The sequence below is a fragment of the Patiria miniata genome, unplaced genomic scaffold (assembly GCF_015706575.1).
Source record: "Patiria miniata isolate m_02_andy unplaced genomic scaffold, ASM1570657v1 HiC_scaffold_18, whole genome shotgun sequence".
Lineage (NCBI taxonomy): Eukaryota > Metazoa > Echinodermata > Asteroidea > Valvatida > Asterinidae > Patiria > Patiria miniata.
In genome coordinates this window covers 5,800,202-5,872,290 of record NW_024037056.1, presented here as the reverse complement: position 1 = coordinate 5,872,290, position 72,089 = coordinate 5,800,202, and the positions used below count along the sequence as shown (strand labels likewise).

The 72,089-nt window shown below is 41.1% G+C and overlaps 1 protein-coding gene and 1 long non-coding RNA gene across 4 annotated transcripts in view; both read left to right on the top strand.

Moving 5' to 3' along the window:
• LOC119724401 overlaps positions 1-23,968 on the top strand; it is a 29,549-nt gene extending 5,581 nt beyond the window's left edge. Inside the window, exons 2-4 of the long non-coding RNA XR_005270638.1 lie at positions 3,450-3,594; positions 19,822-19,898; positions 23,883-23,968. This is a non-coding gene — a long non-coding RNA (uncharacterized LOC119724401). The remainder of the gene's footprint in view (positions 1-3,449; positions 3,595-19,821; positions 19,899-23,882) is intronic.
• Positions 23,969-26,974: 3,006 nt separating this feature from the next.
• Positions 26,975-71,881, top strand: LOC119724400 (mucin-5AC-like). 3 transcript variants are annotated; one of them, XM_038195440.1, is made up of 35 exons: positions 26,975-27,249; positions 30,081-30,118; positions 33,010-33,135; positions 36,464-37,003; positions 38,098-38,261; positions 39,851-40,007; positions 40,802-41,045; positions 41,983-42,029; positions 42,583-42,896; positions 43,628-43,772; positions 45,009-45,185; positions 45,995-46,162; positions 47,337-47,586; positions 48,812-49,099; positions 49,549-49,595; positions 50,024-50,218; positions 51,022-51,221; positions 52,102-52,209; positions 52,950-53,235; positions 54,255-54,445; positions 55,961-56,033; positions 56,970-57,205; positions 57,770-57,974; positions 59,019-59,157; positions 60,356-60,543; positions 61,148-61,324; positions 61,975-63,209; positions 63,360-63,870; positions 64,161-64,628; positions 64,973-65,386; positions 66,583-66,776; positions 67,946-68,498; positions 69,049-69,144; positions 70,103-70,480; positions 71,194-71,881. In XM_038195440.1, exons 1-35 carry the CDS (start codon positions 27,164-27,166, stop codon positions 71,499-71,501), a joined length of 8,946 nt encoding a protein of 2,981 aa, XP_038051368.1. In that variant the 5' UTR covers positions 26,975-27,163; the 3' UTR covers positions 71,502-71,881. The 3 variants fall into 3 exon arrangements, with proteins under 3 accessions (XP_038051368.1, XP_038051367.1, XP_038051366.1); XM_038195439.1 differs by having other exon boundaries at positions 26,976-27,249; positions 61,975-62,906; positions 62,937-63,870; positions 71,194-71,880; XM_038195438.1 differs by having other exon boundaries at positions 26,976-27,249; positions 61,975-63,870; positions 71,194-71,880.
• Positions 71,882-72,089: the final 208 nt, after the last annotated feature.

The following is a 72,089-nucleotide window of genomic DNA, read 5'->3' as shown; positions in this document are numbered from 1 at the left end:
CATTAGGCGAAGAGATTAGCCTATCAATATCATGTACACTGTAAAAACGTTGGGTAAAATACTGTTGGGCAATGTAATTTACCCGACATTGGTATGAAATTGCCTCATATTGGGTTGAATTGGGTAAAAACTGTCAAACTATTGGGAAGAATTTGCCCAAGAGTGTAGGCAGTTGATAATTCGACCTGCACTGGTCGAATTATCAACCCATTTTGCCCAATTTTGTTTTACAGTGTAACACTATGAATTCAAATTCAATTCAAAGCTTCACTTCACTTCCAAGCTTTGTTGTGAAGTGTAAATATCTGGGAAGATTGGTTTTGGAATTAAGAGTGACTTGAATTAAAAATGAAATCTCAAGAGATGAACTACATGTATATTTAAAGTAGCCCCCAAAGAAATCTAATGGAACCACATAAAAATTATAATTATTGACCATGCATGTATGGCTCTGTACATTTTCCCGTTGGTCTGTTAAATTGGCATTTTATTAAGGCAATGGCATTTGTGGGAAACGTAGTCGAAAGATTTACCGTAGTATACACAGGCAGAGGTAGAACACCTGATTGTGAAACAGCGGCGACAAACATTGAGAATTTTAATACGATAATCTGCAGTCATCTTTTGTAAAGCCCAAGGGGTATAAACTTAAAAATCGTAGTAACGTAACAAATTGGAGTTATTTTCAACTCAATCTTGTCCATAAAGCAGAAATATCGTCGAATTGATGGAGGAGATCATCAGCGTTAGCTCCCATTTTTATGCTACTCAGTTATCCACAGCGGTACAAGAACTTATATGACCATCATGGTCCACCCATTAATGCTGCAGCCCATGAGAAGTATCAATCATTTCCTTAAGTATCATTTAAATTCGTCTTGATATTCAATAACCCCATCAGCCGCACGGATTATTAAAATTTGCAGCAGTAACCCTCAAGCCCTGAAAGAGGAATAAATGTCATCTGTTAAATTGGACGGCAAAGGAGCGTCTGGTCTACGATGTATAGGAAACGGGAAATCGGAGCGAATGTAGATGTCTTTTGACAATATTTTCATCTTATAATTTCTCCGGGTAATTTGAAGATTAAAACACGAGTCCAATGTCCAATTTTAGAATAATTTACAGTACACCCTCTCAAAACAAGAGCTAGCTATGAAAGACAAATGAAATGCGTGTATGATCTGTTTCAACTTGAAATTTGGTATGTGTTTTTATAACTGTGTCAGTTATAAATGTAGCAGTTATATGTACAAGCGTCAATATAAAATTGAAAATTGAGATGTATCATGTTGTATACTTATACAGGGTAAGTAAAAAATAAAAGATACCCAAATGTCAGTACCATTTTTTCTCATGAGGATATGAAAGCCCAATTAATAAGCTTTCGTTAAGTGCAAGAATCGTTCAAATCACTCATGTACTTCTTTTCAGGTTACGGAATTTTAAACACAAACCTAAAGTTCTGTCCACGGATCACAAAAAAGTAAATGTTCTTTCAGCAAAACGAAAACAATTCACGTACATCCCTATGTATATTGTTTTCGTTTTTGCTTAAAGTAATCAAATTTGATACACCAATGAAGTATGTCTTAAAAGAGCATGTTCGTCCACTCACTGAAAAAAAGAATACTGAAATTGATCTATGCCATCAGAAGTTATGCATGTTTTACTAAAAGACCCCATTTTTATAGCTGTCCATCCATGGAATGCCATTGGAAGCTATTGAACTCTGTGAGAATTACAGATTACACACAAGCATTCAAATACAAATGATATTTTAATAAATGAAATCATTTGATGGTGATTTTTGAAAGTTTGATGGTGATTTTTGCATTTTTTCCTTTGCAAGTTCTCTTTCATTCATCGGGGTGGGAAAACGTCCATGTTTCATTGTACTCAAAGGGTATTCATCAATTCGTAGAACGGTAAATATCAGTGGTGGACAGCCGAGTTTTGTTATCTTTTCATTGAATAGACATAAATTACGTGAAATTTTCACAGTTACAAGTGAATAAGATGTAATTTATCCCTATATGTGTTTATTAAATGAAGCAAGCCAGATATTTTAAAAGTATTTTTCAAATTCGGTCACTTTCTTCGCCGAGGGTGCTATATGCGCCCCCCCCCCCCCCCGGGTGTTCAAAACGTCATATCCCACATCACAGCAGTCAACAATTGTTTTGTTTTGTACCTCTGTCTTGGATTATTTTGATGTAAAAATCACGAAAAGAAACAGCAGTAAACACAACAATCATCATGACAATCGAACGTCAGCTCACATGCATGTCGCTTGCTCGAAGCAGCTGATCGTCTGCTAGTTCGCTGCTCCCACTCATGTGTGAAAACATGGTGAAAATAGCGTGGGTACCAACGATACAAGCGTTTCACTCCGTACTTACAAAGTCAAAATACGTGATATCCCACAGGAAGTGTGCCATGACTTTTTATAAACTTAACACGTGATCGTTCCAGGCCAATGAAAATACAGTATTCAAGACAGAGGTATAACAATGCTAATTGCTGGCGTTTCATTGTACATGCCATTTAATCATCCATGGAAATGCCATCAAAAATATCAAGAGTCTACTCGAGTACATACGTAAGGATTACGAAACCTAAGTACGAAATTAAAAAAAAATATTGTGACTAGTTGGAGTATACAATGACTAGATTCTTGCGTCATTGACGTATTTTCATGACTCTTATCCATGTGGTTACCATTGGCAACAAATTGCATTTTTACAGCAGATCATCCCGAGTGATAACGTATCTAGATTTCATGTCTACGTTATCTGAGATCCACCAGGCCCTTTTAGAACTGCAACTGCACAGTATATGCGGAGTTTTGAGAATCGAACTGGTCACATTCTTAGAGCTTTTGACACTTTCATGTAAGCGTTAATTTAACACTGTACAACGAAATTTAAAGGAATATATTGTCCGGCAACAAATGATTTGCTTGTTTATTTTTGCAGGCCTTTGTACAGTTTAAAAAAGTGGTTTTAAATGGTGCGCTCCAGTTCAGAAATTGCGCCCAAAATGCAGAACGAATTAGGAGCGTCCCGCTCTTAATTAAAAAAGTTAAAATTAATTAATCAACGGACTTGTCGTGGGCTGATTTTGTTTTCGTGCGATGTCTCACTGGAAAGCTCATAACTAATGTAATGCTAGAAAATTATCCACTCAATTCGAAAAAACTATTTTTCAAGGTGCCACATCATAAAAACACATATACACCAACTTTAATGTAGACGTGCATTAAAGTACACAGTATTGAGAGTCCCATATTTTTATAGTATACCTTTCACATTTTGAGTAGGTCCAAAATCTGTTCTTATAAAGCCAGCTCGTGGACACTATCTGATATCATTTTTTAGGGGATTTGTTAAATTTGCACCGACTAAAATTGTCTTAAATGTCGCTTCGTTAATGTGAAAACTTTACAGAGACTGCGGCATCATGTTTGTTACTGCCCCGAGGCATCCTAATCCACTGGCCCAAGAACCGAGGATATTTCTGGAGAAAGAGGATACGGGGAAATCACACATCCTGGGAGGCAGAATCCTCAGCAGTCGTTACTGAGATCACAAGGTACAGTAAAAGGCTTAAGGCTAAGGAATAGCAACGACTGTTTCGAACTCCTTCCGTTTTGGGAAAAGAGAGTAATGGCCGGATGCTGTTTGTCGGTCGTTTCACTTTGGATTGATTTGGGGATATGCAAACCGGGTTTGCTAAGGATTCTTAAAGGTACACTCTAAAAACAGATAACTAATCATTGGTTGAAATAACCGACATATGTCGATTGGTTGGACACAATCATGTTAACCAATTGTTGGTTATTTTAACCAATGATTGGTTAAGTTAACCAAATCTGTTTTTAGAGTGCATAATGGACACCATTTGAAGGAAAACAAATATGTTTTTCTCTATAAGGAACAACAGTACAAGAAATCTGCAGCACGTTATTAAAACTAATCTGTCGAAATGTCAGATCAGTAGATATTTGAGAAAACTGAACATGCACCTTCATTTTTCTGGACGAAGGCACCAGTTTTCATTGAGAGCGCGATGGTTTGGTCCTAAACCATCGCAAGGAAATGATGTTAAATTTGTTGTTTTTCCCCCGAAACTGACTTTTTTTATCCGAAAAGTTGTGATTATTTTGACCGATAATTACTCGTCTTCGGCTCAGGTAATTATCAGCATCCAGACTCAAACCGGTCTTAAACAGAGTGTTTAAAACCTCCCCGAAGCACACATTTATTCCCTTTTTAAAACTAGAAGAACCATGCATGTTCTAATGTTGCTCTCGGGTTACAGACGTCCACTAAAAGAAAGTCTCTATTACCATATAAAAACCTCCGACGTTACTGCTCGCTGCTTTCCGGGCTCGGCGTTTCGGCTCTGAGTGTCGCTTTTTAAGTAACCGTGTCTGATAGTTCGGTTCCTATTTTAAGCCGAAAGTGACACCGAAATTGAGACAGGGCGAGCGAGTGCATTTGTGGTGTCTGTTACTGATGAACTTTCCAGTCGATGCGCTTGAGCGGGAAAAAGCAATGGCTGTTTCATGAGTATAGTGGTATAGTGCTGCGTAATTAAGCAGGAAATGAAGGAAGGCTAAATTTGGAACGGAAATCAACATAAGTTTCCACCAGATTCTGCATCCACACCCAAATAGATACACTTCCTGATTGTTTCCCTAATATACATGGACTGGTGCGTATATGCAACGTTGCGGGTACGTTTGAGGCGACATCATCCTTTTAGGAAGAGGATTACCTCATGAGTTTGAAAACAACTTTTGATTTTTTTCCCCCTAAAGTACGGGTAAAGTACGTTATTTTGAACCTACACATGTTAAAGCTTGACGCAAAGTAATGGAGAAGGACCGGTGTGTTTGCTGCCACCATCATCTCAAAAACCTCCCGTTATCTCTGAAAGCGTACATAAATAGCCCACTTGCGGGGAATGATCTTTGTTACCTTCTTTTGTTTTCCTTTGTTCCTTTTGAAATTTCAAACTCCATAGCGTTTCCCTTATGGGGTAGATTGATTTCTAAAAACTTCCTTATGGGGTCTATTTGTTCTATTGTATAATATGAACCCAGTTCATGTCATGTATATGTACAGCATGCTTGACTTTTTTTTCTTTTCTTTTTTACATTATGCATCGCCAGGTTTTCCTGCTTGATTTTACTATACAATTATTAACTGTTTACATGTTTACAAAGACCCAGAAGCAGCGACAATATAGAAACATGCACACCGTTTACTATGCCAATTATTCCGGAGTCAAGTTGAAACAACCATGTTTGATGAAATACACACACCCACGGCAAAATAAACAGCACTTTGATGCAGAAGCGGCAGGAGTAAAAAAAAGATCAACTTGATGTCTCATGTTCGGAGTAAATAATTGATGGGTCCGCCGCGCACTGGTGGCAAGTGTAAAGAGGTGGGACCAGTCTTGCTCCATTTAGAGCGAAATTTGATCTGACAAGGCGAATATTAGTTGATGGAATTAATAACCTGCCGTTGGTAGCGCCAGATGGGACCGGGGAATTTGTGAGCCGACCTGCTACGAATGATTGGGTTAATTCCATAAGTGCGCATAGTCAGGTTGTAACGCAACGTAGCATTTTGTGCAAGGAAATATTGACAGTTTGTTTTATACGGGCAGCTGTGTCAAAGATGGAGTGGGTTGGCAGTTTATCAAATTTGTCATAATTTATAGCGCGTTGTTTTTGACACAGATGAATACATTAATTTGGTGATCTCAGAGAACCAACCTAGTGTCCTCTTCGTGCCTATCTGACTGACTGACTGACTCACTGATTGTCTCACTCCCCGTCACCAGTAAGCCGGGCAGTGCTGTTGTATAGGATTACCCCGTATCGCCAATGAATGGGTTAAACTCGGCCCATTGTGTAGACTATGCATGACAAGACCTTTAGTGAACAGTCCTAATTGAATCAAATTTAATTATAATTTTGCGTCCTCTAGGACCGTTTTAGTAGGCTTGCTTAAGTGCCTTGTTTAATTTACAACTAGGTGTGTATTATAGTTTTTTTCTGGATTTCCAATGATTTACTGCCTGTTCAGGCACTAAATCCAGTACATGTACTATCCTCCTTTTTGTCAAGTTTTTTTCCCCACCTCTATTTAAACCTTTGATCTTGTAGCTTAAGAATCAGCCTAGCCTAGAGCTGTAGCTAGTCTTGCCCCAGTTTTGTACGGTACTGTACAGGGTGACCCAACAAAAATTCAACCCTAAAAAAACATTTGCCTTAAAAAAAGTGATCGGTGGATTTTTACGTTTTGGGTATCAGATTGACGCTGAGAGCTTTTTCTTTCAAATACTGAGAAAAAAATCATGAAAATAGCACTTTGGGTAGCCTTGGTCAATGCTCTCGTCGTTATTCGTCCCGTACGCGGTCAATCGTCGGCATATATATCCTCACGCGCTATGCACATGCGCGCATGTAAAAATACAGCGCGAACAGCGACCTCACGCGGCCACTATTTTTATGCAAATCAGTTGGAGACGATGTCGAGCCTTGGTTCAATCGTCCATGTGAGGTTTTGGGGGTGGTGCTCATTATGTTAATAGCCTTAGCTGACCTTAAATGTCGTTTTCTTATTGGTCGATCGTTGCGTGGAAACTTGCATAGTGAAACGTGGCACCGTACATAATCCATACACGTACACATTGTGTGTCTCTGCACACGGCACCAATGCACAAAAACTGTGGTTCCTGTCACGTCCGCAAAAGCCGGAATAGCTGCAAATAATTTGATGACGTCCGGATTTACCAAGGTGTGATTGGACACTCCACATATTAGCCCCACCTACATTATCTGTATTCGCATACGAGGTCGTGCGCTGGAAATCTAGCGCAAAGTAAAGAAAAACATAAGCTTTGGCCGACGATTGAACCAAGGCTCGACATCGTCTCCAACTGATTTGCATAAAAATAGTGGCCGCGTGAGGTCGCTGTTCGCGCTGTATTTTTACATGCATGTGCATAGCGCGTGAGTATATATGCCGACGATTGACCGCGTACGGGACGAATAACGACGAGAGCATTGACCAAGGCTACACTTTGGGTTGCTGAGAAAATGCCAATTATGTAAAAGTAGTCTTTTTTCCATCCTGAACACAAGTACTTCAAACCGTGAAACATTTTACTGTAAGCCTACTGTGCAGTTATCCTTCATTTGTGCAATTTCTTTAATATTTTGACATATTTATGATGCTGAAAAGGTTTAAAATAGGACTAAAATGGATGAGCTACCTGTTCAGGTGGAAAATAAAAGGTATTTCCATCAAATTCATTTGTAATCTTGTCATATTATGTGTCGTGTTGTTTGTAAGGATTGAGACATGCACTAATAGGTGGAGTGAAAACCCCTAATGTGGTTATTGTTGGTGTACAGGATGAAAAATGTTTTATTTTACATACTTTTTACATAGAATTTTCTCAGTAACCCAAAGGGCTATTTTCATAATATTTTCAGGTTTTGAAAGAAAATGCTCTCAGCTTTAATCTGATACACAAAACATAAAAATCCGCCGACCCCTTTTTATAAGGCAAATGTTTTAAGGTTGTATTTTTTTTTTTGGGGGGGGGGGGTCACCCTGTACAACTAATTTGCCTGGGGTTAACTGAAAAGAGTTTGAGTTTGTAGGATACAGGGAAGTTCCTAGCTGGCCGTTAAGCCCGCCGCACACGAAAGCTGCGTGCTGAGCAAAAAAGTCATTCGAGGTTATTTGCTCAGCACGTCCAGGGGTGCAGTGAACTAATTCAAGTGAGAATTTCTACGTCAGCTGATTAGCATAAAAAGTGACCCCACAGTTACTTTTGAAAACGGAGACCGTTTGGCTTTAAAAACGGTGGAATTGTGTAAATGTAGCCAAGGATCAACTCCCTAGTTTTTGGGCTTCCATCTGAGAGCAGGTTTGATAAACTTACGGTTGAAAAATGGGTCCTATTTGCCTGAGAAAGTGGAAGGATGCCACTTGTAAAACGGCTACACCCAGGCTTGGGAACTATCACTTTTCGGGAGGTGATTTTGTTTTGGTGTGAATATTTAAAAATGTAATCGGCTAGTCTGCCCAAAATTGAAAAGAAATGAAAAGATGAAGTACGAGACAATAATTTAATTTTTGTTTCAGAAACCCCAGTGATGTTGGCTTGCATGTTATTTGGCCCTGAACTTTGTTGATTTTACACGGTTTTCAATGGGGCTTGAATTGGTTCAGTGCACCCCTAGCTCTCGTGCGTAGCGTGCTTAAGGTTGGAAAGTCAGAACCCTTGAGGAAAAACATGTCTTGCTCCTCACCGCAAGTTTGTCCTCTTTGAACTCTTTCTCATCATAGTACCCATCACACAACCCCCCCCCCCTCCAGCCAATCAAAGATTGTGTACAAAATTAAATTCCTCGTGGCCGTGTATCACAAAAAAAACATCCATTTTATTCATGTGCAGTCTATATTCAGCAACGTGTTTGCAACCGATGCAGCCCTGTCTGGCAAATTAGCACGAAAAAAAAAAAACTAATCCCCTAGATGTATTCTCTGAAGCATCTGCGAAGATTCTATTTATAACGAGTTTCGCGTCTTCAATTTGCCACTTTTTGGCAGGTGCGCATTCCGATCTTTATCAAAATCTTGAACTCTCGATCCCGACTAATCTGATCGAGGACTCGGCCATCTCGATAACATGTTGTAAATCGAAGTTGGTACAGTGCGAGATAAAAAAATTTCTGACCGAAATGGAGTGAGAAATGGAGTGATATTATCAGTGGGACTAGAGAGGACAGATATTAGCTAGATTATAAGTTGCTACAATATGAAATGCATGCAGAGATCTGTGCTAAAAATACATTAAAAGTACTGGTCTGGTGTTACATTTGGCCCTCTAAAAGTGTGAATAGTAACCAAAGTTTGACCCTAACAAATAGTTTGAGTAAAAATGGTACATAAGATTTGAGGCTTTGCTTGGTGGAGATACTAGATTCTCAACTAAGAGAATGGTTCTTAAAAGAACCATGGAGGTAAACGTTCCTGTCAGTATGCTCTGACCGTCTTCAGGAGAGTACCTAAATTCTAAGAGAGTAAACACTTAAGTAGCTCCCACTCCTCCAGACTGATGGGTCTCCTATACCCTAGGTCCTCCCTCTACTGAGACTGCAACCCTACTGTTCCACTTTAGTGGGCACACCACAGGATGCATCTTCACACTCGATTTTGCTTTTTACTGTGTTTACTTTAGGCATTCTCCTGAAGACGGTCAGAGCATACTGACCGGAACGTCGAGTTAATACCTCTGGTTCTTTTCAGAACCATTCTCTTAGTTGAGAAATTATTCGCACATGGTGTTTCCGCAAACCTTTCATTCATCAAAAAATGGTACCTTAAGGAAACATTCCCATAGGGTTGTGCACAATTGTTTCCAACTTTAATGACCCCTAACCCCAATTTTACCTTATCCTACCCCCACTACTTTTTGTATATTTATGTTTGGAACCACGAGCAATCGATCCAGCGTATATGCGACAGCAACATTTTACCTCTAACTATCGGAGTTGTGACATCAGGGAGACAATGAAATGTCTCCCTAATATCCGGTGGCTCCCTCTATAAGCATAACGTGTGACGAAAAATGTCTCCTTATTAAGGATACATTAACAAGAATTAATTTCAGTATTAATGAGTATTTTGCTGTCTTTGGTACAGAAGTTGGACATGTCTGACGAGTGGATTTTAAAGGCACGAGACTTTTCAGAATTTAGTCTGAAATGTTTTTTTTTTTATCTTAGAGGAAGACATCAGTATAGTAAGAAATGCATCGTTGAGACCTTTCATCCAATTTTCATTTTTTTTTTTAAATTGACAATATCATCCCTAATTTTAATGAGCAAATTCGTACCTCATGAGAGCGCAGGATACTACGGTCACGGCTCCTCCTTGCTTCACGGGTGGTAAGATCCAAGTGATGATGATGTTGCCTCAGATGATGCGGACTCTTATCTGTCCAAGATGCCTGAAGACGTAGACACACTCCTCCTAGAATAACAATGATGCAACTGTACGCTGTCTCGGTATCCCACGCGTCCGTTGCGTTTCATAACCCAATTAAAGTAATTCTCATGAAGGCCTCTGATGCTGCATCAATTTGCTCTTCAGAAATTCACTACTGGGTTATTACGATAATTTGGCGGTTCAATTATACTCTCAGTCTACTAGGGGTATTCGCATAATTCCAGTTCATATCATTAGGGTATCACTGCAGACCTATTTTTCCGTAATCCATGTGTCACCGTGGAAAATGTTGCACATTTCCGATGAGGTATTAAAGATGGTATACCGAAAAGCGTTGAAATCGCTTCGGTTGTATTCTTTTGTGAGGATCAATTTTTAGCTTGATGAATCGTCTCTGATGCTGGATGTACATCCAGACAGTGCCATCATGTTTAACACATACTTGAACGATGTGCTGGAATGTAGGACAGGTTTATATCAACATCTTGGCGCAATAACAGCTCGTCATGGGAGGCTGGCCAGCGAAATGACAAGACCATCTGAGCAGGAGCTATTTTTAGCGGCCTATTCAAGAGAGCTCGTTTCGCTTGCACGAGTCGCTGAAGATGATGAGCGCACATCCAACGCCCGGGAAGCTAATTCGGGTTTAATTAAGTCGGTAGCGACCCGATGGTTATCTCGACTATAAGGTGGCTGGCTGGTCGGTCAGATAGTCCAACCGCATCGCATTTCACGACCGTAGCTGGAAACAAAACTAGGGGAAGCATCCACCAGTTTTTACCTTCTCCGTCAACAGCCTAGAGCTCCGAGTCTCAGACAGTTGAGCTCAGCGCAAGTCCTCCCAGCGATGATCGATGGCTCCTCGCGGCAGCAGCTAACGTGTGTTTGGTTTGGTCGTTTGACACGAGTAGTATTCTGTTCCCACTCAATGATGCACCCTAGATGAGTCATTCGTCACTTCAAAGAGGAACTGCAAAGAAAAAGAACGAATCTCATCATTTTTGTACTTCAATTGATGTTCAGTTAAGTCTTCCTCTTTTTAAGCTGCGGGATTGCAGCTCAACAAACCATCATGTCTCTCCGTTACTCCGTTTAGTTGGTTAGTAAGTAACAAACGTTGACATTGCTCCTACATATTTCGACCGATTTCAACCAAACCTTGTCAAAAGTATCACTGAGCCCAGCCCCAACATGTCACATGACCAAACTGGTGTCAAAGGTCATCATGGGGTCACGGGGTCAAAAACCTGATTCTTTTTTAAAACTCAAAACACTTCTCCTTCCAGAAATTACATGGCACTATCACGTGACTCATGCATGAACATGAATTCGTTGGCCCGCAGCGTCCGAGATCCGAGCGAGCTTGTTTTTAAATGTCGTCACATCAGAGAGGATCCGGAACGGAAACAAGACATTAATGTTCTTGTTAATGTACTGTCAATTAGAAAAATATGTCAGCTTTTTGACCGGCTGCTGTGTACAATAGTGTTTGTATGACCCTTGGCATAAATTAAGCGGCTATCTTGGATGTGGTTTTTTGTTGGTTACTTTAATTCAGGAACAGTGGTTGCATTAGAGATCAAACTCGTGCCTATCCTTGTGGAACAAATCTGCCATTGACGTCATGGACAAGATCCAAACTCGTTCAATTTGAGGATACCAAATGTTAATGTGGAATCGATAGAAACAATGTAGCTCTGTGGTACTTTGTTAAGGGCAACTGGAATAAAACAATCTACATTTTTTTTTATTTAAAAAGAGTTTCGCGTATTGTTGTTCCCAGAGTTGATGGCTATTGGTTTGAGGAAAAAGGTCCCTTAGTCCTGACTGATCTACATTTGGATCTCTTTAAACCTATGGTCATGTATCAATGCAGAGATTCAGAAGTTGACCTGCCGACGATTTTCAAGCTGTGAAGAATATTTTTCATCTATACCTGTGGCACCTTTGCAAATTCTCACACTTCACTGTACGCCTGTCACAGAGTGGCCCAAAACATTACTTAAAGAAATATAATTTTCTCTGGTTATAGTGAAACCAGCACAACTAATCATCTTGGTGCCAAAAAAAAAGCTCAGACAAAATTAAATTGTGATATCTCCAAATTGAAGAAAAAATAACCAGTTTGTTTCGAGCAAAGTGTTAGAATGAAGAAATGTAATTTCCTCTGTTCCTAATTAAAAAGGCAAAACAACCAACCATCCTTGTGCAAAAGCTCAGACGAAATGAAATTGTGATATTTGCAAATTGAAAAAAAAAAGTTTATTTTGAGCAAAGTATCGGAATGAAGAAATGTAATTTCATCTGGTTATAATTAAACTGTCACAACAACCAACCATCCTTGTTCCAAATCTCAGACAAAATTAAATTGTGATATTCGCAAATTGGAGAGAAAAAAGTTTCTTTTGAGCAAGGTATGAGAATGAAGAAATGTGATTTCCTCTGTTTCTAATTAAACTGGCAAAATAACTAACCATCCTTGTGCAAAAGCTCAGACAAAATTAAAATTTTGATATCTCCAAATTGAAAAAAAATATATTTTGAGTAAGGTATTAGAATGAAGAAATGTGATTTCCTGTGTTCATAATTAAACTGGCAAAACAACTAACCATCCTTTTGCTCAGACAAAATTAAAATTTGGATACTTGCAACTGGATGAGAGCAAGGTATTAGAAAAAAAGAAATGTAATTTCCTGTGTTCATAATTAAACTGGCGAAACAACTAACCATCCTTTTGCTAAGACAAAATTAAAATTTGGATATTTGCAATTGGAAGAGAGCAAGGTATAAGAATGAATAAATGTGATTTCCTGTGTTCATAATTAAACTGGCAAAACAACTAACCATCCTTTTGCTCAGACAAAATTAAAATTTGGATATTTGCAATTGGATGAGTGCAAGGTATAAGAATGAATAAATTTAATTTCCTGTGTCCATAATTAAACTGGCAAAACAGCTAACCATCTTTGTAAATAAAAACTCAAGACAAAATGAGAATTGTGATATTTCCAAATCGACAAAAATATTTATATTTTGAACAAGGAATTAAAATGCACAGTTTGTGGAGTCTATGCAACTCTGATGATGCCAAAGTCACGCTTCCCCGGTGAACCATTACAAAAAGATGGAGAAATTGCAGTGCGCTAAAAATAGCACACACCAGGCCGAAAATAGCAGTCTCTTTTATAACGAATTCAGTTCCAGTAGAATTCAGCTGTGAATTCAATCGATGGAGCAGCCTAGCAATCACGCTATCTGACAGTGAAGTGCCTATAAAGGATTGACAAAATATATATTTCAAGAGGCTTTCTAGATTGAGGGAAAAAATGATTCGTGTTCTCTGATGCTCAAATGTGACCTTTCTTGATTGTTTCTAATATTTTGTGGACTAAAATTACAAATAATGCCTTAATTTTTTTTCTAATTATAAACAAATGTAATTCTACATTTCAGGTCAGTCCAGTCAGTAAGCAGTTTACAGTATGCTGAACAAGGTATAGTTCCAGTCATCTTTCATAAAATCAGAAATGTTAAAAAATTTAAGAGGTGCATTATGAAGATTCGTTGTTAAAGCTACAGTCCATCATTTGCAGCTATCCAAAAAGTAACTGACGTAACTCTTGTTGAAACACATACTTAGTTGAAAGATAGTTAGGGAGCGAAACTCCCTGTGAAATTATTCTTTCTGGCATGCTGTCATTTTGAAGAAATCAATGAAAAAAGGCCATTTCCAACGATGTGTCTAAAGACGCATTCTTGGAAATTCCCGTTTGTAGTTTGGAAATTCCCGTCATGCTAGTTTTTCAGCACCCTTCTTTAGATTTTAACCATTTTTGTTGCGTCAAACGAACATAATGCACACATGACAAATGGTCATGCTCTACCTATAATTCACAAGCTAATTGAAGGGCAAGGGTATTTCATTGTCATTATTCATCCTTGTCACTCGTGACCGGACTTGACCTTTTGATTGAGTCGTGATTCGATTTGTGACATGGGCTTGACATGTACATCTAATTGCTAAGGCAGGGGAATATGACAGAATGTAATTGTACATATATATAGACGTACTTCCTTACCCATAGACAAAGTATTATTACTTTTTGAGGACTAGTTTAATAGAGGAAAACAAAACCTGTTTACTTTTTACATGGCCGGTAAGTCAAAAAAGAGGAAACCCAAAATGGCACGCCTAATGTTTGAAGAAGTTCTGTATGTAGCGCGTTCAAGATCTTTAGCACGTGAAAACACAAGTAATAAGCTTTCTTTTAGTTAAAGAATCATTCAAATTGCTCATGTACTTTTCTAGTTATGGACTTTTTAAACACAAGCCCAGTTTTATAATTTTGTCCTCGGATCACAATAAAGGTATATTGTTTTTCAGCAAAACAAGCACAATGCACAGTTCACATATCAAAAAAACCCAAACATCGGAACACTCTGACAAACATGATAACTGGCACTTATAATAATCTGTATTTAAACACCGTCTGCCACTAATGTTAAAACAACATGCTTTATAATGTCAAGAGTTTATAGTCGTGCCCTGCCTTCTACTTGGCTACCCGGGAGACTTATGGGATTATTCAGATTTCATTTTCACGATACGACATGGTTTCATTTTACTGAAGTACATGTATTACGTACCCAATGTGCTCTGTGGACACAACTTTAAAATTCTGTTTGTGTTCAAAATTCCATAACTGGAAAAGTGCATGAGTGATTTGAATGATTTTTTTTACTAAAAGAAAGCTTATTAATTGGGCTTTCACATCCTAGATTTGGAAAGCGCTACATGCAGAACTTCCTTAAAATAAATAGAGGGCACCATTTGGGTTTCCTTCATTTTTTTGACTCGCCCTATATACATTGTTTCCCTCAATGCATAATTTAAATTGTAGGTTTACATTGATAAAGTGTAACATTACTTTCCTAATTAGAGATTACTTTCCTAAATAGAGATTACTTTAAAAAAAAAAAAATAAAGATATAAAAAGGTAAAGGGGACGAACCTGTGTTAACAGGAACGGAGTGCCCATCTCTCTTTGGTTAGGCCTAGCGATTAGGCCAGACTATATGCTGCTGTGGGGCAAGGGCGGATCCAGGGGGGGGGGCCAAAGGGGGCCATGGCCCCCCCCCCCCCAAAAACGAAACCAATTTTTTTTTTTTTTAATGTGACATCGCAATAAAGGCAGGCAATGAGTACACCACCATCTTTTCCTCAAAAAAATTGGTTAAAGTGGTCAGAAATTGCCTCAGATCGCACCACAGAGCATCTAGAATCCAAAAAAATTTCGGGGCCCTCACGGGCCCCGAACCCCACGCCGTAATTTTTTAGACCCACTTTTTTTGGGGGGGACCAAAATTTGTTTTGGCCCCCCCCAAAATTGTGTTCTGGATCCGCCCTTGCTGTGGGGGATCGCTATGTTATTTTATAATGTATATTACTGTACCTGTAAAAGACATTGGTTGTCGGACATAGTGGATATGATATCATAATGAAGCGTAAGCTAAAACTACAAAAATAACTACCTGAAAGCGGAATCAGTTCTCAGAGATCTGAGCTGGGAGGTTTATCGCCGATGCTTTATTTCAACGATGCTCCATCATCAAGCACTCATCAGCAATCATGTCGGATGCAGGCGGATTCTGACGACAGTGCACGGTCCTCGCTAGTCCATTAACTTGTTACAGCGCGGCTTCTTAATTTACCGGCAAATGCTGCCCACGAGATGCGCACGGTCGAATGCAGGGACGAAATGTTGTGGATGACGAGTAGGCTATACCAATCTCTTCATCTTGCAGGCAGTACAAAAATATCGTGATGCCGTGAATCGGGGAGAGGTTGACGCGTGACTCACAAAAACACCGACAGCACGAGAGCGAGATATGAGGAAGAGAAGGGAGGGTGGATGCTGGCCGAGACAATCTCCTCGGTTACGCTGATGCGGCGTCGCCACCGGCAACCTATTCTGTCGATTGATGATGCTGTTTCCCGTGGGGAGAACCGCGCCGTGCTATTTATAGCGTGCATTAGAGAGAAAATATTATTTGTCAAATTACGCCGCTTGCTTTCTCACTTGTATGTGTGAGTGCTTGGAATGTTCCATTTTAGCCTTGGGGGAGACGTGTTGGGCCCTATCAAATGTTCCTTCGTTGGTTTGTTTTGTTTTATTTCTACCTTTTTTATGAACACTGGAGCATTAAATTCATGTTTTGCAGTGGAAAATGTAATAATAGATAATCATTAATGTTTGGAAGTAGTCCACAGAATTAGTCATGGTAATATTCCAAAGTATTCAATTTGTTATTATTTCTCTGAAGTACTGTGTGTACTGCATACAATAATATTGGTTTGCTTTAAAGGTCATTCCTAGTTCAAGCGCAACATCCTCTTAAAGGGTTCATGTGATGACTTTTTCTTAGGAACACATTGTGCAACTTTCTCCTTCTCAATGGATGAAAGCTATGTGACATCCCTTTTTGGTTAATTTGGTTGAAGAGTGCACTTCTTTCAACATTAAAAATGTTCCATGCTTTTCCGGACATCTGAGGGCGCTGTAGCTGTGATGTCATTTCGGGAAGTCACCGTTCAGTTTAGTGGTTTTCAGTTCAATTTGTGAATCCAAAATTTGCTCATTGAAAAAAAACACTTGTGAAAAAGGGTTGCTCATTGGCTTACCGCCATGTACTTAGGGAATAGCAAATCATCAAAGAAAGGAAATTTATGTCAGCAAAAATTAATATCAAAAAAGTTTAGCAACTTTTTTTTGCTCAAATAGCTGTAACATTAAGGTTTCTGCCCGGAGTGACATCAAAATTTTGCGTATGAATATGGAAATTCACATTAACATAATAAAGGCACCAAAATACCCTTCAAAATAGCTAAACGAAAATTGGAAACAAGGTTAAGTGGGACACAAAAGGTGCATTTAGAAGGATAGCATTTTAAACAAATTACTGTTGCTGTTTTCAACTGTACAGATTCTGTTTTATGCCATACTGTGTTATGGACCATTATCATGTTGCGGCCATCTTGATTTTTCCCATTCAAATCAACGTAACCGGAGCGAGGCTAGAAGGATAATTAGTCTGATCCTTTTTGCACAAAAAAGTTATCATTCAGTAAGTACTGTTATTGGATACAGGGAACATGACTGAAATGGTGGCAGCATGATAAAGGTCTATTGATCCAACACTCACAATGCTGAAATATTGTCCTCACCCATCTTTCCCTCTTTTCCTTCAAATAAAAAAAAAATTGCTTAAAGGGCTGATGTCTATTTGAAAAAGGAGAGTTCTTCTAACCTGCCTATTTTCAGCTCTTCAGGGTGGTGCAAAAAGAAGGAAACCCACCCGACAGGAATTGTTAACCTACTTACTTAATGAATCAAATTATAATCAAAAATACTTAATGAACTTATTTAAACTTGTTTTTTTTTTTATAATGTAGTGAAGAATAGCCCTTCAACCGTACGTTGTGAAAAAAAATCTTCTAAAAAACGCAAAAAAAAATAGTGTTATTATGCTAATTTGAATACAAGTAACCAAAATCACTGTTGTCCACGTGTATTAAAGTCAGTCTAGTGTAGTTTTGGTTGTCTTCAAATCAAGCTCCGGAGCTCAGTCAAGCGGATGGAATAAAGCCGTCCGTGGACAAACAGGTTTGGCACATGACACTTTTAAACTACCATATCTCAGAGACAAAATACGCATTTGCAGTCATGTTTTCGTCACTTATGTTTAAAGATCAATATTTTAATTCCATTAAATCGATTTTTTTTGCAAAAAGCTCAGCAAGAAGGTGAAAATTGCTGTCAAAAGTGGGTTTCCTTCTTTTTGCACCACCCTGTACAGAGACTGCCAAACGGTGTTATTAATATTACCCCCAACATGCCCCACACATATTTTCTCTCACCCCATGATATTTCCTTCTTTCTATCCTACAAATCACAAATATCTCATGCCATATGCTGGCCTGCCCTCCAGGAGGCTTTATCAGTCTGTTTACAAGAATAATATTTTTCCCGTCTGGGACTTTCTAATAGAATCATCCACTAAACCACATGGCTTTATCGGAGAAAAATGCCGTTCACGCTTGCTATGATAAGGTTATAATCCGCTTGATATCAAGTACAGACAGTCAAATATTGGCTATCGCTTAGAGAAACATTCCTTATTGAGATTTATTTTTTCAATTTCAAGGTTTACTCTTTGTGGATTTGTTTCTCATTTTAAGTGTTGTTCACTAAATATTGGCCTAAATGACTTTCGGTGAGAAAGGAGTGCATTATTTGAAGGCAATATACAACATTTGCAAACATCAAAAAACAAAACTACCAAATTATTATGAAATACCTTACCGAACTGTTAGTGAATGATGGTTTAAAACATCCTGAGAAATCATGGCACCTGGTGTGCTGACATTTTTAAGAAAGGTGGGAGTTTTGCATCAATTTCCAACAATGGTCGGCCGACCATCGTTGGAAAAACTGGCTTTTTTTCAATTTACAAAATTTAGTTAGTCCACATTTTGTTTGCAATCGGTTACACATCTGAAGTGGGGTCAGGGAGCCAGACTACAAAAACACAAGTTTTTATTCTCGATTTTAACCCAGCATCTACGAACACAAAACTTTAAACAAGTCAGTGTAACAATATTTGCTATAAAATACTAACCCCCAAATCCATCCATTTCTAAAATTTACAGCAAAGGCAAATGTTGTATATTCCCTTTAAATGTAAAATGAAATTTTAAAATCCATTTATGTTGGTATTTTAATTGAGTTTGTTATTTACAGTAAAGTTTATTGAGTTGATCAGGAATTCATAGACGATTTTCATCTCTCAATGTGCCAATAGCAATAACTATCGGTCTTGTGAAAATGAAAAAAACGTCTTATGGCTTTAAAGTCGTACTTTTCATCCTGTATCTAATGATGTTTTCGTGGAAGCATTTCTCCATATTTCTAAGTTTGATGACAAATGGACTAACTTGGCTGGACATCAGAAGACAATGAGGTCTACTTTTTAGCCCCCTTAAAGCCGGGGAGCGGCTATAGCCGCGGCCGCTAATCCTCAGTGGAATGCATTTGCCAGCTGTGGTATGCCTTGGCACACGGCCAATGGGTATTTCTACAGCTGCTACTTCTGTGCAGTTCAGCAAAGGCTGTGTAGTCATGCGGGTCACTTGCTCTATGTATGGAGGAATGCCCCCATAGACCTTTATCATGTTTCCACCATTTTTGGCATGTTCCCTGTATCCAATAACAGTACTGAATAATAATGTGTTTGTGCAAAAAGGAACCAGACTATTTTTCCTTCCAGCCTCGCTTTGGTTAATACATTGATCTGAATGGGGAAAAAAATCAAATGGCTGCAACATGATAATGGTCTATTATGCCCCGTCCGCAAGGGGTAGATGTCAAATATTGTAAGTGCATGAGACAAGGATATCTTTAGATTGATATTTTTTTTGGGTGGTTTCATCTTGACAATTTACATCTTGACAATTTACATAATTTGTTTAATCGTCAATTGTTTTCAGGTTTTTTGCTCAGTGAACAGGTCGCAAAATGCAGACTTTCTCGCAAAAATCAAATGGCTGCAACATGATAATGGTCTATTATGCCCCGTCCGCAAGGGGTAGATGTCAAATATTGTAAGTGCATGAGACAAGGATATCTTTAGATTGATATTTTTTTTGGGTGGTTTCATCTTGACAATTTACATCTTGACAATTTACATAATTTGTTTAATCGTCAATTGTTTTCAGGTTTTTTGCTCAGTGAACAGGTCGCAAAATGCAGACTTTCTCGCAAAATTGCAGCAGAAATGAAGCATTGTAGAACGGTAAGTAATGATTTTGAACAGTATCAACCAACTCCACCTGTTTCTTGTATAAACCTATTTGACATTCCTCTGTACAGACTCTCCTTTTTTTTATCCTTAGTGTTCTCAAGCAGATGTGTTTGCTTATGCATGTAAGGGCTAATTTCAAGGTAGCGAGCATAATGTAAATATTGACACAGGGAATAGGGAAAAAACCGTGAATGAGGGAAATGAAAGACGGGTAAAGTTCAGTCAACTCAGTCAGTAGCTTGACGGAAAAGGTAAGAAGTCAAAATCCTGAGATGATAGGAATCAGATGTTCAAAGCAGCAACGAAGTGGCAGAGAAATTGACAACAAACACGTACTCCAGCATGCGTACGCTGTGGTCTAAGCCCACTAAGCGCATAGACGATTCGCATGGAGCAGGCATATTATTTTGAGGTATGTTTTGGCGCGCAGTGCAATTAGGATTTCTTTTTGAATTGAATTCTTATTCTATTTTGTTCTGAAATATTAATGGCGATTTTGGTATGTTTCCCAGTGCAAGTTCTTCCCCATTCACCGAGTTGGGAAAACGTCCATGTTTCATTTTATTTCATGGTATTCATCAGTTCGTAGAACGCTAAATGATCAGTGGTGCATGGACTGCTGAATTGTGTGATCTTCATATTAAAATAGACATAACTTGGGAATAGAGTATGCACATTACCAGAAATGCTTACAGTTACCAGTCAATAGCATGTACTTTATGCCGGTGGGTTTTCTGTGAAATGGAGCGAGCAACATTTTTGGCTTCTCCGTAAAGTTGCGGGAAAGCCGATCTTTTTGTTCTCATTGGCTTTTCCGCATAGTTCGGAAAAGTCATTGTTTTTGTTCTGATTTGTTTGGCTTTTCCGCATAGTTGCGGAAAAGCCTTTCTTTTTGTTCAGATTTTTTTTCTTTCTATTTTCTCTTCTTTTTGTCAAAAACACCTGTGTGCGAAAAAAATGGGATGACGTCATCAGACCGGAAGTCACTTTGAAAAGATCTTTAAATCTATATCCAGATTTTTGCTTCAAATAGCACCGTTAACATAACTCTCTAGCTTTCTGGTACTGACGTCACGATGACGTCATCAGGTATCAGATTACAAACACCAACCAAAGATTTCTAGATTGAATCTTTGAAAATCGATATAAAATTAATAATGATAATGCATTCAAAACAGAAAAACATAACCTCAATTTAAAAAACGTAATGCGGAAAAGCCCTATGTTCTGTTGCAAACAGACATAGACCTCTAGTTTTCTTTATATTTCTTCTAATTCGGTCACTTTCTTTTTGACTCGCCCTGTATATTCCAAACATATTGAATTGCTTTTCCCTGATAATATTTGTGTATCAAGGTGCTGGAGGTCATCGGCGCGCATCTTCTCGTTCCCAATTTAAAACATCAGTCAGTCCCTGTATACTCCCCGCTAAACAGCTCTGTAGCCGTCTTGTTTCTTTGATGTAGCTCTCAAGTGTTCTCGTTGGCCGAAGTGATCTGAACAAATACACTCTAAGTGCCCTTGTGGCACCGAGCAGTGGACAAATCGATCCTGCTTGGTTGTTAAGCTCGGAGGTCGTCTCCGCTATGAGCCTTTAGTTTTAGAGCTATCACGGGGGACACAGCTTATTTTTATGGCCTTTTTACTGCCATACTAACATCCTTGGTATTTACAAATGGGGTATTATGAGGCAGAGGTTACTGATACAACACGAGGGATATAGGAGGATCTATTAAGATGCTTCTCCAAAGATGTCTTTTCTCAAGAGTATCTCTTAAACAAGTCCAGCATGAAAGAAACACAGTTTAAATGACTGACTATAATTATACTGGAAAATAATCTAGCTAAGTTAAAGGGGCTTGTTTATACGCTACTGTTTTACATGTCCTATAAAAATCCTATAAATATCCTATTATATCCTATAAAATAAAAAGGAATGCATTTGACTGCTAAGATTTGTATGTTGTCAGATACCTAGAATGGTTAGAGTTTCGGATTATAGTTTCCCAGATAGGCATACGTTGCTCACGAGTAATTTTAAATAAAGGTTCAAAGTACTTCCAAGCGGAAAAAAAATCATAAGACGTTCGTTAGGCTTGTACTGACCATCTCTTTAACCAAACCTTCACGAACGTGTAAACCTGAAATAGCTAAATCTGTGCGTAATTAAAGGATTTGGATATACATGTATTAGCATTTTCCCAGGGTTATGGATTGCCTAAAAAATTGGAAACATCAAAACAGCAAAATTCATGGCATCTGGTGTGCTGACATTTTCAAGAAAAGTGGAAATGTTGTATTAATTTCCAACATCGTTCTTCAAATATTACCCCCCGATTTACCACAGTCCACATTTTGTTTGCAATCGGCTACACATTATCTGTACGGGTACAAGCCAGCTACACTGGTTCCCTGAGCTTACAATTCCCCGACGTCTATAAGTCTGTTTCATCTGGAGTGGAGTCAGGGAACCAGACTACAAGAACTTGATATTTGTTCTTGTTTTTTCCAGCATCTACAAACACAAAACTTGAAACAAGTCAGTGTAACAATTTTAACTATAAAATACTAACCCCAAATCCATCCATTTCTGAAACCAATTACAGCAAAAGCAAATGTAACACTATGCTTTAACATAGGCATTTGACCTTATCAAACCTTTTAAGCTATCTTGTTTGTTTGCAAGGAAAACCTATACCAAACAGCATTATAATAAATGTCAACTCTCCAATTAGCATTTCCTGAAGCTTTTCAAGGCGGTAAACAAGGTAAAGAAGCTATAGATCTTAGCAGTAACGTCACGCGAGTAGCCTCCTATTTTCATCATCAATCGATCCTTTCCAAACAAACACGATGAAGATGAACTCATGGGTTAAGATTTTGGCTTAGCAAGTACAGTTTCCCGAGAACACATCAAAAAAAATATTCAAATCTCTCCCAAGTAGAATAACACGCATCAGATTCACAGATTTAGAGGACCGAAAACCTAGGCAACTACAATTTTCTGTAAAGGGCCCATGAAATTCAGGGTTTTTTTATAGAACACATTTTGTGCAACTTTCTACTCATCTGAAATGTATGAAAAAAATATTATACTGAGGGCGCTGTTGCTGTGATATCATTTCAGGAAGATACTGTTCAAAAGTACCCTTGAAAATGGTACCAAAATATTCTTGCCAAAATACCCTTGAAAGTGGCAAAAACAAAAATTATAAATAACGTTAGGCTAAATAGGGGACAAATGAGTGTTTTTAAAGATTGCATAAAAACAAATAACATGGGCCAATTAAACAGCGAAACATGGTTCCACCTCCAGTTAGCAGAATTCACAAACATAAAACTTACGAAAAACAATTTTCAAGAGGAAGAAAAAAATTGACTTAGGATATATAGGCCCCTATAGAGGGTGAAAGAGGTACAACCATAGGTACAACATCCTAACTCATTCCCAGTTGACCAAGACGTCGTGTGTATACTTCAGAGGTAAACCAAAGGATGTAATGCGTCTATCAATTGTTGCCCCCTCCCCAACCTGGGCTGCCCCACCCAAGACGTGGGGATTGTCACTTTTGGCCCCCTCGGGCAAAATTTAAGCGACAATGCCCAACCATGCCCTGACTTATGGGGTGCACTATAGCGATTGCCTTTCCATGTAGTATGCCAATGGTAATAATGCAATTTCAGTGGCCAAAATCCCCACCCTGGGGCATGAATAACATGACCAAATCCCGACATCGGACAGGGGGAAGCGCGGGGGTGGGAGGGAGGGACATTTGATAGGCGCATAACAACCATGTTCATGAGAAGGAAAAGTGTCTACATTTCTTTCCCAATTGAACAAAACACATCTGAATTCAGAGACTACACATGGTCAAGTTTAAGTGCAATATCGTATCTCACTATTACAGGTGCATGCAACTATTAGGATAAAAACATATTCATGAGTCTAAAAAATGTTCCTACCTTTTTTCCCAGTTACACCAGACGCGTCAGAATCCACATGTTAAGATAAACACACAGCGCGAACGTGCTCTCGGGATCAGACAGACACAATGTTAGTGTGCGAGTCACAGCCAGCGGCTCTACTGTCATCACACCGCGAGATCAATGCCACGACCTCTCAACAACCAGTCTGCCCGAGTGAGTCTAAACAACGACCTGCATATAAAGATGCGATGCTATTTATAGCCGGGCCGGGGAAGGATAATAAATATTGCATTGTTTGGCGAGAGTAGAGAAAAATCAATTATTGTCATAAGCCTAGCGTGTGAATGTCGTTGCGTGAGGTACATGGACAATGAGCGTATTGATTAACTATCCAGACGTATTGAGCTGGCGCAATTAACGCTTTATGGTCTACGTATGTGTACTTGGATTTCCGTAGAGTGAGGCTATGTAAAGCGGGCACAAGGGTGCACACCTGTAAATAGGCCTTAACCCATCTGCCGAGCTCATGAATAAAAGTTATACCCTCAAAATATTCTATATTAGAGAGTTCTGAGAGCCATTGGGGAATTGAAGAAATATGGCAATGAACCTCTGTCCCGGACTCGGGCTTCCAATTCTGAGCATTTTGGATACAATTGGGCTCGAAAGTGGAGCTATTTTGCCATGTTGTGGAGGGATCGTTTTTCAAGATGGCTACCGTTCCGCTTTGGGGAAAATAGGGGTGGTCTTCTTTGGGCGAGAATTTCTCGAAAAGTCAACTGTCAACCCATCAAAAAATGAAAAGAAATTGAAAGATGACACGTCGATCATCATTTTTCTGTGCAGCTTAAATACTTGTGAGAGTTCTGAGTATTTTTAAAAGAATTTTGAAGTATGGGCATTTAGCACTAGTGGCTATGGGATTTTTTTTGCACTGTTGCACCCACAATGACTGGGTGGCCATATTAAGATGAGGCATGTGTTATCAGATTCTAAGTAAACACAGCAAACAAAGTCCACACTCATTAGAGGGGTCATAATTTTGAATCTGATCGTCTAATGATGACGTCCTTTCTTTGGGGAATGTATACACTTTCATACCCCCTATAGCTAAAGCTTCCATGTACAGAGACCGTTGTCCAAGATTAACAATCATTTTTTATTTAATTCAGTTCCATGTATTCATAGTATCATTTTTATTGCACATGTTTATATTTAATGGATTTTTGATTTATTGTGGGTGTGTGGAGGGAAGAGGGGTCATTTTCAGTGTCTGGGTCCTGTTTAAGCTAATGTGCGCATGTTCAAAAGGACCGGTGTGTTTGCTGCCACCAACCGTCTTAAAAGTCTCCAATCAATTCGCAGCAATATCCGCTTGTGTTTTTTTTTATAACAAGCCCGCTGATTGGACGTTTCTTTGCCTCGAACTTTTTCGCAGATTAAGTGGCATTATTTTTTTTCAAATTCCATAGCATTCATGGATAGTTTTTTTTGGTAGGATTGTTTGTAATGGTGTATTGTTATTGGTACATCGTAACTGGTTAAGCAATGAATGAACAATTAACGTTGATTATTATAAGGTATTACGACCACACTTCATTGGTTGAATTGTTCTCTTTTTTCCCCGCATAAAAGTTGTTTTAGTTGATTTTCAACAGAGGGCGCTATACAGCATGTTACTGTCGAACGTTTTTTTATAGGCGAGAAAAAAATGGTTGAGTGTTTTTAATTTTTCTGAAGTAAGGTATTGCGCATTAGGCCCATTGGCACTGCTATCCCGAAGGGGGAAAATGACGAAATTGTTCACTAAAAGCTTCCATAAGTAGTTTGACTCAACAGTGTGCTGTTATTCGGTCTAAAATACCATCGGGATCCTTAGAAATTGATAATTACTTTTGACGCTAGATCTTTCTGCAGAGGTATTTACGGCTATTGTTCGCATGTCATAGCGCCCTCAAACAGCTGCCCCACCCCTTTTTATCAGACATTTCCGAATCACCCTCTAAATGTTACACAATACTACATCACCCAGTGTGTGCATTTCCCTTCTTGTTGAACTTGTGTTCTTTCTGTTATCTCTGGCCCCGTACTAATCCCTGCAATGATCAGACGAAAACCCTGATAATATCGTGTACACAGCCGATGTGACATTTACCCAAGGCAAGCACGATGACACCGTTACCGGGGAGAAGTTGGATGGGTCGTTGTGGGGATGGGCGAAGAACTAATAAATTGGGTTCGTGGTGTGTGTTTGTGGTGGAATTCTAAAGGCAAGGTGTTGTCTGTGATAGGGGGAAATTGTTGCGGATCTCGAAGAATGAATATTCTTTGCGCCACTACATCGACTCTTGCAAACCCACGTATTTTATAATGTGGGTTCAATTAATGACCAAAGAGTAACCTTTCGATAGACCTATGTTGAGTTTTAATCAAACTGTGATTACAAAAAAATTAAGGTTAGCCAAGTATCCAAAATCTGTCGATAAATCTATTCGTTTCGATTTGAGGAGCTGTTTTTGCTTGAGACTTGCTAGATGTGCGGGGGGGGGGGGAGGAGATTAGGTAAACACCGCCTTCTGTGCGCCTGAGGAGATTGCAAAACATGCAGTTTTTCAATTAGGATAAAACACCTCTCGGATGTCTAGCACTGTCAGTCTGTACTCGAGTTATATTAATTTTAGTTCGATTTTCTCAGATGGACGTTACCGTGTGATACGTACTTTTTCCCCCGCTTCGATTGGTATTCACATTATATATAGTTGTAAAGACATCAAATTCAGTTAGATGAAATCAAATCAAATCAGTGCATTCTGTAATCCTATTATTCTGCCTCCAGGGTGGCTATACATTACAAGGCACTTGACATAAACCAATGTCAACATATCACAGGCACAATAAACGGGCATTAGGACATTTGAAGTGGGTCCCCATTCACCCACGTGTAAACTGCTAACCCACAAGTAAACCCTTGTAAAATGCCCTTTTGGTGTACCCAAAAAAGGTGCGGCCCAATCTGCAAACTCCCTGGCCCCACAAAAGTTAACTTTGGACCTTGAGTAAAAAAAAGTTTGATGGGTCTATTATTATATAGGCGACATCGGCAGCCCACGTATTGTGTACTTACGCATCCCTGAACATTTTTAGGGGAGGGCCTTATTGGGTCTTATCTGTACGCATACCTTAATCTGATAGTAGGGGAAGGATCTGTGTTGATAGGAAGCTAATTCGCCAGTATTGGTCGGAGTTCGGCAGCTAATGTGTACCTCGATCATTAGTCGGCACATGGTTTACAGGAAACTCCGAGGATTGTTCTTGACCGAGTCAACGCAATGGCTTTAGCCGGGAGAAGCCGGCTTATACTCGGCCTAGTTTTTCTGTGGTGTACGGCTTGCCTGCTGAATGTCGGTGATGCATGGTATGTTCAATTTTAGAGCAGCTTGTATTTTTGTTTCAAGGTAATAATTTTTCTAAAGGACTATATACCAGGGACGTCCACATTGGAGAATATAACGAGTTATTTGAGTAAAGTTTGATGTCAGTGTCCCCTTCATTTGGATATAGGCCTATATCAGTTGTGAAAATCGGGTACAATTGGGAAGTGTTTTGATAATGTATATTAAATGCAGGAAAAAGTAGTGAGAGAGGTTTTCGTCACAATCGAAGCGTTCTGATCGAAACGGCAAGTTATACCTACTGAAGTCTTCTCAGAACCACTTTCTATAAAAATCGAAAGAGATGTTTCGACACCAAAAATTCTTGAAAGTGACGTGTTTACCATGTCCAGCCAACTTAATGCGAGAGATGTACAATGTATATATGACTTGAAGCTTTGCATGGCGGACGAGATAAATTATAAAGTTTGCGGGTAACACCATGTGGAAAGAAATCTCTTCTTGGAAGAAGTGTGGTTCTGAAAAGAACCGGTTGGTTGAGTGAAGAACTCGACGTTTCGGACAGTGTGCTTTGTCCGTCCTCAGGAGGTTGAGTGATGAGATGTGGAAAACCTCCTACATCTTCCACATCTCATCACTCAACCTCCTGAAGACGGACAGAGCACACTGTCCGAAACGTCGAGTTCTACACTCAACCAACCGGTTCTTTTCAGAACCACACTTCTTCGAAGAAGCGATATCTTTCCACGTGGTGCTACCCGCAAACTTTATAATTTATGTACAATTTAATGAGAAATAAGAGAGATATGACATCTCGCTTTCAATTGTAGCTTTGGAAAACTGCGGGAACAAATTCTAATTGATTTTTACCATATCAATCAGAAATCAATCTGCCCTATTGATATGTTGAACAATTCTAACGATCATGAAGATGATCGAGCTAAAGATCATGAAGATGATCCAACTAAAGATCATGAAGTTCAAGAGCTGAGGTGGACTAAACTTAGCACCTGTATAAAACTGTTTTTAGTTCGTTCGTGATAAGAATTTTAGCATGCAGAAATTAAGCTCGATTCGGAACCTTTCTGACGTATTTGTCAGCTGGTATTATGGTAATCCAATAGTTACCCACCAACACCCAATGGTACCCAATCACCAATGCCTCTACGTCACACAAGGAGTGAACCCGTGGCTATTTGCTCGCCACATACCAACGATGCAAGTCAAGTGCTCTGCTAATATCGTCCTATAATAACTGGCATTTTCGTCAATGTTATCTATGGAAACCAGACCTCTACCTGTACTTAACCAAAAAAAGCCCCCCCCCCCTTTCCAATAAACTCAAAAAATACTGCGCACATCTCGCTCAAATAATGACTAATCAGTACAGAAATTCCTTAGCAATCCATCCATGCTCTTTATTTGGCCCAAAACAGTGAAAATGTGTACGAATTTATGAAATTTATGACAAATGATACCGAAAACAGTTGCATATACGTGCAAGTTGTGGTTCACACTCACCTTGCACGTATACAAAAGTGCAATTTTTTTCGGTACCATTTGTTATAAATTGCATAATTTTGTACACATTATCACTGTTTTGGCCAAACAAAGAGTATGGCTAGATTGCTATGGAATTTTTGTACTGAGTAGTCATTTTTTGAGCGAGATGTGCCTAGTAGTTTTTGAGTTAGACACAAACGTATTAAGGGGGACCTTTCTTTTTTTGGTTGAGTGTAGTATTTTCTGCGGATTCGATTTCTGTCGTCGTTTGAACCGCATAGTGTCTATTGGCGAGGTTTAATTAACGGGCCCATGACATGAATCTTACTTGGTAACATATTTTGTGCAACTTTCTACTTTTCTTAAATGTATGAAATCTATTTAACATCCCTTTTGGTTAATTGTATAGAAATGTGCACTTTTTAAACTTTTGAAATTTCAATGCTTTTCTTGACAAATGAGGGCGCTGTTGCTGTGATGTCATTTGAGGAAGACACTGTCTACTTAAGTGTTTTTATGTTCAAATAGTAAACCCAAAATTTGCTTAGGGAAATCTTTTTTGAGAAAACGTTGCTCATTGGCTAAGGGCCTACTGTCATGTACCGAAACAACATGGCAAATTTGGTGCTGAAATAGCTGTAACATTGAGTTTTCTGCCTGAAATGACATCACACTTTCGCTCTTGAACATGGAAATTCGCATTTGCATATGTGTAAATCACGAAGTAATGTCTTATGGAAATGTTCACTACCCATGGAAACTATTTTCAAGCCTTTTTGATGTAAATGTTCATTGAGTTTTTTGTAAAATGTAATTTAATAAATAATTTTAACTCAACTGTTGTCGCTTGAGTCTAAATCACAAAATATTGTCTTATGGAAATGTTCACTACGGATGGAAATTATTTCCATGCGTTTTGATCTAACTGGATCATTGAAATTTTTCCTAAAATGCATTTTAAGGAACAATGTTCGCTATGGAAATTATATATTTTCAAACCTTTTGATCTAGCTTTCCATCACCGACTTTTCCCCAACACTTTTAACTCAACTGTTGTCGCTTAATAATGTCTATAAGCGAGGTTTACTTTTAAAGCTGCGCGTTTAAATCACAAAATAATGTCTTATGGAAATGTTCACAATGGATGGATATTAGATATAAGTAAACAAACGAATACACACAAAAATAGTTGGAATTGCTCTCTATACCAGTCCTCCAAAGTTGAGATACATGTACTGACAAACACGATCCTGCCTAAGGCCGATGGCAAGGATTTTTTTTCAGATTGTTTTGGAAAACTTTAGTTGTTGGCAGTAAATTATTTTGATATCTCTGCTCCTTTTTTTTTCAGGCAACACTGGCACCCAAGCTACACAGAAGCCGATGAAGGTAAGTTATTACTCATCTAGATCAGATTCCTACTAATAGGCTTAGTATACTTTCTTTTTGGCGCAGTTTTGGCCTGATTTTCATTGCCCTGCCATGTACACTTTTTTGCAAGAAACGTTTTTGTAGCACAGCGATTGGTTTCTGAAAACCACGCGCGTATTGCATCATCGCGGAAGAAATTTCCCGCCCCAAAGGTTACTTCACAATGTAACCACATGGTTTGCTCCTACATTTAAACCCCTTGTCTATCGATAATCAGTGGGGAAATGTGTTTTATTTGGTATTGTCTCCTTCAAATATAAAGATTGAAACACGCTTGCAAAGTAAAATTGCCTCTTTGTTAAAAATGGTGTCGGGAAGAAAAAGTCATATTGTCAAGTTCAGTTTATGACGTCATATCGAACAATCCTAAACCAAATTCAGCTGTGGTCACCCAGACGATATAAAAAGGGCTGTACATGTACCATCCTTAAACAAACAAGATAAAATGAATGCTTTATTCTCATTTTCGTGTAAACCAAGGATGAACTTGCCAGAACAAACAAAGGTATGGTTTTGTGTTGAACGTTTGCACGTGAAGCACGCTCACGCGAAGGCCGTCAAATCCTGGAACGACTCTGCGCGAGAACAGACGACTTGAAAAATGAGCTGAACCTTCGGAAACTTTAATGAGCCATAACAGAATGCAACCACATTTTTATGTTTTGATATTTGTATATTCTTTTGTAGTTTTTAACTCTCAGGCAGTCTACTTAGCGCTAGATAACTTCCTCTCCGCTTTTCAATTTCAAAGCCCGTAAAATATTTTTTTTTAAAGTACAGCGGACCTTGTCCATCTTCATGCACTGTGTATTTTATTAATGTTACTAAAATAGACCTCTCGTCAAAGGATTACGCGAATCATGATGATTGTCTGTAATAAAGCTTTTTGCCGAAGAAATTACACTATTGATTTTAGATAAACACAGTGTAATCCCGGATTATTACAAGGGATGTTCCTGAAATTCCGGATTTCGGATTAACTTTCACAAGCTCGGAGTGTATTTTTTTTATCTTTTAGTGGCCGACTTTACTGGTGGGGCAGAAAGGGAAATATTTGGGGGAATTGTGCCGTTGATGATACAAACATGACATTTGGCAAAGAGTCAGAGTATGTCTTAAGAAAGATATTTGGCTGTAGGGTCATCGCACACTTGTCCTTTGAAAAAAATATAGGTACAATTAAAAGCAATTTTCAAAATGGCTGCCATTGTTTCTATCTATATTTTTTCAAAGGAAAATCTGGGATGGCCCTATAGACCTTTAGCATGGTGCCACCATTTTAGTCATGTTCCCTATATCAAATAACAGTACTGAATGATAATTTGTGTGCGCAAAAAGGAACCAGACTATTTTTCCTTCCAGCCTCGCTTTGGTTACGTGGATTTGAATGGGAAAAATCATGATGGCCACAACATGACAATGGTCTATATATAGCCAAATATCTTACTCATGACATACTCTGACTGTATGCCAAATGCCATGCTTGTATCATCAAAGGCACAATCCAATCTGCCGTACTATCCTTGCTTATGTTCTTGCCGCTGTTTTTGTTGATTGTGTTAATACTTCTAGTGTCTCCTTTATCAATTGTTGTCTTGTCGTCTCGAACGATGAGCCCCATTAGCACCTCTGTTACATTGTATTAAATTGTTTAATTGTATTACATTGTATTACATTGTATTACATTGTATTAAATTGTATTACATTGTATTCCCTTGTATTCCTTGATAAACCCATTGAAACCCACACACTAATTTGCGGTTTGGGGCGGTACAGTGAGTTTCGGGAAGGGCAGTCTTCAGTTGGAAACGGGACCAATACCGATTGTTATGAACTTCGTAAACTATATACATTATGATTGATGAAATCGATCACGCTTTTCACCCGTGTTATTTGAATACCAATCTTTGTTTCAATAGATAAAAGTTCATTAGACGCTGATGATACCAAACCGGTATTTTACCAACCATAAATAACCGTTATCTCTGGTAAACGTTTACCACATTACGTAAAAACGGTTACGTGCTTGGCAACCAGAAATGTACGGTATTTAGAGGTTACAATCTACGCCAACAGTAAAGTTATCTGCCGACATGCTACCTTGGAAAGATTTCAAGTGACGTATTTCCGACCACTTGTGACGTCATTAGACGCCATGTCTCCCAAATTATCTCATCACTATGGTGTATCTACGTCTGAATGCTGATAAGAGCGTACGGGAAGGTAGCGACCCCCAATAAAATGGAACAATCAATTCAATTAAGTTACCCCGAGATTATGTGTTTACAGGTGTCGTCAAAGTTGTATGAGGTTCTGTACATTCCCTTAATCATCTCTAAAGACGTTAACTGAATGAATTACTTATAAGCAAAAGGTGAAACAAATATATATTTCGCTGTTTTTCGCTGTTATATTCCCGTTCTTTAAAGTTCTTGAGATGATTTCATTATTTGACTTGAAAAAAAATTGCACCTTTTGGCAAATTAGGAGGCAGCATTTCTGAGGTTGTTTAATTTTTTTTTCTTAATTTTATTTTATAAAATATAAGTGCTTTGATATCAAATTTCCCGAGTCTGATATCCGGCTTGTTCTAAATCAGCTATTTAATTTATAAAAAAAACTGTATTGGATTGGGATAACTTTATATGGTCATCAAATCTCGATTATTGCAAGAAAAAAAGGGTAATTTGTTATCAAAATTGTTCGCTTTGGGGAAATTTTGTTAACTTAAAGTTGCAGCATTTATGCTTGATAGATTATCTCTACTAACGTTTTCGTGTCTTTGGTCCGTGCATTCGAGATTTATTTCAAATTGTTCCTTTTTTCCCCCTTCTTTTTACTTTCAACAGTGTATGACATGAAGAGAAGCGTCATTCAGCCTGTAGTCAAGAAAAGTGCGCAGTTGGCGTCGTACAAGGACGACGCGCATCCACGCTACAGACGCAACGCCCTACCAATCAGCTACAGAAGTCTAAGTAAGTTACCATGGTTACAAAGATGGCGACCAAGTACTGAAAAAAAAACACCTGCAGAACTATATTCTGAAAAGTTATTTTGCATTTTAAGTCCAAAACCTGTGAGGGCCGACAACAGTTTATATCAGTACTGGGCTTGAGTCAATTCCAAATTAATTTGAAATGAAGTCAATTATTGTAACCTTTTTAGTATACAAATTATGATAAACAGTGAAGATCGATCATTGTTAAATGTTAAAGTTAACTTAAGTCCTTGTTTGTTTGATACTGTTTTTGGGTGCGCCGAGAGGGTGCGTTGATGTCACGTGACCGACAGTCAACCTTTTGAACCGTTTATCTAGCATGCGGCGTGTATCGATTACTGAGTTCGTCCGCGCCAGTGAATAAACTTTGTGTCTGGTTCACATTGTCTGGTTCGGGGTAATCTGAAAAGAAAAAAGAGCAATATCTAGCGGAGGCCTATACCCTTATTCACGTGGTGTTGTCACTATAGTGTTAAGTGGGGCCTATGCGTGGACGCAGGCGTACTGATAAATTGTTTCTTTCTCAAGGGGGGTTGAATTAAGAAGAGGAAGGGGAAAAAATAAAACAAAAATAAGCCAAAATTTGAAGAACCAAAAAAAAAAAAAATTCATAAATAACAACATGGCCTCTCTTGACATTGAAGTTGGTATATGCGTGATTTTCCAAAATTTCAATTTTCATTTCCGAACGAAATTTAAAGGAACATAATGTCCTGTAACAAATAAAATTGCTTGTTTCTTTTTGTAGGCCTTTAAACAGTTTTAAAAATTGGTTTGAAATTGCGCGCTCCAGTTCAGAAATTGCGCACATTCTATTCAGGACGAAGTAGGGGCGTTAATTCGAAAGTTGAAATTAAATAATTGATTACTTGTCATGATATGGCCGAATTTTTTCGTGCGATGTCTCATTGGAATCTCATAACTAACGTTATGCTAGAAAATTATCAATTCAATTTGAAAATCTACTTTCAAGGTGCCACACACGCACAAAAAGCACTATAGGCCTACAACAACTTTAACCTCCGGCAGTTTTGGCTGAATCCTGAAGTAATTACGATGGACGGCCGAGTTGAAGACTAATACGCAATCATCGTGCAACTATGGTAGAAAAATAATCACATGTTTATTAGGGGCAACGAGTGCAATTCATAGGCCTATCAAAGCGGGGGTTACAAAGCAAACAAAACACTCGCCTTCTACGAATGAGTGAACCGTTTTGATTGGCTGAAACTTGCAAGTGCAAACTAGTTGGCAAACATGCGTGGGAGTATCACGTCTAGACTGCATGAATAATATCATCGGGCCAGCGCTGTATATGAATTTTTAAGTTCACTAGTTCAAATTTACTCCCTTTTTTTCAAACTTGTGCAAAAAAACCCGAAGAAACTACAAATGGACAAGTTCTTTTCAGAACTCAGTAAATATCTTTTAAGCAGTAGGCCTAGTTATATTACCACATGGTGTTACCGCAAACCGAAACGACACCAAATAAATTTCAGTTCCCAACTATGTGATACTAAGGATTGGTTGGTTGAAAAATACTTATTTCTTTCTTTTTTTTGTTTTTATTTATAGCCTACAATCTAAAAATATATGTTCATATCTGACGCATTCAACGAAATCAAAAACTAAAATTTGCGCACAATCATTAACTTTTGGGTCTAAAGCGCCCTCAAGTGATGGGTACCTTTCTCGTGGTTGGTATCCAGAATCCACATATCATTTTTTCACGGATATGTCGGAGCATCACCAGTCTAGGAGCGGCATTTTTCATGTTCTTTGAAAAAGTTTCGGTGTTTTGTGGTTTTAAGTTGTATTGTTAAAGGGTTTGTTTGGAAGATTTAACCTTGACATTCAACAACCATAAACATGGAAGTTTGTTTATTATGTTGTAATTTGTAACTTGTGTTGTGTGCTAGCGCTAGCATGGCAAGTGTGGCTATTGTTATGGCAGCCGTTACGCAATTTTCAATTGCTATCATTACGGTAGCTTGAGTAACTCCAGCTGACATGTTCCATATTCATTCACATGTAAATGAATATGGAACATGTCAGCTGGAGTTACTCAAGCTATCATTACGGCATTAATGAAACAACAACATTGCCAATCTATCATATAACTGCCAATCCAATGGTAGCTCGACTGGTTAAACGTTAGACTACCAACATGACCAACCATGCCGAACAGGGAAGGTTTCACGATTAAATAAGATAATTTTGTTTTTCCTTTTCTTTTAATGGTTTTTTTTAGATAGTGGATATTTTGCCGGAGGTAATGACGGCAAACTAACGATTACTAAAGGTTTGTCGGCGGCAATCCATATCAACAGAGGGCGCTGTACTCTTTAAAATAGGGCTGAATTATAAGATGTATTAAATTCCCACCAAAAGTTGTGTAGCACGTTTGGTGTAATGGTTAAGCAAAGGCTCTAGTAAGCGGGATGACTCGCGTTCGATTCCGACCGCACCACATTTTAAAGTGTTTTTTTCTCATCCCCAAATAAATAAGAATATTCTTCTTTTATTATTTTAACATGTCTCAAACATTTTTGGCAGAGTATAACATTTTCTTTTTCAGATTTGTGGCTCTGGAGGATTTTTTTTAAAAGGGAAAATAAAGTCCGAAATTATAAAATGGTCTGAATCCCATCTTATGAATACGAGGTAACAACGATAATTTTGGCATGGAGCCAGACTAAAACTTGTCACCGGAAAATGTTTAAGTACAAAAAAACAGTAACTGCGCATGTTCAGTGCATATCCGGCAAACTAACGTTTACTAAAGGTTTGCCGTCTCCGGCAAAATTTACACTGCCTTTTTTTTACTTACAAAAAAAATGTTACAAATCCTAAATTTTATTTTAATTTATTGGACTAGATTCCACTGTAGAAAGAAGTATCCAGGCTTCAGTTGTTGTGTACAAAGTCTATGGAGTATGGAGAGTCAAGGAAATGTTTCTCAGTCCCAGATGTATGCCTTCTCAACATTTTTGCAATGACTGACCTTTAATAATTGAGATGATTATATGATGAAAAAAGTGGCGTCAGGATGCAACATTCTTTCCTAGATTACTTGGGTTTTTTTCTTAGTGACCTGTAGCTTTGGAGGATTTTTTTAAGGGAATAAAGTAAGAGAACCATTCAGTTGATAGTCGGGTTCCAAGAGCCAAAGATCCTAACATTGAATATTGTCAGATCAGGGCACCAGATGATCGATTGCCATAAACAATAGCCACGCTTATTTATTAATTGCTCTATCATTTTTCAGCCCGAGCTTATTTTTGTTGTTGTCTTTTTGTCAACAGTATCGGACCTGAGTGGCCCCAGTGTAGCACCCCACTGCTCGGCCTGGTCCCAGTCACACTTCCGAACATTCGACGGCAAAACTTACAATTTCCACGGAGCATGCCAATACACACTGGTTCTGGACTGCACCGCTTACACCTTCCGAATTTCCATCCAGAATGACCTGGACTGTTTCGCCCCAGGCACGGGCGCTTCGTGCAACCGAACCGTGGTGGTACATAATGGCGACGCGGCATCCCCGATCTATCTTCGACCGGGGCTGGTCGTCGGGCACGAGTTGTCCAGTCTGGACCTTCCGACTTCTCTGGACGGACTGGTCATCGAGAAGGTCAGCGACAGCATCATGGTTACCAGCGGGCTCGGGTTCAAACTCATTTACGACGGGGACGAGAGCGTGACTGTCTACATCACGTCCGACAGCTTGAGGCAGCAGACGTGTGGACTGTGCGGCGTCTACAACGACGACCCATCGGATGATTTCAAGGGACCGTTTGGAACTTTCGACAATGCCTATGATTTTGGTCTGTCTTGGAAAGAAGGTAAATAAAATCATACCATAAATTTGGGGGCCAAAAGTGTGACGTTTTGGTGTTCCTAGTACACCTGACCTGTGTATTTGTTTTTGGCTGTTTTGAAGATACTTTGCTTTTAATACATAATCACTCTTGGAGGTAGATGGCATAAAAGAATAAGTCCTGAATTAACAAAATCTTATACATGTCAAATGTAACAGGGACATGAAAAAGAATTGGACCCCAATTTTGTCGAATGACCCAACTAGGGCTTTTGCCAATTGTCTTTTGGTGCCATTTTCACATTTGATGAAACTTTTTTGCTGTTTATACAGGGTGATTCAGAATGATCTGGGCCCAATTTCATAGAGCTGCTTAAGCATAAAATTTGCTTTTAAGCACAAAAAACCCCTTGCTTAATATAATCATGTTACCGGCCAAAACTCCATGCGATGTACATTGCTTGTGACTGGTATTTAACTGTTGTTTACTTAGCATAACAATCGCATGGAGTTTCGGTGGGTAACCTGATTATATTAAGCAAACTTTTTTTGTGCTAAAGCAATTTTTTTGCTTAAGCAGCTCTATGAAATCGGGCCCTGGATCCAAATTAAATAAAATATTTAAAAAATATGTAATAATAATCAAAACAAGCGCAAAATGAGAATTGAAAATGAAAAAGCCAAACCTCGTGCCCAACACCATAACATCAGCAATCATGACAATCAACATCAATAACCAACATCAATAATCAACATTAACATTCAACATCAACAATCAACAACAAAAATCAACATCAACAATCAACATCAACAGTCATCAACAATCAACATCAATAATTGTTAATCAACAACAATCAACGATCGACATCAACATGAACAACCACTGTCAAATTCAATCAACAATCAACATCAACAATCAACAACAACAATCAACAATCCGAAAAAGCCAAACCTGTAGCCCAACACCGTGTGTTGGTCCCTTCAAACTCTAGTTGTTTCTGCAGTTGAAATGGTTGTCGTTGGATAACCATTGTACCTGGTGGTGTTCTATTTCTGCTGATGTGTTAACCACCACAAATCCAAAGCAAAACAAAGAAAACTTTCTTCTTCTTTTTTCAGATGATGCTTGCGATGACGTCCCGCAACCCACTGTCCTGTGCACACAGATCTTCATTCCTCCGCATCTCGTCCATCAGTACAAGGATTTCATCGACCTGTCCAACTTTGCCAAAGCCACGTGCAAGGCACTGGAGGACGATCCCTCGTTTAACAGTTGCCACACGGTAAGATATCAACAAAGTGTGATAAGTAGTCACTAGAAATCTATAGGCTCTGTGAGTGACTCATAGAGGGCGCTATTTTGGTATACCTTCCTTCCTTCCTTGAAAGTGCAGGCTCATATGTATAAAAATAAACGCACTTGCCAGAAACACCGGAGCGAACCCTGCTCTTAGCGATAACCGTTACTGGGCTCTTTTACATGCATTATACAACACACGGGACCTACGGCTTTACCTCCCACCTACAAGAACAAACAGGGTTTTCAGAACATTTGCCTTTTCTCAGCGTTCGCTTCAGCAGGTTTTGTAAGTGTAACAAGAGTACAAATGAATTTGATGGAAATACCTTTTATTTTCAACCTGAAATGGTATTGGATCCTTATAAGTTCAATTTAAACCTTTACAGCATCATAAATATGTGATGCGATCAAGCTAAACGAGTCGTTTGTCGACCCTGGTCAATTGTTTTTTGTACAGATTTCAAAAGAGCACAATCTCAGCACTGCTGTGAAAACTGCATGCTGGTACCATCTTTAGTTCAAAAATTATGGAAGTCGGAACACCAGAGATGTGATGAAGTGATGTGATGAAGTGGCCCTTTTTAGGGCCTGAATCTCCAAAAGAAAGTTCCAGACAAACGACTCATTTAGCTTGATGATATGTCAAAATATTTAAGAAATTGCACAAATGAAAGACAGTTGCACAGTGGGCTTACAGTAACATGTTTCACTGTTTGAAACACCTTTGAAAAGGATGAAAAAAATCACTTCTTTTACTTAATTGGCATTTTCTCAGCAACCCAATGTGCCATTTTAATTATTTTTCCAGTATTTGAAAGGAAAAAAACTCTCGTCCTCAATCTGATATCCAAAACATAAAAATTCACCATTCACTTTTTTGAAAAAAAGGCTAATGTTGCATTTTTGGGGGGTCACCCTTTATAACTTTTATAAAATTATGAAAAGTTTCACAGAAGGAATGAACCATGAACCAATGTTTCATTTTTTTTCTCGGTCTAAATTCACCGATCACTTTTTTTGAAAAAATGCAAATGTTGCAATTTTTGGGGGGTCACCCTTTATATAAACTATTATAAAATTATGAAAAGTTTCACAGAAGGAAATGAACCATGAACCAATGTTTCATTTTTTTCCTTGGTCTAAATTCACCGATCACTTTTTGAAAAAAAAAGGCAAATGTGGCATTTTTTGGGGGGTCACCCTTTATAATTTTTATAAAATTATGAAACGTTTCACAGAACGAAATGAACCATGAACCAATGTTTCATTTTTTTTTTCTTGGTCTAAATTCACCGATCACTTTTTTGAAAAAAGGCAAATGTTGCAATTTTTGGGGGGGTCACCCTGTATAACTTTTATAAAATTATGAAAAGTTTCACAAAAGGAAATGAACCATGAACCAACGTTTCGTTTTTTTTCTTGGTCTAAATTCACCGATCACTTTTTTGAAAAAAAAAGGCAAATGTTGCATTTTTTGGGGGTCACCTTGTATAACTTTTATAAAATTATGAAAAGTTTCACAGAAGGAAATGAACCATGAACCAATGTTTCATTTTTTTTTTCTCGGTCTAGGTAATTGATGTCAATCCATACATTGAAGCCTGCCAGAGGGACATGTGCAATTGTCAGAACGGCCAGGATGAGTGCGCTTGTAACAGCCTGACAGCGTACGCTATGGAGTGCGCACGATACGGCGTCAAGTTGGACTGGAGGACAAACGCACTGTGTCGTAAGGACTAGCTTAATCTCTTGGATTTTATTGATTTACAACAAGCATTGACAAAAATAAGCCAGCAAAGTTCAGTTTGTTAATGGTGGCATGATTTTCTGGTAGTAACTGGTTCAGATCCTGCTACGGTCAATTTTCTTGTCCCAACTGATTAATTAACGCTAACCGCCCTGAATCCTTCAAAATCCTCTTTGCCAAAGTGGAGGAATTTGGAGGATTGAGGTTAAATGGCAAAAGTGCGTTACTGATTTCGGAGGATGCACTTTGTCAAGGTCTTGTGCCAGACCTTGTGTTGTTTTTGCTCAGCTATAAATATAGGCCTGGATTATGCTTCAAATCCTCCGTACTGCTCCAGGATGTCACTGGCCAAGCCTCAACATATTGACAGTCACTGCTGCAGGATTTTGCAGGATTCAGGCAGTGGTCACCCCTCCATGGACCATATTCAAGAAATAACAGAGGAATTTGCAGGATTGAGGCTATATGCTATTTTTCCATGAGGCCAATTGGAGGATTTTGCAGGATTGATGCTACATCCAAGCAAAAAGGCCTTCGGAGTTAGGGTTAAAAGTGCTACCTTACTTTGATATATTTGATTCTGCCTGACTACCACGGCTGCCCACCACTTTTTATTATGAAATTGTTGTAATATTTGAAAATATCAAAACAGAAATCATCCAACTTATAGACCATTGTCATAGTTTTAGTCTTATGCATCAAAGTTTAGAATACCTGAGATTGAGAAGGAATATTTTTTTGAAAATTAACCCTCCAATTTCTCTCCCCGACCCTAGCTTGGACCTGTCCTTCTGACACCGTTTATCACAGCTGTGGCACCACCTGCACCCAGATGTGCGGGTCAGCGGCCAGCGATTGCGAAGAAGACCATTCGATTGGTTGCGTCGAGGGGTGCCGGTGCCCTACAGACCGGTTCCAGAACAGCGACGGGCAGTGCGTGAAGGAGGAGGACTGTCCGTGCGTCAGTAACGGGGAGGAATATGAGACGGGGTCGACCATCTCAGACGGATGCAATCAGTGGTAAAGTTGCCTCTCAGACAAAGTTTGAAAGTTTGTTGGGTAAAGGGCCTGGCAATTTGATCCTGTGAATTTGACAATGTTTCTCATAGGAATTTGAGAAACTCCTATAAACTCCAATTGGACCATTTCAGATATGAGGCAAAGAATGTTATGCGCACAGCTGGTTAACAGATAAAGCTGTATCTTTTTATTGATCCACAATTAAAGAAATCAACTTTTGACAGCATTTTCACCTATTTTTAAAATGTTTGTTAAACTTTGGATTAGTAACTATTTAAGTACTGGCCTTTGTGCATAAGTGACAAAATAATCATTGGAATTGGGTATTTTGTCTCTGAGCTATGGTAGTTTGAACATTACATGTGTGAAACCTGTTTGTCCACGGAGGTATACATTCCATCCGCTTGACTGAGCTCAGCTTTCGGAGCTTGATTTGAAGACAAAATATTAGCACACGTCAGACAAGGATTGTTAGTTCTACTTCTTTTTGATTATTATGTGATGTTGTGCAACAATGAAATGAAGCCTACAGCTCCTTGGGTAGATGATCTTAACACTGACATGAACAATCGGACAGCCTCAGTAAAAGTTACCAGGTCAAACATTTTATTGGCAAGGTTTCTTATTTTTGTGAACTACAAAAACGTCCAATTTTACATAGAATAACACTTGGACAAGACTGATTTTGGTGACTTGTATTCAAATTAGCATAATATAATTCTTGCGACTTTTACAAAACTTTTTTTCACCATGCATGGTTAAAGGGCTATACTTTACTACAATGTGACGACAAAATTTGAAATAAGTTAACTAAGTAGGTGAAAATTGCTGTCAAAAGTGGATTTCCTTTATTTTGAACCACCCTGTAGTTTCTGTCATTTGATATCTGCAGTAGTATTTGTTAAGTAACTCTTTTCTTTGTTTAACTTTCTTATAGCACCTGTCATGGTGGCAAATGGACCTGCACCAATAACATCTGTGAAAGTGAGTTGACGAAAATTTATAGCATTCGTATTGTAAAATCAAGGGGTTTTGTTTCTGAAGGATGGGATCCGTCTTTTGAAATATGCACGACAGCCAATATCTGCCCAGTTATTTGGTTGTAATATTTTAAGTAAATTTTGTGTAAACTGGAGTGTTTACAGAAATCTTTCATTGTATTCCAAGGGGCGCTGTAGTCCAGTGGTTACGGTGTTCGACTCCTGTGCCGTGGTCATGGCCGTGGTACATGGGTTCGAATCCTGATCGTTGGAACACGGTGCTTGTGTTCTTGAGCAAGGCACTTTACCATTATTACTTTGTCCTTCGGACTGGACATAAAGCCGTAGGTCCCGTGTTTTGTGTATTGCACGTTTAGTTAAACAACCCAGTAACACTTGTCGCTTAACAGAAGGGGAACGTGTTTCTGGCAGTGGCTGCAATATACGCCGCAGCACCTAGCAAAAAGGTGCTACATAATGGGTCTCATTATGTTCACTCTAGCGCTTTGTATCCTTTGGAAAAGGCGCTTAATACTATTATTATTATTTGATTCTAGCCATATGCTGGGCCTCGGGAGATCCCCATTACAAGACCTTTGACGACACTCGCTATAACTTCATGGGAGATTGCGCCTACCAACTCGTCAAGGATTGCTGGGACAGCGACGATAAGTTTGAGATCATCGCCGACAATGCTCCGTGCGGTCATTCCGGTGTGTCTTGTACACAAAAGGTCATCGTCAAGAACGCGAATGACGTCATCATCCTTGCTGGGGGTCACCGCGTGTCCGCCAACGGGAACACCATCACCGTGTTCCCGTTTGTTGTTGACGGAATCATGGTAGACCGCCCAACGACCTTGCTGACAGTGGTAAAACTCTTTAAGATTTGTATCAAAATTTACTTTGAAATCTTGTTGATGATCTCGTTACTCCAAATTCTTCTTCCTCCATGAAGAGCCCATGTAATGTATTTTTTGGTGATGTAATCCTTGAAAAGAAACTTTTGTGTCCCATTCAACGTTATTTTCAATTTTCGTTTGGACATTTTCAAGGGTACTTTGGTGCCTTTTTGGTTTTTATGCTGATACAAATTTCCATATTCATGAGCAAAAGTGTGACGTCATTTCAGGCAGAAACCCCAATGTTACAGCTATTTCAGCATCAAAAGTCGCCAGAATTTTAGATAGTTTGCTGTCGTAAATTTTTTTTTCTTTGGCGATTCCATGTTTTGTCCGTACATGACAGTACGCAAACGAGCACACTTTTTCAGAAATGTTTTCAATGCGAAAATGCTTGGGTTCACAATTTGAACAGAAAACCTCTAAACTGAACAGTATCTTCCTGGCATAACATAACAGCAACAACGCCCTCAGTTGTCTGGAAAGTACGGACAAATTCAACTGTTTAAAGTGCAGTTTTCACAACGTTTAACCAAAAAGGGATGTCACATTGTTTCATACATATAAGGAGAGTAGAAAGTTGCACAAAATAGGTTTCGAAGTAAAATTCCTGTCGTGGACCCTTTGAAAAACAGAGATTTTAAAGTTCATATACTAACCTAAAGTTCATATATCTCGCAATTCCAACTTGTTTACTTAAGGTGTCGCTTGGTAACGGCATGGTGATTCGTTGGGATGGCAAGAATCGCGTGGAGATTGTCGCTCCGCCGAGTAAGTTCAACAGGACTTGCGGCCTGTGTGGAACGTTCAACAAGAACCAGGCGGATGACTTCATGACGCCAGACGGTGAGATAACTAAAACTAACCAAGGTTAAACAGTTAAATCAAATTAACTTAGATTAAATATGCAGCATGTTCAACTAGGATTGACAAGGATTAAATGGTTAATTACACTTACCTGGGTTAAATGTGCAGAATGTTCAACAAGAACGAGGCTTCAAGACAACTGATTGAGAAATAACAAGGATTAACCAAGATTAAAAGGTTAATTAACTCAAGTTAAATATGCAGAATCTTCAACAAGAACTAAGCTTTGTGAAAACTGATGGTAAGATAACTAGGATTAACCAGGGTTAAACTTGAGTTAAATATGCAGAATGTTCAACAAGAACCAGGCGGATGACGTCATGATACCTGATGGCAAGCTTACTAAAACTAACCAGGATTCATGTACTATGGTGCGTATAGGTTCAAACCCTGCCTAGGAACATGGTGTTTGTGCCCTTGGGCAAGACACTTGACTACAATTGTCCCTCTTCACCCAGGAGTATGAATGGGTACCTGTGAGGGTAGAGGACCGATTGAGCGCTGATATCGGCTGCCGCGTGGTCCCATGGCCTGACGAACGGGGGAATAATTGTAAAGCGCTTTGAAATTGTTGATATGAAGGAAAGCGCTATGTAAGGAATACAATTTTGCAACATACAAGTATGTTCAACTCTTCCAGTTGATCTCTGAACAGGCCCATGTATGATTTTAATCAATTAATTAGTTAACTAGTTACCTAACTAGTTAGTTTTAGTCTAAACTTCAACGACTACAAAACGCCTTTTATTCACCGCTGACAAGCGTGAATTGGCTTCCCCACTACTTAACCAACTTCACTAGCTTCCCATCCGGCAAAGAATTGAATTCAAGATAGCCCTCCTCATCTTCAAATGTCTCCATCACACAGCTCCTCAGTACCTTAACCGCCTCATCCAGCTCAACGTATCTGGCCGACCTGGCCTTCGTTCCAGTAATGATGGTACACTATTGTCGGTGCAGAGATCCAAGAACACCTCCACTGACCGTGCCTTCGTTATTACCGGCCCTAAGCTCTGGAACACCATACCCTCAAGCATCAGATCACAGGAGACTATTTCATTACTCAGAAAACACTTAAAAGCTCACCTGTTTCCAATTTCATGTTAATGTCTGTTTTCATTATCTTGTGTTGCTTTAGCGCCATGATCTAGATGGAATGGCGCTTTAAAAATCCTGTTATTATTATTATTTATTATTATTGATTCCCAACCCCAGGTGACCGAGTCGCATCCTCCACGGCTTTCGGCAACAGCTGGAAGGTGAGATTTGAAGGAGACACCTGCTCTGATGTACCCCCAGTAGAACCCCCTAATGTCTGCGAGCTGTACTCACAGAAGAAAGACATCGCCTATGAGCAGTGCAACAAGTTATTCACTGAGGATGTCTTCAAACGTAAGTACTTCTCTGTCAATCGTTGCCCCTCCAAAATAAATCCCATCTCCGCCAACCCAATTGCAAAATATTCCCTATGTTGATTCTGGATCCCCGATTGTTAAAGGTAGAGTATATCATTTGTCATTTGTGCATTTTTTTCGTTTGAAGCAATAAAAGTGCTCAAAGTCTAAAGAAGGGTGCTTAACAACTAACCTGATTTAGTTTTAGCTCAGTGAATGCTGTATATTCCAAGAAAACAATATTCTAGGATCTCGATTTCAATTCAAAAGTTGCCAAGTCTTGTTCTGAATTGCGCGCGAAATCATCGTCAGGGGCACGTTCTCATTTTAGTTGATTGCAGCAACGCGATGCAATGCACTGAACGGATGAATTATGTCAACGCTTGCGTGCACCCATTCACGGTGTTGCGGAATTAAAGACGAACTACCAACGGAAATTTCCTAAACTGCGTCTTTAGACACTTCTTTCGAAATGACCTTTTGTTGTTTTCTTCAAAATGACAGCATGCCAGAAAGAATAATTTCACAGGGAGTTTAGAGCCATTACTATCTTTAAACCAAGTATGCTTTTCAACAATAATTTTGTCAGTTACTTTAGGATAGCTGCAAATGATGTATTCTACCTTTAAAAATTGGTTCAAAATTGCATGATATGCAACATACTGCTTGCCACAAGTTTAACTTGCACGTGTACCACATTGTGTTACATTGTATTTATTCACTGAAAAATCATTGAAACCATAGAGTGGTCAAGCGGTTTTGGGTGCTACAGTGACTAAAGGGTTAATGACGTCTACTTCTTTCCAGCATGCCATCGCGTTGTGGATCCAGGCCCATACTTTCAGGACTGTCGCTACGACGTCTGTAACGGGAACGAAGATGACGACCACTGTGCCATATTCTCCCAGTATGCATCGGACTGCCGGGAGAAGGATGTCATATTGGAAGACTGGAGGAATGCTATACCTGAATGCGGTACGTGTGCTATGGGATATACATTTTGTAAAATCGCATCTTAGGTAGTCTTTGTCTCCAGCCGCTAAGAGAGGTAAGAAAGGCCGATGTGGTTTGGGATGGGAATCATTTGCCCTTGAGCATTAAACTGAGGTCTTGCCATGATGACTGATAGCCAGGCAAATGATTCCAATCCCAACCGCAGCCCTTTTCACAACATGCAGGGTTTTACACAGCTTACAAAACACAGCACTGAAATTGAATGAGGCAAGGAACTGGGTCACATAGTCCAAAAATGTTGTTGTGATCAATTGACCATTGTGTAGTGATGCGTGACTGAAATTAAATGAAACTCACAGGGGTTGAGGCCAAGGCTTAGGAGTATCTGCACAATCAGGCATTTTCAAAATTGACTTCATGGTTTTGTAGTTATTTCAAAAATTGTCAGACGGACACTTTTTTGGGACATACTTGTATATAGGTGGGGTAAAAAAAGTTTTACCAAAAAGGTGTTTTTGTTTGTGGAGTGCTGTAGCTTGTGGTTAAGGGCACTGGTTTCGTGGTCTGCGGGTTAAGCTGCAGGTTGTGGGTTCGAGTCCAGCCTGGGGTCATGGTACGTGTGCCCTTGGGCAAGGCACTTTGTCACTCATTGCTTCTCTCCACCCAGGAGTAAATGGGTACCTGTGAGGGCAGAGATGGTTATTATGATTGAATTAGCTTGCTTGCGCCTAACAGGCGGCATCGAGCTGTATACTCCCCAGGGAGCTGAGATGGTATTTGGAATGTTTAATTGGCCCAATGATCAGGGGTAATGATAATGTAAAGCGTTTTTGAACTTAGTTAAAAGCGCTATTTAAGAACCTGTTATTATTATTACGGGAAATGGGTCATTTGGGAGACATTCCCATAGACTTGTACACAAAAATGTTCAAACTTCAATGTGCCCTAACCCAATATTCCCTTGTCCTTTTTCCACGAATTTTGGTATATTTACTAATTAGACCACGAGCAACAAATATAATCTAATTGCGACAGTAAAATTTTGCCTCTAAAGGGGGGCTGTGACATTAGGGAGACTTGAAAATGTCTCCCTAATGACCGATGTTTCCCATCGTGCGATGAAATTACGATACCATGTCTCCTTAATGGTACCATTACACGTATTATAATAATTATTATTATTATTGATGTGCAGATGTCGCGTGTGACGTTCCCAACATGTCCTACTCGGAGTGTGCGCCCTCTTGTGGCCATTCATGCGAGTCGATCCGCGCCATCGCCAACGGAGCCCAGTGCCAGGACGTGTGCGTGGAAGGATGTCACTGCGATGACAACAAGGTGGTTGATGATTTTGGGAGCTGCATCCCTGCGGATCAGTGTCAGTGTTACGAAGAGTTTCATTGGTACGAGAGCGGAGAGACGATCGAGAGGAACTGTGAAACATGGTGAGTAGCCTATGAATCATTTTAATGTTGAACAAAGAGGGGTTAGAACCTGCATCCTCCGGATTGCCGTTCCGGTGCTCTACCAACTGAGCTATCAAGCCCTATGTTGGCGGTTCCCCATAATGTCTGTGTTCAAGGGGCGCTAGACAGCAGCCATATAATTTGAATGTATAACTTCTACATGCTTTCGTGCATTTTGATGAAACTTGGATGCAGTGACCCTTGGGTGGGAAGACACAATTCTTCATCGGGTTACTGAGGTCAAAGGTCATGTAGAGGTCATTAGAGGTCATTGTTTCAAATGTTTCTTTGTCTACCGAATTTGATGGATTTTAATTTAACTTGGATGGAGTAATCCTTGGATGGGGTTCATCACGACTCTTCCTCGAAATTGGAGGTCAAAGGTCATCAAGGGGTCATTAGAGGTCGTTTGACTTTTTTTAAGAACACAAAACATATAGAGATGGACCGCGGAAAAAGGGGACACATTGCGGTTTGCGGACCCCTTGTTGGAACTTGCAAGTAGAAATGAAAGCAATGAAATATAACTTCATTATAAATTAATACCAGTCTGCTCTGATGAATAATTTGTGATTGAACATAGCCTAATGTTTGAAGCCGCATTTAAAAAAAAATGAAAGTGAGGTTTGGGACACACTCCAATCCTAAACTAGTCTGGCGCCATCCCATTCAACAGTTTACAATTTACAAAATGAATTCAGGGAACACGATCGAAAATGGCTTCCTCATGAATATAAAGGTCTATTCATAATTATTCTTGAAGGACAACTGCATTAATTAAGGAGTTATCAGAATTATAAAATCATAGATCAAACTAGGTTTTGCCCTTCACCAACGTTTAATCACTGTATACTCAGTGTGTTACCTCCCGAGTGAAAGTTGGAAAAAATCACTCGGGTGGGACTCGAACCCACGACCTCCTGCTTTCTAGTGCAGATGTCTTACCACTCGACCACCGAGCTAACAGCATCTGTTGGCTGGTTCGAATCTGATGTACTAGCAGCGGGTACTGCATAAATCACTATAAGATGTAAACGTCAGTGAAGGGCAAAACCTAATTTGATTTGTATCACCCCGACGCAAAAATTACATCTTATAAACTCATAGATATCAGATATAACAGGGACAGGGAAAAAAGGGCACTCCAAATTTATAGAATGACTGGAAACGTATGAAACTTTTACTTGTTTTCGTTGTCGTGCAGCATTTGTGGAGGAGGCATCTGGCAATGTGACCACGTCACCTGCCCGTCCTTCACCTGCCCAGAGAACCAGTTCTACAGTGAGTGCACCGTCCCCGCAGAATGCCAGCCCACCTGTGCTAACTTCCACGACCCGCCGGTGTGCGAAGGGCCGTGCCTACGTGGCTGCGAGTGCGATACTGGCTACGTGCTCGATAACGGGGAGTGTATTCCAATCTCGGACTGTCAGTGCTATTACAGAGGAGACGTGTACGAACCGAACGAGGTCAGGCGTGTAGGGTGCCACGTATGGTAAGTGTTAACAGAAATGTTGAAAAAGTCGGAGGACTTGATGTTTTCAATCCTAGCATAATTTTTGTCGAAGGATATTTTCTGACTTTGCCTTTGAGAAAGACTGCCAGAAAATTATTGTTTTTAGTAAAGCAGTGTTTTCTTGGGGTGCTGTGGTCCAGTGGTTATGGTGTTCGACTCGTGTGCCGTGGTACATGGGTTCGAATCCTGACCGCGGGAACATGGTGCTTGTGCTCTTGAGCAAGGCACTTTACCATTATTGCTTCGTCCTTCGGATGGGACGTAAAGCCGTAGGTCCCATGTGTTGTGTAATGCACGTTAAAGAACCCAGTAGCACTTGTCGCTAAGAGAAGGGGTTTGCCTCGGTGTTTCTGGCAGTGGCTGCAATATGATCGAAGTTAACCCTCATTAAAGATGACGTAAATAAAAAAAATTTAATTTTTTTTCAGTACATGCAAGGATGGTAAGGTGACATGCAAGAATGAGTATTGCGAAGGTAAGACGTGAAAAAAATAATCCGTTATTAATTTTCAATCAATTTCTAAACATTGCAGTTTTTAGCAATAACATAAATTTCTTTTTAACTAGCCCCATGCAGATAAATGGGTTTGAAAATTTAGAATACCCATGACACAACTTTCTTTTGTAATGGCCATTATAGGGACTTGTGCGGAATGGTTGATCCCCACTGCCACATGCCCGTTATTAGTGCAACTTTAAAAATACCAGTAACACAATTTTCTTTTATCGTGGCCATCATAGGGACCTGGGATCAGACGTTATTATGCATTACAAGTGCACAATAATCCACAACACAATGTGTTTTTTTTGGCCATCATAGGCACCTGGGACTGGGCATTTATTTATGCATTACAAGTGCACAATAATCCATAACGCAATTTTCTTTTGCCGTGGCCACCATAGGAACCTGTATTGCATGGGGTGATCCCCACTACCAGACGTTCGATGCCAAGAAGTATAGCTTCCAAGGGGAATGTGACTACGTCCTGGTCACCAACAGCCACTATCCTGAGGTCAAGCAATTCCACATCCTTGTGGGTAACGTGCCTTGTGGATCCGGAGGAGTAACATGCACCAAAGCCATCACTATGGCCATAGGTATGTCATTTTATGTTTCCTGGGCCTACGGGTGACTGCGTCCTGCAACCGTTTTCAAGAAAGTTGTCTGATCTTACGACTCATCTGAGTTCTTAACATGAGTCCCCACTCTAATATCGATCTTAGCTATAAAAACGTGTCCTAAGACCGATTTTACTAAATCCATTCCAGACGAAATACAAATTAACACACGCATTAATGAGAAAAGACGACCCTCAGACTGATCTTAAATTAAGACGAGTTCAGCGGTGTTGCTACAGTTAAAATGTGTTGAATGCGTCTTAAGTTTGATGAATTCGATCCTAGGACGAGTCACGAGTTAAGATGAGTTACCCTTCCTAAGACGCGTTTTAGCGTTTTGTGAAATTCGGCCCATGGTCACCAACATCCTTCTAGCAACTTTCTCCAATCTGCAACTTTTTCCGAATCTCCTAGTGGATTTTGTAGTCTCTGGAAGGGTACAAGCTATAAAAAAAAAGGGGACGAACCTGTGTTCACAGGAACGGAGTGCCCATCTCTCTTTCGAAGCGAGTGGGTCAGACTCGAGACCATGTAATGCTGCTGTGTGAGGATCGCCACACCTCCTCCACAGCGAGTCTGTTACCTTCCCAGCATTGAATAATGCCGGTACCCATTTAACACCTGGGTTGAGAGGAGTAATTGAGGTAAAGTGCCTTACTCAAGGGCACAACACGCATGGCCACGGCGGGGCTTGAACCCACTATCTCACGATCACGAGGCCTGTGCTCTACCGCTAGACCACGCTAGATCCGGTTACCAACATTTTTTGCCTTTCTTGACAGGAACTGGCGCTGAACAGGAGAAGGTCATGCTGGTCCGAGGGAAACCGATCGAGGTGGATACCGGTATCGGAGGCCTGAGCGAATTCACCATCACCGAGTCGGGCTTGTACATCTTTGTGCACACCAACATCGGTGTCACTCTGATGTGGGATCGAGCCACCAGGATTGAAGTCAAAGTCACACCGGAGCATTTCAACAGGGTGAGCTTTTGTGTAGAGCTTTTGCATTTAGCAGCCATCTTGAAGATGTTCGGGTTGTTATTTGTAATATGTTAAAGTAGAGTACATCATTTGCAGCTATCCACAAAGTAACTGACAAAATTATTGTTGAAAAGGTTACTTGGTTTAAAGATAGTAATGGCACTAAACTCCCTGTGAATTTATTCTTTCAGGCATGCTGTCATTTGGAAGAAAACACTAAAAGAAGGTCATTTCCAAAGATATGCGTCTAAAGACGCATTTTTGGAAATTTCCATTAGTAATTCGTTTTTAATTCATTTTAATTCTTGGTGCATGCAAGTGTTGACACCACGCACGCGTGTGCGTGGTTGCTACAATTCATCGGTTCAGTGATTGACATCGCGTAGCTGCAATCGACTGAATGAGAACGTGTCCCGGACATTGATTTCGGGCACAATTCAAAACATGACTCTGGAACTTTTAGATTGAAATGAAGATCCTAGAATATTGTTTTCTTGGAATATACAGCATTCACTGAGCTAAAACTTCAACGGGTTAGTTGTTAAGCACCCGTCTTTAGATTTTGAGCACTTTTGTTGCTTCAAACGAAAACAATTCACAAATGACAAATGATGTACTCTACCTTTTAAGTCAGTGACAATGAATGCGTAGTAGGTCTACCCTTGCGTATCCCTGTGGAAAATAAGAAGGCACCTCCAAGATGGCTGCAATGCAAAGGCTCTATACGGTGTTCTGTATTGACTCAATGTCCAGCTCTCGGGTCAGTTCATGTGAAAGTGAAACAAATTCCATCATGATGGTCACTATTTCAGCTCACCATAGGCAAATAGTATCGGAGGAGGAATATCAACATGGTTGTGTGATTGTATTTTTTCTGTAGGTTGCTGGTCTCTGCGGTAACTACAATGACATCCAGGAGGATGACTTCTTGCCACCAGGGGGCGGTATACCTCTCATTGATCCTAATGACTTTGGCAACAGCTGGAAGGTAAATATAAAAACTATTGACTACCTGAAAGGGTTATATAACAACTTATAAAGAAGACTGGATTTCTAGAAATTGCTGCAAAGGAACATATACCCAGCTATTTAGAATTCAGTCATGAAATCCCCATAGAGGACAATATGTCACAGCTATTGACTGCCTTAGAGGGTAATAGTTGTTATATTCCCTTCCTTAGAGGGTAATAGTTACTGTGTTCCCCTTCCTGTAGGTGCATGATTACTGTGGCAAGCCGCCCCCCATCACAGACCCTTGTGTAGAGAACCCTTACCGCAAAAATCCCCATAGAGGGCAATATGTCTTAGCTATTGACTGCCTGAGAGGGTTATAGTTGTTATATTCCCTTCCTTAGAGCATAATACTTACTGTGTACCCCTTCCTATAGGTGCATGATTACTGTGGCAAGCCGCCGCCCATCACAGACCCTTGCGTAGAGAACCCCACGGCAAAAATCCCCATAGCAGGCAATATTTCTTAGCTATTGACTGCCTATAGTTGTTACATTCCCTTCCTTAGAGGGTAATAGTTACTGTGTTCCCCTTCTTGTAAGTGCATGATTACTGTGGCAAGCCACCGCCCATCACAGACCCTTGTGTAGAGAACTCCCACCGCAAGACTCCCCATAGAGGGCAGTTATGTCTTAGCTATTGACTGCCTTAGAGGGTAATAGTTGTTATATTCCTTCCTCGGAGGCTAATATAGTTACTGTGTTCCCCTTCTTGTAGGTGCATGATTACTGTGGCAAGCCGCCGCCCATCACAGACCCTTGTGTAGAAAACCCCCACCGCAAGACTTGGGCTCAGAAGCAATGCGGCATCATCAACTCCGTGCTCTTTGAGCCGTGTCACAAGTTCGTCCCACCCGCCGATTACTTCAACAACTGTGTCTTTGATACCTGTGGCTGCGATTCCGGCGGCGACTGTGAGTGCATGTGCACGGCCATCGCGACCTACGCGCAGATGTGTAACCAGCAAGGGGTGCCCATCAAATGGCGGACCCAGGAACTCTGTCGTAAGTACCAAGTTGGGCTCTCTTATCCTAGTTCAGTCCTACTTTGCTATGTTACATTCAAACCTGCTTACCGTTAGCGAACAATCCCTGCTTACTGTAGCAGAAATTACGGCTGGTTAGCGTACTTTACGGGTCAGCGAGGAGTTTTGGCTTCTGCGCATGTGTACATCCAGAAACTAAGGATTCTGTGCTACAGGGTTAGCACAGAATTGTTCTGCTAGCGCTGTTAGCACAGAATGGTGATCGTAAATGCGGAATTCTGTGGTTAGCAGAGCCAGCTAGCCGACCACCGTAAGATCGGTGGTCTAGTGTTTTAACACGTCGCACTAATAAGCAGGAGATTGTGGGTTGGACTCCCACTCCAGCAAGTTAGTGAACAAAATGTTCTCACAAATTCTTTGACAGCACCGAGTATACAGGGTGGGTAAAAAAAAAAATGAAATTCAAATGTCAGGACCATTGTTTTAGTGAAGTTCTGCATGTAGCACTTTCAAAATCTAGGATATGAAAGCCCAATTCATAAGGGATATGTGTGAATTGTTTTCGCTTAGCTGAGCTGAAAGAATGCACACCTTTTTTGTGATCTGTGGACAGAACTTTAAAACGATGGTTGTGTTTAAAACTCAGCAACGCCGCAAAGTACATGAGTGATTTGGATTATTCTTGTACTAAAAGAAAGCGTATGAATTGGGCTTTCATATCCTAGATTTTAAAGGTGCTACATGCAGAACTTAACTAAAATAATAGTCCCAACATTTGGGTTTTGTTTTTATTTACTCGCCCAGTACAGTGCTTATTACATTGGTCAAGGCCAAAACCTGATTTAAAGGCAGTTTGAAATTTCTGTACCTCCGGCCGTTGAGTTCGAGGGATGCCTTACCTATGAACCCTGCATCCGCGTCTGAGAGTTGCCCAGCAAGACACCCGACTCCACAATACTGTAAAAACAGGTGGATTCAGGACATTGAGGGTGGTTACTGATGTCATTCTAAGTCTCTCTCACACCTTTTCTCCACCAGCCATCCAGTGCGAGGGATGCCTCACCTACGAGCCTTGCATCCCAGTCTGTGAGTCGTCGTGTGAGAATCAGCCGTTTGTCCTCCCTGACGGCGTCTGTGTGGACACCTGTGTGGATGGCTGCGCATGCCCGCCGGGTACTTACTTACACAACGACGAATGCGTGGAGGAATGCCCATCGCCTACCACAGTGGTAACGAGTCTACCTTTGTCGATTACCTATGAACGGTTTTAAGCCCAAAATCTCCCAGCCCTGTCCGTGGTTCTTTAACAGTTAAAAGAAAAGGTAAAGTGGACGAACCTGTGCTCAAAGGAACAGAGTGCCCATCTCTCTTTCAAAGTGATTGGGCCAGACTCAAGTCCATGAAATACTGCTGTGGGGGGATCGCCACACCTCCTCCACAGCGAGTCTGTTACCTTCCCAGCATTGAGTTATGCCGGTACCCATTTAACACCTGGGTTGAGAGGCGTAATTGAGGTAAAGCGCCTTGCTCAAGGGCACAACACGTATGGCCACGGCGGGGCTCGAACCCACAATCTCAGGATCATGAATCCTTTGCTGTACTGCAAGACCACACATGTCCCTTAAACAAACTCTTTAACAGTTTTTTTTTTTATTGATATCTTTCTGGTAATGAAACTAAGGATTCCTAAAAAGTGCCCTAGGCACTGTAGCTCACAAGCCTGAAGAAACCTGTAGACAGAAGACAGTGAGAAGAAATACATTTTTAGAGGTGGAAGGAGAACCCCAGAAGAATATTCTGGGGAAACCCACGGAATCAGGTAGGGACTGAAAACCCAATCCACATGTGGACCAGGGCGAGGAAAGTAACCTCTGCACCAGCCTGGCAGGGACTCCCTGTTGATCAGTTTTGACACAAACATTTGACCGTATTTCACCTCACTGGCACGCCACTCAAATGATAGGTCTTGTCCTCCCCTTTTAATTTGATACCACATTTGAGGCTGTAATGCCTGTAGTTCTGAAAATTTCATAAAGTTTCCACTTTTCAGCTGTGTCCACTTTTGCGTGGAATTGCCCATTTGCATTTTGGTAATTTGATATACAAATATTGAGTGGCTCAGCGTGGAATGGGAGGAATATTATTGCAAGGTAAAATCTGGACTTTGCCGAGTGAACTGGAAAAGTCCAGATTTTACCGAGCGATAACATTCCTCCCATTTCACAATTTAAAGCCACTCAATATTTGTGTTATATAACTGACATATAGATCCTTGTCATTTGATATATTTGAACTTTTATTTCAATACAAAACTGGAAAAAAATGTATTTCTCTCTTCCAAACCACCCTTTCACGAAAATGTTTGAAGCCAACGCTGTAGCGCCGGCTCTTTGGAACAATATGCGCAACGCTGAACGTGCACACCAGCATGTATTTGCACACAAATACCGCGTCATGGAACAAGGATGATCCTAACTGTTGAATAGTATTTCCCATTCCCCATGGGCGGATAGTACTTTTTGAGCCGCGGCGTGAATGGGAGCAATAACGAATTTCACATGATGTGTGTTCCACCAATCAAATGACAAGGATCTGTATGTCGGTTATATAAACCATAATATTTCAGTTATAATGAAATGTTTCTGTCCATCTAAAAATCTTGCCCAAATTGTTTTCACCTAGGACCTTTTAGTGCATGCTGTGTTCTTAACAACATTTGGGTTTTGTTTTTCTCTGACGTCCAGCTACCACCGACCACTGTACCACCTACAACTATTTCCGAGACACCACCGCCACCACCCCCACCACCACAAATATGTAAGAACCCTTTTTTTATCAAATTTTAAGGGGCATTACGTGAAACTCCCATTTGCCAAAACCCCTGAACTGTACCTACCGATTTCACTGTGACTCTTATCAGCTGTTATCAGTAAAGTAATTATAAGATAAACACTTACCCTGGCACCCACTTCCCCAGGGCCAGTGACCATGAGCTGGTGGTGTCAAATAACGGAAACCTTGAAGAGCATGGCTGAAGTCGGACTGTTTCTTATTTGATATCTCGAGATATATTTGATCGATTTTTATGATTCAAAGTTGCTCACATAATAACTTGTGACACTTTTCCAAATACTTTACATTATAAACAAGAACCTAGTAGACTTTGGTAGATATTTTTTGTCAGTAAGCTCACAGGCAGAGGCACCATACACCACCTGTTCACGGCTCGTTAACTCTTGATCAGATAAGAGAGATCGCGTTGAAAGCTGCTGAATCTGAAATCGGTAGGTACGACCCGAGTTTGTCATAGGCAAACTCGGGTCTAGCTCAAATGGGAGATTCACGTAATGGAATATACAACATTTGCTTTTGTTGTAATTTTCAAAATGGATGGATTCTGGGGTCAGTACTTTATAGCAAATATTGTGACACTGACTAGTTTCAAGTTTTGTGTTTGTAGATGCTGGAAAAACCAAGAAAAAGAATCATGTTCCTGCAGTCTGGTTCCCTGACCCCACTTACAATGAAACAGAATTTCTCAAGCTTCGTGTGTGTTTTTAGCACATTGTGAAAAGGGCCAAAGCATGAGGAAAATTCTCACGGCTTGTGAATTTTTTTCTGAAGAGGGAACAACGTTTCTCGGGGGTTGTTAGTTTTTGGGATTGCGTGGAAGTCTTTTACAAACATGATTGTTACAATGATCAATACCTGATTTATAAATTAATCACATATTGTGACAACCATTCTCTTCAGGCGAATGCTGGGGCTACGGCGATCCTCACTACTTTGACTTCAACAACGTAGAGTTTGACGACCAAGGCCTCTGCACCTACGTCTTAGCCAAGGATACTCAGGAGCCGCCACGATTCGTGATCCTCATACACAACATTGAGTGTGGTCTGTTCCCAGGAACCACCTGCCCCAGGGAGATAGAGATCCTGTATGATGGCCACCGGATCAGGATGTTGGCTGAGAGGAACGATCAAGGGGTAGGTTTCATAAAGACATGGGTAGGTCATGTTACCAGTCGGTGTTAATCACTGATTGGCACACTTTTGGGTTTTTTATCCCCCTGGCTGTAAGCCGGAGGGGGATATTGCGATAGCGTATTCCTTCTGTGTGTATGTATGTATGTATAAGTTATGAAAACAAAAGTTAAAGCAGTACTCACCGGGAATTATTCTGGCTGAATTTTCGGCCCCGCTGAGCTTTTATTGGAGCTATGACTGTTTGAATGCGGAAAAATCCACATTCAAACCGCCTGGCGTGAGCGTTCCAAGCTTGTAGATGATGCATTGTTCCATCTCCAAGAGCTGGGCGTTCACGCATGTTGTCACACGTGTGTGGTGGCTTGGAGAATGGGTGCGCCACAGGGTGTCCGGGGAGATTGAGTTGGACACTTCGAAGGTGCTCAGTATATCGGTCAGTCAAACGATGCTTCGTTTCGCCGATGTAGTGTCCATAATGTAGTTAGTGCCATAATCAATCCGTGCCAAGTTTTGTTCCAACCACTCAGGGAGAAATTTTCCAATCTGTCTTTTTTCCAATTTCAGGAATATCAAGTCGTCATTGATGGCACCACCCACACTCTACCCATCGAAACCTACGACTCCTTCACGGTCACCGAGGCCGGACTGTACATGTTGTTTTATGCTCCAAGCATCGCCTTGCAGGTCCGTTACCTTCCCATGGATCTGCACTACTTCAAGGTGGAGATTCCTCAGGCCATCTACTACAACAGCACGGAGGGTCTTTGTGGTGAGTTTATGCCGTCAATTCACAGTACTATGCACCATCAAGCACTTGCTTGACATGTCAGTTTTCAAATTGTTGACATCTTGATTAACCCCTTAAGCACGGGTTATAATGGGGACATTCCTCCACACATAGAGCAAGTGGCCCGCATGACTGCACAGCCTTTGTGTGGTAGCGGGACTGCACAAAAGCAGCAGCTGTGGAACTACCCACTAGCCGTGTGCCACGGCATACCACAGCTGGCAACTGCATTCCAATGAGGATTAGCGGCCGCGGCCATGACCGCTTCCCGAGCTCATGGGGTTAAAGACCATGTGCCCAGTGACGTCATACCGACAGGTAATAACTGCTGGGCAACCAAAACATTTAAAGGAGCATTCTGGCCTGAAATCCTGAAAATATAACCCGCCGCCGCGATAACCCGCTGCCATAAGAGGGCGCTATCACGGCCAACCAATATCACCCACGAACCTGTTGGAACAACATCTAGGCCAATTCTTATTGGTTATGTGATGCGCGCGCACCTGTTTGGCCTAATATATGCAGTGCGCAATTCAAAAAATCCATAGTAGTTCCGAAGCAAACTCTCAAATTTCTTCCAGTAGGTTAAAAGATGCAGCAAGACTTTTGTGCAACTTCACTGGTCAGCTCTTTTGTTGTGTGTAGTGTGTATGGGACTGAAAATGGACCGTAATTGCCTGCAGAAGTCGCGGATGTGCACTAGTTACCCCCATTTATCGGTGGTAGATTTTAGGAGTTGGCCTAGATGTAGCTACTGACCAGTTCGTGGGTGATATTGGTCAGTCTTGATAACCCCTTCTCTTAGCGATAAGTGTTACTGGGTTCTTTAACATGCTTTACACAACACGGCTTTACGTCCCATCCAAAGGAGGAAGCAATAAAGTGTCTTGCTCAAGAGCACAAGCACCATGTTCCCATGGTCAGGATTCGAACCCATGCACCACGGCACATGAGTCAAACACTGTAACCATCGGACCACAGCACCCCATGGATTGGTTTTTATTCTCTTCTTTTTTTTTTATTCAGGAAACTGCGGTAATCCTCTACCCACCTGTGAGGAGACGGGCACCTGTTGTGATTGGCTGGCTCCGCCGTCCACACCCGCCGATTGCGGCTGTGATGTCGAGCCGACAGAATGCGTCCCTGGCCCCGATGTCATTGAGTGGTACGAGTGAAATTCCCTGTTACACGCAGGGTTCGACCTTAGCGGTAGTCCACTCGCCATATGCGAGTAAAAACAGCGGCGGACTAGTCAAAACCATTCTCTAAGTAGTCGGCCTGGCGAGTCAAAATTATTGCAAATAACAATGGGTGCGTTTGAGTAGCTCACCCGGATCGACTCGGGTAAAGGCAGACGGGTTAGCCATGACAGCTGGGCTAATCGAACGCTCAACCACGGGCCATCAAGATCCTCACGTGATGTCTGTAGCCGTGGCTGTAGCCACTGACAAAATGTCCGTTTCGGATTGGGTCTTAGTTGTAGATTCACTGCTTTTGAGTCAATTGCTGTACTACAGTGGAACACCGCTATAACAAACATCGTGTCGACTATTGAACACGTGTCGACTATTGAATTATGTAATTACACAGTTTTTTCTAGCTTACTACCTACAGCAATGAGTGGCTTCCCCCTTCTATTCCTTGGGGAAATAATAGCCACTTGTCGCTCTTCTGTTGACAATTTGTGGTACGTTTTGTACACAAAAATCAGGAGCCAAGGGCGATGATCGGTATAGCAGAATGTTCAGTATAGCCGAATGTTCAGTATAGCGGTGTTCAGTATAGCGGTGTTCAGTATAGCGGTGTTCAGTATAGCGGTGTTCAGTATAGCACTGTTCAGTATAGCGGTGTTCAGTATAGCGGTGTTCAGTATAGCGGTGTTCAGTATAGCGGAGTTCAGTATAGCGGTGTTCAGTATAGCGGTGTTCAGTATAGCACTGTTCAGTATAGCGGAGTTCAGTATAGCGGTGTTCAGTATAGCGGTGTTCAGTATAGCGGTGTTCAGTATAGCGGTGTTCAGTATAGCGGAGTTCAGTATAGCGGTGTTCAGAATAGCGGTGTTCAGAATAGCGGTGTTCAGTATAGCGGTGTTCAGTATAGCGGTGTTCAGTGTAGCGGTGTTCAGTGTAGCGGTGTTCAGTGTAGCGGTGTTCAGTATAGCGGTGTTCAGTATAGCGGTGTTCAGTATAGCGGTGTTCAGTATAGCGGTGTTCAGTATAGCGGTGTTCAGTATAGCGGTGTTCAGTATAGCGGTGTTCAGTATAGCGACTTTCCACTCTACCTGTAAATGCACACCCCTTCTGCCAACCTCACTAAACTGATGTAAAATTGAATATATTCTATTTTTACTTTTCCTTCTGCAGGTGCGACAAACTATATGAGGACATGTTTAGTGAATGTCACGACGTCCTTGACCCGCACGACTTCTACAAGAACTGTCTGTACAACAACTGTTACGGCGATAAGCCGACGTGTTGGGATTTCGAGGCTTATGTCGCAGAGTGCTCGGCGATGGGTATCTGTATCGACTGGCGGGAGGACGACTTCTGTCGTAAGTTTGCCGTTCGTCATATTTCTTTGAGTCTGTAAATAAATGATACTATTTGCAACTTGTATAACGTTTGATTCTAAAATAAATAGAAGGGAAAAAAGGGCAAGCTCAGTGGTTGAGTGATAAGACATCTGCGCTATGAGCAGGAGGTCATGGGTTCGAGTCCCACCCAATTAAGCTTGTTTGTTTTTTTCTCGCAAGTCCTCGGACAACACTGTAAAGGGGGCAAACCTGTGTTAACAGGAACAGAGTGCCCATCTCTCTTTCGAGGCAATTGGACAAGAAATCACACGCTGCTGTGGGGATTGCCACACCTCCTCCACAGCGAGTCTGTTACCTTCCCAGCATTGAATAATGCCGGTACCCGTTTAACACCTGGGTTGGGCGGTGTAATTGAGGTAAAGTGCCTTACTCAAGGGCACGACATGCACAGCCACGTCGGGGCTTGAACCCACAATCTAATGATCATGGATCCTGTGCTCCACCGCTAGACCACACAGGCCCGTAAACAGTGCATACAGTGTTTTTTAATAAAAAAAGTCGGCGAAGGGAAACCTACATAAACTCAAAATTTACATTAGAAACTTGATCTCTTTTTCGACAGCTTACGACTGCACGACTGATGAGACACACTACCGAGAGTGTGCCTGCCCAGACGACATCTACACCAGCTGCTACCCCTGGGATAAGGAACCGCAACTGTGCGACATGGAACCGGTGTCTGGCTGCTTCTGTGACGAGGGGACCATGGACAATGGCAACGGAACCTGTATACCCTGTCGTAAGTATAGAGCTCTGGACTTGATCTCTCAGGATTTAGATTTCCCAAGCTGTGATAATTACAAAGCTGATCAAAAATATTAGCAGGACCTTTGTTTGGGACCCTCCAACTTTTTTTTAATTTGATCAACGATCCTGAAACAATAAACCGAAATCATGGCCTCTCTGAGTGAGGGAAAGCAACAATCTGACAGTTTAAGAGACTTTATTGGTTGCTGAGTTTCGTGATGATTTTTTCATCTTTAAGGTTGAATTGGCCAAGCTCACAAGAAATCAGAGACTCAGCAAGCACACGCAGTCATGTTTTACTATACTCCAGAGGACAATGCTTTGTGTTTCCCCTTGTCCCTGTAATATAACACTTTCCAATAAGCTGAGCACACAAACTTACTACAGAGGACCGTTTCCAACAAAAGACCCAACTCCCGAGGACTGAAAGGATCGTTGCTTTCCCTTTGTGTATTGGTTTTTGCCGGTTGTGTAGAACACGTACACCTTATTTTTGCACGAGTGCTTAATAAACTTCAAGCCTGTGTCTTGATATTAAAACTCATTCACAGCTAAAAAGCTTATTTTGTGTAAAGTACCTCAAGTAAGAGCTGTTTTTGGATACCATCATTTACCTTGGTCTTGTTCTTTTCTAATTGGCAGCCACTGTTCTCCCCACGACACGTGCCAGGACGACTGTTGTTTATACCACCGAGCCTGTCCAACCCACAACTGTCGAATCTACTCCACCACCACCAGAAACCACAACAGAGAAATCCACACTACCAGGTCCTACCACACAACCACATCAACCAACAACTGCTGAATCCACTCAGCCAGCTTCTACTACAGTCGAATCCACTTTTCCACCATCCACAACTCCTCCTCGACCTACGACAGCAGAATCCACCCCTCCAGCTCCTACTACGGCTGAATCAACTCCTTCTGCGTCAACTACTGTCGAGTCCACCCCTCCAGAATCCTCAACTGTTGAGTCAACTCCTCCTCAACCAACGACAGCAGAATCCACACCTCCACGACCCACTACCGCAGAATCCACCCCTCCAGCTCCTACAACTGCCGAGTCAACCCCTGCTGCATCCACAACTATTGAGTCAACTCCTCCAGAATCCACAACTGTTGAGTCAACTCCTCCGCGACCCACAACAGCAGAATCAACCCCTCCTGCTCCTACTACTGTTATAGAAACTCCCCCAGCTCCTACAACTGCTGAGTCAACCCCTCCTGCATCCACTACTGTGGAGTCTACCCCTCCAGAATCCACAACTGTTGAATCAACTCCTCCAGAATCTACTACAGTGGAGTCTACTCCTCCAGCATCCACTACTATTGAGTCAACTCCTCCGCGACCCACAACAGCAGAATCCACACCTCCACGACCCACCACAGCAGAATCCACTCCTCCAGCTCCTACAACTGTAGAATCAACTCCTGCAGAATCCACAACAGTAGAATCAACTCCTCCGGAGTCTACAACTGTGGAATCCACTCCTCCAGAATCCACTACAGTGGAGTCCACTCCTCCAGCATTGACTACTGTTGAGTCAACTCCTCCACGACCCACAACAGCAGAATCCACACCTCCACAACCCACTACAGCAGAGTCCACTCCTCCAGCTCCCACTACTGTTGAATCAACTCCTCCAGCTCCTACAACTGTGGAATCAACTCCACCAGAATCAACAACTGTCGAATCAACTCCTCCAGAGTCTACCACTGTGGAATCCACTCCTCCACCATCCACAACAGTTGAGTCTACTCCTCCAGCTCCCACTACTGTAGAGTCAACACCTCCACGACCCACAACCGCAGAATCGACCCCTCCTGCTCCTACTACTGTTATAGAAACTCCCCCAGCTCCTACAACTGCTGAGTCAACCCCTCCTGCATCCACTACTGTGGAGTCTACCCCTCCAGAATCCACAACTGTTGAATCAACTCCTCCAGAGTCGACAACAGTAGAGTCCACACCTCCAGCATCAACTACTGTCGAGTCAACGCCACCTGCTCCCACAACTGTGGAGTCTACACCTCCACAACCCACAACAGTAGAATCCACACCACCAGCTCCTACGACTGTGGAATCAACTCCTCCAGAATTCACTACTGTGGAGTCAACTCCTCCACAACCCACAACAGTAGAATCCACACCACCAGCTCCTACGACTGTGGAATCAACTCCTCCAGAATTCACTACTGTGGAGTCAACTCCTCCACAACCCACAACAGTAGAATCCACACCACCAGCTCCTACGACTGTGGAATCAACTCCTCCAGAATCCACTACTGTGGAGTCAACTTCTCCAGAGTCCACAACTGTGGAGTCCACACCTCCACCGTCAACAACAGTAGAATCCACTCCTCCAGAATCTACGACTGTTGAATCCACACCTCCAGAATCAACAACTTCTGAAGTGACCACTGTGGAATCAACGCAGGCACCCACGACAGTTGTTACAACAGTTGTCAGCACCACTGAGCAGTCAACCACTCCAGAAGTCGTTGAATCTACTACAGTTGTAGAACCAACCACAACCGGTAAGCAATGGAAGTAATTTTATTTTACTCTAGAACAAAAACATTGTGTAATGTTTGTGCCAAGTCTGGATTGTATGTGTTTATATTAAGGAGCTTTGTCTCTGAACAGTGTGATCATAAATTGGTCTTCCGATATTAATTGATTGGACCTCAGTCTATAAGATTGTGTGACAAACAAAATATATTATTAAGACAAAATATAAAACAGCCTACATACTTGGAAAAGTAATCTTACCTTTTTTAAGTAAGTAATTCTTACCTTTTTATGGTCTTTGAAATTTGTTCCGCAGAATGTATTCCAGGCCACCAGACGGTCTGCAAATGGAGCGCCTATCTGGATGACGAAAACGGCCAGACCAACGACCAATCCTACGAGTTTGAGTTCATCGCTGACTTCTTGAACAACGAGCAGTACCCGGGAGTCTGTGCGGAGCCTGAAGCCATAGAGTGCGTCCTGGCCCGAGACCACAGCGTGCCGTCTTACATGACTACCCAAGACGTCCAGTGCACCAAGGACCTGGGTCTGGCTTGCTACGACGACGAAGACCAGACGTGTCTGGACTTTGCCATCCGGGTCCAGTGCTGCGAAGAGGAGTATGTCATCTGTGGATCCACCGAGTCCCCGTCCACAACAGTTGAGCCGCCCGAGTCCACAACAATGGTTGAGTCAACCACTTTATTTGGAAGCACAACGGTTAAGTCAACTCCACCGCCTGCCACTACAGAGGAATCCACAACCGTAGAACTACCAACCACAGGTGTGTGAGAAAAGTACTTAAAAAGGCAAAGAAGAAACAAAGCAGAAGTAAGCATTAGTTTAACTCCACAAAACGAAAACGAAATCGCAAACAATCATTGTGTGGTGTTGCCTGTGGCAAACAAATACAACACTTGTTTGGACAAAAGGCAAGCTCGTGTAAGTGGCTTTCACTGTTGATGCTGTTGATGTCCTGGAGAAATACATCTTGGCGACTGCAAAGATGTTCAGCTGGCCTCCAAAAATGAAAGGAAAGAAATACTTTTAAAAATGGTTCTCGCCTGAAAGTCTCTGCATCCATCTTCTACAAATTCATTCCCAATTGTTTGTTTTTTTAACCTCCAGCTTGCGTTCCTCATTACGAGCAGTACTGCAAGTGGACCCGTTACTACGACGACAGCGACAGTCCCCACGGCGACTTTGAGGTCCTGGGAGACCTCCTGGATGCCCATCCGGGAGAGCTCTGCGAGAATCCGACGGAGGTGGAGTGCGTCTTGAGCTCCGATCACAGTGTCAGCGCTCACCAGACAGGCCAGAACTACACCTGTCTTCCCAACGTCGGATTCCTCTGTCTGGACTTCGCCAACAATCGCCGCCAGCCCTACGAGTGCTACGATTACGCCGTACGCTTCCAGTGCTGTGTGAGTGTCTTCGTGCCGTGTGGCACTGAGGAGGCACCGACAACAGAGCCTGAGGTTCCGACGACTAAACCAGCTCCTACAACCGAGCCAGCACCTACGACAGAGGAGTCCACCACTGGTAAGATGAGGTTTTTATCAGCCTCACACTCTGAAGTCACTTCCTACCTGAAGGTTTCCTTCAACTTATGATTGAAATAATCTAAGAATGTAAAGGTACACCTCTCCCTAATCTAAGATAGTGTTATAGTACACTCCATTACATGTCCATCCCATGTCCATCACAAGTCCGTCACAAGTCCGTCACAAGTCCATCACAAGTCCATCACAAGTCCATCACAAGTCTGTCACAAGTCTGTCACAAGTCTGTAACAAGTCCATCACAAGTCTGTAACAAGTCCATCACAAGTCTGTAACAAGTCCATCACAAGTCCATCACAAGTCTGTCACAAGTCTGTCACAAGTCTGTAACAAGTCCATCACAAGTCTGTAACAAGTCCATCACAAGTCCATCCCAAGTCCGTCACAAGTCAATCACAAGTCCGTCACAAGCTCGTCACAAGTCCATCACAAGTCTGTAACAAGTCCATCACAAGTCTGTAACAAGTCCATCACAAGTCCATCACAAGTTCATCACAAGTCCGTAACGTAATTTAAACGGAACTGTCACAAACCCATTCCTTCATTATCCATCCCCTGTTACTTGTAACGGGACATGGAACTTGTCATGGGACTTGTGTTGGACTTCAAAACAACACTACGTGCTTCCTTTCAATTTATGACTCAGATAACTCATAAAGAACATAAATCCACACCTCTTAATCTAAGAAAATAGGTAGTACTGTCCATTTTCAGAGAGCTGCCACCACATTTGTTTGAGTTTATCCGTTATTCTGTATACCCGTTCATTTGGCCTCAAATCCCAAGCACCTTGCCATGTTGGGCCAAGTTCGCGCAAGGACTATAGTTGACCAATGGTTAACTAACGTTTGCCCGAACTCTGTCTAGTCGACGGTGGTTGACTACGCTAGTCAACTATTTGGAACCAGCCTACTGGGGTTGGTTGCTTCGCTGGTAACCAATAGCCGCGCGCATTCATAACGCTATCAGAGAGCCAGGATCCAGAAGTTTTGCGATGACACTTTGACCAGCGTTTGACTAGAGACGTTCGCACGTTGCTATTAGTGCGCAGGCGTAAGGTACGTCACAAATCAACCACTAGTCGACTAATGGTCCTTGCCCGAACTTGGCCTTGGCTTACACCTGGATAAAAACAGAGAAGGATTTTTAACAGGAGGCTGTTCCCTTTAAACACAGAATGCGTGGACGTGATTGAGAAGTCTTGCGAGTGGACTCCCTGGTTGGATGATGAGGAAGACAAGGTGGGACCTCTTGGCGAGTTTGAGCTCATCTCCACCTATCGGGAGGAGTACGACATTTGCGACACAGTTGCCAACATTGAATGTGTGCTCAAGTCACAGCCGAGCGTTCACTCAAATGAGACAGGCCAGGTGTGTAATTAATTTAAGATGTTTTGTCAGTAACTTATTCCCAAAACTGTGACAACAGACCAAGAATAATAAACCAGTATTTTAAAAACATGACTTGTTGAGAATTGTTTTGCACTTAAGAGAAAGTGAAAAAGAGAGCATGCAAAATCATTTTAGGTAAAAATTACATTTCATATAAAAAGATGCAGTTAATGAGTGTGGAATCGAAACTCGTTCTGATCGAAGGCAAGCCCATTGCCATAAATGTGCTCAGACATTGGCCAATTGCAATATCATGCTATGTCTGGGTCTGTTGTGTAAAAGTAAAAGTAAAGTCTGTCCCGAGCCAATGTGGCTCATTTGGCCGGCGTTTATCTCCGGTTTCAGTAGCATGAAACAACTGAGAATATTTCTACTCCCCCTGGATGGGATGCTAGTCCATCGCAGGTTACTCCCCAGCTAATGCCGGTACCCATTTATACTCCTGGGTGGAGAAGGGCAAGTAGGGGTGAAGTGGCTTGCCCAAGGACACAATATATGACCAGCGGCTGGATTCGAACCCCGGACCCTCTGATCATGAGTCACAAACCCTAACAACTAGGCCACACACTCCCACAAGGGTCTATTGTGTACTTGGTGCAATATCTTATTAGTGGTGGCTGTGCCATCTTTTAAGGTCAAGTTTATCAATTTTATCAATTAATCTTACTTCATTCCAGTGTGTGCAGTTTCTTTCATTGTGTTTTGTTATTTTGGCTGGACCATTACTTTTGCCTGTTTTCTTTTTTTATATTTGGACTATATTATTGTGTATTTTTTTAAATGTTTTTTTATTTTATCTTTCCTGCAATTTGGCCTGAGAGCCACAAGTTGAATGAAAATAAACCAATATAAAAAAAAAAAACCATTAATATTTTTGGGAAGATTTTTGGTCTTGGCGAAGTAAAGTATCTTTTGTAGCTATCCGCTACATATTGATAAATTCTCATGCCAAAGAGGAGACGTGACATGGTATAGGCCTATTGTCCTGTTCTGTTCTTCAGTTTTGCACAAAGCATATACATGTAGTTATCAATTAAATATCGATATTTTGCCATCTCCTTATAGTGACTTGCATTGACAAAGGCTCTAGTTATTGATAACTAATGATTTTAGTTATCAATAAAATATCAATGTTTCTCCATCTGCAGGTGGTGACGTGCAATGTCGACGAAGGCTTAGTGTGTCTGCACTCTGAGCAGACTGATTTCCCTCCGTTCTGCTTCGACTACAAGATCCGCGTCAGATGCTGCCAGGATATAGTCATCCCATGCAATCCGCAGACAACCCAGCCGGTACCCACTACACTGGTATCCACCACAGAGGACGAGCGGACCACCAAACCGGTGCCCACCACTCCTGAGCCCCAGCACACTACAGAACCAACTACGGAGGGAGAACCAACTACGGAGGGAGTCCCAACTTCGGAACCGGTACCCACCACTGAACAGTCAACGACTGCTGGGCAGGAGCCAACTACAGAAGGACCAGAACCAACCACGAAGGAGGTCCCAACTACACCGGCAGAATCCACAGTTCCTAGCGAGTCAACTACACTTCCTGAATCAACTATTCCTGTTGAGTCAACTACACTTCCGGAATCAACTATCCCTGTTGAGTCCACTACGATTCCGGAATCAACCATTCCAGTGGAGCCGACAACTCGGCCGGTAAAATCAACTACCGAAGTTGAGGGAACAACCGGTGAGTTCCTCTTCATCATTTTTTGACAGACACTAAAGCTTCAGTTGTAGAGGTGGAAGGAAAACCTGAGAAGGATATTCCCTGAAAAAAAAATCCAAAGAATTATGAACCGAAATCCAATTCACATTTTGCCCTTGACGGGATTCGAACCCACGTCACAACGGCGGAAAGTGAGGAAAGTATGACTGAGAATGGAAGTAGTTTTGCGGGTACACCATGGACAAATCTCTTTTGTGACAAAAGTGTCGGCTCTGAAGAGAGCCAGTGTTGAGAATAGGATCTCAATGTTTCAAACACTACACTCTGTTTGTCTTCAGGAGATTGCTGGGTTTGTGCTAGCTGTAGGGTTTATAAGGATCCTGTGAAGTCGTTTGGGTGTAGAGGGAAGGATTAAGGATACCGAGTATGACTGCTCCAACCTGACTTCCCTGTCCATCCTTAATCATGCATTCCTTTGTGTTTTAGTTGCAAGTATCCCAATTAGTTTAGCAGCAACAGGTGCATTTTGTAGCAGGTTGTTTAATTAACGGCTTTGTTCCATCCTCCACAGTCTTTGAACCCACTACTGTGGAATCCACGCCTCCACCAGATGTCTTCACAACTCGGCCCACTGAGCCTTCAACCACGGAGAGCGAATTCACAACACGTAAGTTTCTTGACACAGCATCTGCACCTAAAAAGAAGTTTTAAAACACCGCCATACCACACTTCAATAACAACATCAATTAAAATCATCCGAACTGAAGGTTTCCGTGAATGTCTAATGGTACCGTCTTAAATTACCCGACAAGGGTCAATTGGACATAGCTTGTTAGCACAGAGTTGCTTTATCACAGAATTAGAGTTCCTTTACTACAATGCGACTGTCCAGCGGTTACGGTGTTTAACTCATGAATGATGGTATGTGGGTTCGAACCCTGCCAGTGTCTTGCCCTTGGGCAAGACACTTAACTACAATTGCCTCTCTCCACCAAGGAGTATGAATGGGTACCTGTGAGGGCAGAGGACCGAATTTGTGCGCTGATATCAGCTGCATCATGGTCTCGTGGTCTGACTGGGGGATAATTGTGAAGCGCTTTGAGATTGTTGATACAATGGAAAGTTCTATATAAGCATTACAAGTTACCAGAGCATGTTTTTAGTCAAAACTTCATGTAATGTACACTGCAAGTTACTGCTTCTCCGTTGATTTTTGCCTAAGAATATACATTTTCTGAGCAAAACTTTCTTCCAAGCATCTCAATGAAATTTGTCTCAGAACCACCCCAACTCCATCGCAATCAATCCCCCCATTTCGGTGGATTTTGGGGGAACTTGGTCCTGAAGGCCTAGCGTGACCAAATAATGATGGAGTACGATGGACTTTGGCCTAATATCCTGAAGCAGTGCTAGGGGTATCCGATTGATTTTGCCCAGCTTCCTGTACTGGTATTGTGATAAAAGCCATGTGTAGCAAGTCCATGAATGTCAACCAGTTTGTCAGTGGTGGATTCCATTATGACATGTACAGTTTTGATTGATGGATTTTGACGGACTTGGTCCAGTTCCTAGTATATGCTAGGGAGTTAGGGTTAAATCTTCTGAACCATTTTTTGTCTTACCAGCTTGCAAGCCGATTTACGAGGAAGTCTGTGAGTGGACACCCTGGTTTGACGACGATGACGGCAAAGTCGGCCCGATCGGAGAGTTTGAGCTGATCTCAACCTTCCACGATCAGTACGACTTCTGTCAGGATCCGCGTCAGATACAGTGCGCCCTCAAGTCCGACCACGAGGTGCTCGTCGAAATGACCAAGCAGAACGTGCTGTGTAACCCCGCGGAGGGCTTGATCTGTCTGCATAACGACCAGCCGGATATTCCTCGTTGCTTTGACTACTCCATCCGACTGCGGTGTTGCAACTTTGTGAACATCGGCTGCGGGACAACGCCTGAGCCTCCCGTCACTACAGTTGCCTCCACAACCGAGAGAGCTCCTTCAACTAGTAAGTGAACCTTCTCAAATAGACATCGCCACTTTATATCCTCCAAGTATCAAATAAACCACAGAAGGGAGATTTACTCCTTTTTTTCATAGATCGTTTGTGAAAATATTCCTTCTGGCATGCTGTCATTTTGAAGAAAATAAAAGAAGGCCATTTGAAAAGATGCGTCAAGTGACGCATTTTTGGAAATTTCCATTAGCAGTTGGTGTGTAATTTTAAGAATCCGTGTATGGGTGCGTGCGTAAGCGTTAACACGACGCATACACACGTGCGGTTGCTATTATTCATCAGTTCAGTGTGTGACGTCGCGTAGCTGCAATCAGCTGAATGAGAACATGTCTCAGATGCTGATTTCGGGCGCAATTCAAAATATGACTCGGCAGCTTATGAATTAATTTGAGATCCTAGAATACTGTTTTCTCGAAATATACAGCATTGACCGAGGTAAAACTTCATCAGGTTTAGTTGTTAAGTACCTGTCTTTAGATTTTGAACACATTTGTAGCTTTAAAAAAAAAAAAAAGCACAAATTACAAATAATCTACCCTACCTTTAAATGCCAAGTAGGACACCTTATCAAACTTTTTATCCAACATGGTACGCGGACCACACGTTTTTCACGATCCCTAATCCAAATTTCACTAGACACAACATCACATTTCCTATCCACAAATTTCCGATTGGTACTTACCCGTATCCCCTCCGTTTTCCAGCTGCGCCGCCTCACAACAACGAGGCCTGTCAACCCCTCATGCCCGACAGACCCACCACAATCATCAAGGACGGCTGCTCCACACCGACCCCCGTCTACTTACCGATGTGCCAGGGCCGCTGCGAGTCCTACACTGTCTTCAACGGCTACGAAGCCAACGGTAACGAGTTCTGGAGGAGCATCTGTCGCTGTTGCCGTCCCAGCGCCTTCGAGACGGACTACTTTGAGTTGGTGTGCCCTAACGGTGAGGCGGTGACACTGCCTGTGGAGATCGTGACTGACTGCTCCTGCAAAGAGTTTGAGTGTTAGTCAAATTGGCGGGTATCATCGTAATGCCAAAAATAGATGGAAATCTCACTGATTTTTTGTCAAAAAAACAAACCAAAGTCATAAAATACCACACTCAACAGTAAAGTCTGTGTTACCTAAAGCAACATCCATGGAGTTTACAACTATCAACCTGATGTAAATTTTCATTTTTAAAAAGATATTCTGAGATTTTTCAGATGAAACTCAGTAAAGGACAAATTTTTTTTGTCTGGAAGCAGATTGAAAGTGAAAATTCATAAATAACAAACATTTGAAGCCCGTTTCTGAGCCCAAACTTAGAATATTAGATTTGGATTTGTATTTATAATCAGAAGTCAAAAGTTAGTCCAAGCATAAACCAAAACGCATGTATTTCTTTAAAAAAATATTGCAACCTGACGCCACTTTTTTCTTCATATGTCATCTCAATGAAGATCATTCATTGCAAAAATGATAAAGACATAAATCTGGGACTGAGAAATATTTCCAATTTTGTTAGGAAATACTTAAAAAATATTATTGACTCTCCATAGTCTTTGTACACAATCGCGGAAGTGGCGTCAGGTTGCAACATTTTTTCCTATTTCT

Bases quoted from the DNA above. Each gene is read 5' to 3' on its own strand.
- LOC119724400 (XM_038195438.1), top strand. From the start codon at position 27,164: ATGGCTTTAGCCGGGAGAAGCCGGCTTATACTCGGCCTAGTTTTTCTG. The intron at 51,222-52,101 runs GTGAGCTTTTGT...TTTTTTCTGTAG, and splicing joins CACCGGAGCATTTCAACAGG to GTTGCTGGTCTCTGCGGTAA. The intron at 68,499-69,048 runs GTGAGTTCCTCT...CATCCTCCACAG, and splicing joins CGAAGTTGAGGGAACAACCG to TCTTTGAACCCACTACTGTG.